The sequence below is a fragment of the Echiichthys vipera genome (genome assembly GCF_963691815.1).
Source record: "Echiichthys vipera genome assembly, chromosome: 9".
NCBI lineage: Eukaryota > Metazoa > Chordata > Actinopteri > Perciformes > Trachinidae > Echiichthys > Echiichthys vipera.
In genome coordinates this window covers 22,435,747-22,506,985 of record NC_139834.1, presented here as the reverse complement: position 1 = coordinate 22,506,985, position 71,239 = coordinate 22,435,747, and the positions used below count along the sequence as shown (strand labels likewise).

The 71,239-nt window shown below is 40.4% G+C and overlaps 7 protein-coding genes across 7 annotated transcripts in view; 1 reads left to right on the top strand and 6 right to left on the bottom strand.

Moving 5' to 3' along the window:
• The window catches only part of LOC310952086 (transketolase-like), a 14,195-nt gene extending 12,066 nt beyond the window's left edge, over positions 1 to 2,129 (top strand). Inside the window, exon 14 of the mRNA XM_083920577.1 lies at positions 1,416 to 2,129. Within this exon, the coding sequence (XP_083776703.1) occupies positions 1,416 to 1,603 (188 nt within the window). The 3' untranslated portion in view covers positions 1,604 to 2,129. The remainder of the gene's footprint in view (positions 1 to 1,415) is intronic.
• Positions 2,130 to 6,522: 4,393 nt separating this feature from the next.
• Positions 6,523 to 10,793, bottom strand: LOC310952080 (uncharacterized protein; the record flags this gene model as incomplete). The annotated part of the gene is made up of 8 exons (XM_083920566.1): positions 10,673 to 10,793; positions 10,392 to 10,507; positions 10,116 to 10,216; positions 8,897 to 8,977; positions 8,135 to 8,282; positions 7,609 to 7,688; positions 7,419 to 7,512; positions 6,523 to 6,932 (listed from the first exon to the last, which is right to left on the bottom strand). The coding sequence occupies exons 2-8, from the start codon at positions 10,501 to 10,503 to the stop codon at positions 6,523 to 6,525; spliced, it is 1,026 nt and encodes a 341-aa protein (XP_083776692.1). The 5' UTR covers positions 10,504 to 10,507; positions 10,673 to 10,793.
• A 702-nt stretch (positions 10,794 to 11,495) lies between these two features.
• Positions 11,496 to 18,373, bottom strand: nsun5 (NOP2/Sun RNA methyltransferase 5). The gene is made up of 4 exons (XM_083920145.1): positions 17,269 to 18,373; positions 15,560 to 15,770; positions 14,667 to 14,831; positions 11,496 to 12,415 (listed from the first exon to the last, which is right to left on the bottom strand). Exons 1-4 carry the CDS (start codon positions 18,191 to 18,193, stop codon positions 11,608 to 11,610), a joined length of 2,109 nt encoding a protein of 702 aa, XP_083776271.1. The 5' UTR covers positions 18,194 to 18,373; the 3' UTR covers positions 11,496 to 11,607.
• A 500-nt stretch (positions 18,374 to 18,873) lies between these two features.
• On the bottom strand, positions 18,874 to 27,725 carry mybl2a (v-myb avian myeloblastosis viral oncogene homolog-like 2a). The gene is made up of 11 exons (XM_083920143.1): positions 27,632 to 27,725; positions 27,252 to 27,323; positions 26,913 to 27,005; positions 26,581 to 26,801; positions 25,099 to 25,219; positions 24,526 to 24,579; positions 24,065 to 24,288; positions 23,108 to 23,810; positions 22,368 to 22,610; positions 21,538 to 21,738; positions 18,874 to 20,681 (listed from the first exon to the last, which is right to left on the bottom strand). Exons 1-11 carry the CDS (start codon positions 27,701 to 27,703, stop codon positions 20,085 to 20,087), a joined length of 2,601 nt encoding a protein of 866 aa, XP_083776269.1. The 5' UTR covers positions 27,704 to 27,725; the 3' UTR covers positions 18,874 to 20,084.
• A 10,692-nt stretch (positions 27,726 to 38,417) lies between these two features.
• Positions 38,418 to 49,725, bottom strand: sgk2a (serum/glucocorticoid regulated kinase 2a; the record flags this gene model as incomplete). Its single annotated transcript, XM_083920146.1, has 13 exons — positions 49,597 to 49,725; positions 47,428 to 47,492; positions 46,491 to 46,552; positions 45,402 to 45,459; positions 44,631 to 44,714; positions 42,913 to 43,044; positions 41,620 to 41,732; positions 41,473 to 41,509; positions 41,270 to 41,356; positions 40,981 to 41,076; positions 39,935 to 40,090; positions 39,490 to 39,579; positions 38,418 to 38,573 (listed from the first exon to the last, which is right to left on the bottom strand). Exons 1-13 carry the CDS (start codon positions 49,676 to 49,678, stop codon positions 38,418 to 38,420), a joined length of 1,218 nt encoding a protein of 405 aa, XP_083776272.1. The 5' UTR covers positions 49,679 to 49,725.
• Positions 49,726 to 52,987: 3,262 nt separating this feature from the next.
• Positions 52,988 to 66,070, bottom strand: l3mbtl1 (L3MBTL histone methyl-lysine binding protein 1; the record flags this gene model as incomplete). Its single annotated transcript, XM_083920144.1, has 21 exons — positions 52,988 to 53,241; positions 53,463 to 53,525; positions 53,607 to 53,764; positions 54,181 to 54,230; positions 54,339 to 54,527; positions 54,702 to 54,804; positions 55,481 to 55,622; positions 55,822 to 55,932; positions 56,544 to 56,629; positions 56,901 to 56,977; positions 57,811 to 57,962; positions 58,426 to 58,517; positions 59,149 to 59,284; positions 59,436 to 59,540; positions 60,013 to 60,101; positions 60,607 to 60,655; positions 60,853 to 60,991; positions 62,070 to 62,232; positions 62,869 to 62,998; positions 64,650 to 64,837; positions 65,905 to 66,070. 21 exons carry the CDS (start codon positions 66,068 to 66,070, stop codon positions 53,107 to 53,109), a joined length of 2,523 nt encoding a protein of 840 aa, XP_083776270.1. The 3' UTR covers positions 52,988 to 53,106.
• Positions 66,071 to 68,012: 1,942 nt separating this feature from the next.
• LOC310951754 (uncharacterized protein) overlaps positions 68,013 to 71,239 on the bottom strand; it is a 5,266-nt gene continuing 2,039 nt past the window's right edge. The window contains exons 3-6 of the mRNA XM_083920147.1: positions 70,568 to 70,689; positions 70,260 to 70,462; positions 70,060 to 70,137; positions 68,013 to 69,880 (exon numbers count right to left, since the gene is read on the bottom strand). Coding sequence (XP_083776273.1) covers positions 69,427 to 69,880; positions 70,060 to 70,137; positions 70,260 to 70,462; positions 70,568 to 70,689 — 857 coding nt within the window. The 3' untranslated portion in view covers positions 68,013 to 69,426. The remainder of the gene's footprint in view (positions 69,881 to 70,059; positions 70,138 to 70,259; positions 70,463 to 70,567; positions 70,690 to 71,239) is intronic.

The following is a 71,239-nucleotide window of genomic DNA, read 5'->3' as shown; positions in this document are numbered from 1 at the left end:
TGATTACATTCCAGTGAAAATGCAAAAGTTTTGCAGGAGTTGTGATATGTCCATATGTGTGAAGGCTTTAGATATAAAGAAAAACTATCCAACAACAATTTGCATTTGCAGAAGGTGGAAATCAAGTTGTATCCAGGGAACAGGGGGATGTGGCGTACGGATGGGTAAATGGCGTGCAAAGGGCAATATCCCTCTCAACAGAAGGACTCGCCAAACCACTCCTCTAAACCCAGGGCTTGACAGTAAAAGGTTGCCGTTGGCAACCAGTGGCACCCACTTTTTAACATATCAAAAATAGAGACTGCAAACTGCAAAATATTCACCCCAAAATAAATACATTTTTATTATTTGTTCCATTTGCGATATTTTAATTTTGCTGGTACAGTCAGAACCGAAACCAGACAACACCGCACATGTATTGGTATTTTTGACTGTGGCAACAACGTAAGGAAAATCATTTTGTTTGGTTACTTTGATAAAGCTTTTATTCTTTTATGTCACATTTTCATTTTCATTTTTCAGCATTTTAGAAAAACTGTTAAAAACCCAAATGATGCACAACGTTGGCTCATAAATACTACTACATACTATAATATTTTATAGTGTTTTGCCTATTTCATATGTACATAAAAGAATATAAGAAATGAATGTACTACACCCATTTATGACACAACCCTGTGCTGTTTACTTTGAAATACTACAGGTTCTAATGAAACTGTAACATGGTTACAAAATATATTATTCCAAAGAATTTATCTTATCTTTATCACCAGCTGTGAGAGGGTTGGATTTTCAAACTACAGTATCCAACAACACACATTACAAATAACAGAGAAATCATATACGTACATTGTCATTTTAACACGACATGAACACACAACAAACTCAAAGCATAGATATAATTTGCAGATAATATGCGGTCGATGTCTCTTTCTCTGTCTCTCTCACACACCAGTTGCCAGATAGTATCAACCAACGGCTGGGAAAATGTAGTAGTGAAGGAACATGTAATAGGTTTTTTTCTTATTCCTCAGCTTTCATATTCACTCAATCAGAAATTATTGGTTGACAGTTTGGAATGAGACGTTAAAAAAGAGAGAGAAAATGGGAGGAAGGAGGGGGAGGAGAGGGCGTGAAAGTGAGATGGCTGAGGAGAGAAAAAGTCGAGGGAGGGCGTCGTCCGTCCTGTCAGTCTACATCACATCACTGCAGAGCTCAGTTGCCCATAAAGGTGCGAGAGAGCTGAGATGACAGGAGAGTGAAAATCAAAAGAAGGAGGATCAAACAAACAAACGAGAACGTGAAAATGATTATTAGGGGAGATTCTAGAAAAAAATGTTTTGTCTGTGTGTGTGATTTAGTTGAACTGACCCTTTATTCATTAATCCTGACTGCTGTATGTTCTAATTCCTCAGGTGGTCTCGGTGAGGCCGTGTGCTCGGCTGTAGTGAACGAGACAGGCTTCACTGTTCAACGCCTGGCAGTTTCCCAGGTGCCCCGCAGCGGCAAGCCCCAAGAGCTGCTCCGAATCTTTGGCATCGACCGCGACGCCATCACTCAGGCAGTCCGTAAGATGCTCAGCAGCTCCGCCAACGCCAAGTAAGAATGCTGCAGCGGTGGCAGCAGTGGCAAACAAATAGGCTAAAGGACTCCGTGGTCAACTGGCGATTACCATGGAGACAACAAACAAATAAACCAACACAGAAGGAGGGGAAGCACTTCTGGCCAATCACGCTCTCCTCCTCATAACTCTAAGGTATTATTTGAAAAAAAATAAAAATAAAAAAGATAACCTGGTTTTTCTCTTTAACTGTCATCGATGTGGTTTTGACACCCCCAGATTTTGATCCCATTAGTTTGTGTAAACACACCCCTTCCCTTCACACACATCCACACCTCCACCCTCTAACCCCTTCCTACCTCCCAGAGAAAGTTCTGGTACTGCTGTAGTGTTTTAGTAAAAGCAGTTAACGTGGTTTGGAGTAAAGTGAAGTCTTTTTATATTTTCTGTGGAACCCCTGTCACTTATTCGGCGCAGCGTTTTGTACGTCCGCAGCCGGTACGACTCTGTAAATCCCACCATACTAGATCCAGCAGAGTGTGGAGAAACTCTGGTTTGGTCTGTTTGAGCACTGACTGTTTTTAACCCTTTTGACCCTGACTTGGATGGGACTGTTTCACACCAATAAAGGGATGGTTTCTTCACAATACTTGTCTGAGGTCTTTCTTGTGGGTTGTGGATGCATTAAACACCGATCAGTTGTCACAGCGCAGGAAACATGGTAGAAAACGTCTCTCTTAGCTCCCATCCAGAGGGAGGAAGTGTTTTTCATGCTTGCGTAAGAGTACATAAAAATTCAGCTAAGGAGTATTTTTTTAAGAAGGGATCCTATGTTCCTCGCTTTGTATGTTCCTCGCTTTGTATGTAAGCGGAGAACACAGGACCCAGGGAACATAAGTACGCTTATATTCTTGATCCTGAATATAATCTTTCTTCTTGCACGTAGACATACAAATATCCCGTTAGTTCAAGCTAACAGCCTTGTAGGACTCATTAAGTATTATCGCCTCCGTAGCCCATAGCTGAAACTTTTGATAAAGAATTTTTTTTTTTTGTAGAGCTAGCAGTTAGCAGCTAGCAGTTAGCAGCTAGCTCTAGCGGTGACAACAGTTGGACAGTAGAAAAGATCTCCTGTGATTATCCTCACCAAGGTTTCATCTAGCCCCACCAACAGGTCAAGATTATTCACATTTTAGGTACACGGAAATATACCTCAAAATAAAAAGACCAATTCCAGTCACCATGCTAACTGTACACGTTACGCTAATTCACTTTAGCATGTAACACAGTGCAGCACTATAATGTCAGTATGCTAAGAGGTAAACCAAGGTATTACTATTAGCATGAGTGCTAACACAGTATTTACAGCGAACTCATGTTAGAGTTGTTGGCATGCCAAGCTAAATCTCTGCATATTATGCAAATATTAATAAAATATTCACAAGAAAAGCAGTTTCCATATTTAATTGGTATTACTGAAGTTACAAGGAAACACATGCATGCTGACAAGCCAGTGACATAGACACTATTAGACCAATGGCTTTGCAAGCATTTATGAGGCAGAGTTTGTGTTAAAACATTGTGTAATCACAGAACAAATACAGAAAAGTCATGATTTCAGAAAACTGTTCAGTATGGCCTGTTATGCAGTAATATCTATTGAAAAATTGGAAACACTAGCCAAGAAAAGCTACACCCTGCGACCACACGAGGCTCTAGTTGTGAAACCCTTGAGTGTACCGAAAGAAGCAAAGGTGTGTTTTATTGTTTAATTGTTTAATAACTTTTCATGTGTAAGAGAAATCTATTTCTTCTTACTTCTTCGCATGTCTCGCCTAAACCAGATTCAACCAGAGATTGAATGATATCTGACTTTTTATAGTTCAAAATTATTTGAAACGATGACGGATAAGGATGAATTAATGTCTATGAGAGGAGTAGGCACCATAAGTCTTCATTCATCCATTCATCTTCAACCGCTGTCCCTATTAAGGGACGATAGGGGGGCCAATCCCAGTTGACATAGGGCGTGAGGCAGGGTAATTATGGGCGATTTGGAATCAACAGCTAACCTAACACATGCACATCTTTAGACTGCAGACTCCATGCAAACTCCACACTGGTTTAAACCAGGAACCCTCTTGCTGTAAGGCAACAGTGCTAATCACCACATCACCGTGCCATCCACACCCTTAAGTCTTTCAACAGCATAATTAAGATCATCAAGAAATCATACTCCACCATTTTTTTTTTACCTAAAAAAAATATATACATGTCTAAAATGCTCTAAATGTGAAAACTGAAGACTTTTTCTTAACCATTTCTGTCCATTCTTTAGGGACAGTCAGTCAGCAGAAAATGAGTTGTGGGCCCTTATAGGCTTTAATGTCCTCATATGAAAGCAAGTCCAGTTCTGTATATAGATCTCCGCCTCACTTTATGCAGCCTGTGTTCTGCTTAAGTTTAGCTTAAAGTGGTTTTGTGGTGGTTGAAGTCCGTAGGATCAAGCCCACATCCACCATGTGTTGTGCATATTTAATGTGTATTAATAATTGAAAAGCCTATTGAAAGATTCACGCAGACTGCTGTGTGTGTGTGTGTGTGTGTGTGTGTGTGTGTGTGTGTGTGTGTGTGTGTGTGTGTGTGTGTGTGTGTGTGTGTGTGTGTGTGTGTGTGTGTGTGTGTGCCAGTAAAATATACTGTGTGGGATATACTATACAGTATTTTAAATCAACTGGCTTTAACATGCTGGTTTCTTTTATGCTTATATCAGTAGTTGACAACATTAGTTGAACCTGTAGAGAAACTTTCAATGTAGAACATGAGAACCAACACAAATAGATGTAAAAATGTGTCAGCAGTTACATGCTTACTTGTGTGTGTGTGTGTGTGTGTGTGGGGGGGGGGGGGGGGGGGTTATAACCTAGTAACTGATCTGTTTTAGTATTTAACTGATGATACTTTTACTTGAGTTTGATTTTTTTGGAGGGTTTTACTCAGGTCAGTAGACCCCTTTATCTCCATCTCTTCATGAATCTGAGAAATCTGATCGATTTTGTATACATTTTTGTTATAAATGTAGACAGAAAATCCACTGGCTCTGCACACAAGCTTTGGTTACAGATAGCGGTTGTTCTAACGTGTTTCTAAATGTGTGTAGATTTTTAGGCGGAGCAGAACTCCGGCTGGTGAGAAGGGCCACAGAAGATTGGATGTGATATTTGGGACGGCCTTTGACCTCGCTCCTATAGCGCAGCAGGAGCTTGTCTGGCCTGTGAGGTGCATAGAGTGTGTCAGCTGTGAGTGTGTGTGAGGGGAGAAAAGTAAAATGGGCTGACAGATTGTGTGCGCACATTACAGTATGTGGGTGTGTATTTGTGTGTGTGTGTGTGCATACATTGCTGGGAGTGCAGGCAGGCGTTTCTGTCCTGACTGCCATCTAAGCATCTGTCTGTGTATCTGTCAATCTGTCGTATGGATTCTTCTCCACTAATGCACAGACAAACCAGCACACACACACACACACATACACACATGAAGACATGTGGAGTGGCTCACACACCTCCTGTCAAACCTAATTGCTGCTACTTCAGAACCTTCAAAATGCAAATATGGCACAAATATGCAAAATAAAAAACCTAAATAAATACTGCCTGGACTTAACAGTTATCATGTACTCACCCACTGAAACCACTAAAAACATTATTCATACATCACGCAGCATGTACATCTATCCTACAGTGAGCGAGTTTTACACAAAGGGAGTCTAACATTTGTGCATTGTGTGTGTGTGTGTGTGTGTGTGTGTGTGTGTGTGTGTGTGTGTGTGTGTGTGTGTGTGTGTGTGTGTGTGTGTGTGTGTGTGTGTGTGTGTGTGTGTGTGTGTGTGTGTGTGTGTGTGTGTGTGTGTGTGTGTGTGTGTGTGTGTGTGTGTGTGTGTGTGTGTGTGTGTGTGTGTGTGTGTGTGTGTGTGTGTGTGTACTTTGATGCTTTCTCATCATCTGTAGGTCCAGACAGTGCTACAGGGTTCCCCACTTCCTTCCACTTCATTGAGCCCCCGCCCCCCCGATACACACACACGCTCACAATCTACCTCATGGCCAGTTTCTCAGACACAAAGGAATAATAATGTACAGTACATTGTCTCATTACCTCATTTTAAAGGATTTAAAGGATGATTACATCATTTACATCTAAATTAAAAAGTATATCTGCTGCTGAAACATATTGGAACCAAACCAATACTGAGAGAATACAGTGGTGACAGGAATTTAATTTCTGACGCTCAAATCATTGGAAAATTTCAAATGTAACAGCAACATGACCCGCTTAATCCAGCATAATCCACATACCTCACAGAACAGTTCTTTGGTCACTATCTGTGTGGCTAAATACCACAAGAGTTCAGTGAGAAAATGTTTTTGTTTTTTTCTTTTATTCAGGTTAAATGATCCTTTAATATGTAAAAACAAGGAAAACAGCAAATATGATCTTAACTGGTATTATTTATCTTTACATTCAACTTGAACATTTATTAAAAAAAAGACACAATGAGACGCCATATTATGTACACAATTAAAGCAAAGCATTAAAGCTTAAAATTATACTTTAGACACTGAACTTTCTCTTAATTCTGTAACTGAAAGACTTAAATGAAAACACTGATTACTGTGTTTTAAACCTGAGAGAAGCTTCTCTCCCACATCAAAATGGCTCTTAAGCAGTGTAAGCATGTGCTGGAGGAGAAAAGTCTGTTTAACGGCATCAAATATTCAGCGAACTACATTTCATATGAGGCAAAAAAACTTCATTGGAACTGAACTGATTTTCATCCGCAGTTGCATCTAACTCTTTTCCACTGTGGGAGTGTTGTACGTGAGATGTTTCTCCTCTAGCTTTCATCCCCATCCGTCCTCACCCCATCTGTCACACCCAGTCAGTCAGTCCCACCCCCTCCCCCTTTAGCTCCTGTACTCATCCCCGCAGTCCCCGAAAAGCTTCATGAGGTCCCTGGAGCGTCGTGTCACTGCTTCGATGGCGTCGAGATCTTCCGCCGCCAGCCTCAGGTCGGAGCTGCAGCTACGCAGGCTGTCACTGATGTGTTGCCCCGCCCCTGCGACGCCTAGCCGACAGCCCACAATGACCCCACCCACTGCAGGGCGGTCCAACACGTAACGTGTTGCCACGCTGGCCACTGAGCAGTCGTGTCTCCTGGCAGCTGTCTCCAAGGCGACGAGGAGGTCCTGGAAAAGTCTCCAGCCACCCCAAGAGTCGATCATGTTCTTGTACTTAGAGAGGGAGGCGGTGTACAGCTCAGCCCTGGAATTCGGCTCCGTCTTCCCCAGATAACGCTCTGAGAGTAGACCGCCAGCTAAGAGAGGACAGTGATGGAGGAGAAAGGCAGACGAAGGAGTTCAAAGAGTCAGCGAGGAGGAGGAAAGAAAGGAGTGAAAGGAGAAGAGGGAGGAAGCGGCAGGAAAAAAGGGATGGAGGAAGGGAATAGATGAGAGGGAGAAGAGCAGAGAGGAGGAAGTAGAGAAAAAACAAGACCATTGAGGTCAGGAGGAGGATAGGATGCAGATAGAGAGGGAGAGTAGAGAAGGAGTAACGATGATAGAGGCGGAGGGAAGAGGAGAGAGGATGTGTCGTCACGTGACTGACTCCATTTTAGAAACCCACCATTTTGCATCTTTACCTCGTGATGGTAAATGTGCTGCTTACATCATTAAACGTGAAGTAAACCTTATTCTTTGAAAATGCTCTAGTGGAGTGATTTCCATGTATGTAAGTAAATGCAGATGATAAAAACATTCATATATATTTAAATAGATTTAAATAGTAATGTGTTGCATCTCACCCAGAGTGCCATAAGTGAGGAGCTGTATGTTGTTGGCCAGACAGAACTGCTCCATCTTGGCTGCAGGTCGCTGGTCAATCAAAGAGTACTGAACCTGCGTGACACACACACATTAAACACAAGGTTCACAGATGCACTCGAGGAGAGAGTCTGATGGAGTTTTGGACCGACACGCAAGTGGAAGTGTCACCTGGTTGCTTGAGATGCGGATGCCTCTGTTGGTGATCTCCTCCAGTCTTTGTGTGTCAAAGTTAGTGAGGGCGAGCTCTCCTGAGGAATTAACAAGAAAATTAAAAATGTGTGAGGCATTATGAGGAGCAAAATACGACAAAGGAGGCCCCGAACTGTTGCAAATTAATGTTTTTCTATTTTTATGTACACTTAATACAACATCCCAACTTCATTGGAAGTGAGGTTTGCACTAAGTGGACCTTGTGCTAAGATTGATAATGACTCCAAAAGCTCATGAAGCCCATGAGATTCAGTTAAATTCGCTGGTAAAATAAGATTAACTCAAGGTCCACTTACTAGATTTTTCCAAATCGCCATTTCCACGTCACAAATTTACATTAAATGCAACCTATAAAACACAAATATATTTACAAACATACTGTATGTACCAATACTGATATACCTGTGATATCGACCTGCTCATTGAGTCTTATATTTATTCCTGTGTACATGTTTAGTATGTATGTGTAGCTCTGTGTACGTACGTATAAGCCCCTCCTGCTGCAGGTCAGACAGGTGTCCCAGTGCGTCCAGGTATCTTTTGTCTGAGTAGTCCCACCAGTGGAACTGAACACAGTCCAGACTGTCCACCTGCATACGGGTCATGGAGCGCTGCAGGGCCTTCACCACCACCTGCACACACAGAGGGACACCTCAGTGCTTGTGTCTACTGTCAACAGTGAAAATAAAGAAATGAAACCCATCTAATGAACAGGAACTTTAACAGTTGTAAAATGCAATTGACGGTGCTCCCTGGTCGACAAAGGATGACTAGTTAGGTATACCTGCACTGAAATTTATGGTGCCATTTACACGGATACCAATATATCTGCATTACGTCAATAAGTGCTAATATATCGGTCCAATACCTGTGAATCTAACAACCATTAAACATGAAAATAAAAAAACAACAAAGAAAGCTTGGATAAAAACATGAAAATAAGCATAAACATATCTTTACAAATAACATAACACCACAAGTAACATCTGATTACTTGTGATGTGATTTGTTTTCACAGTAAAGACCTCATAAAACAGGAAGTAGAGTGGATCATTAAAGGGGACTCAACACCAACACATCTCATGAGCATGTTCTATGCAGCTCTACATTTGTTAAGTCGACTAGTGAAGCTGATGCCCTGGTTCTTTATAAAGATACACTGCTGCTGCTCTCTGGTGGACAAAACTGTCTTCACTGTAAAACACGGCAGACTGAGTTCCAGCGTCACTCTCGTCTTGCAGCTCACCTTGCGGTCCATTGGTCCTGGTCTTGGCACGTATTTGGTCAGACCCTGTAGAGCCGGGATGCCATTCCCAGACGATTTGCACTTTTACAGATCAGACAAAGAGTCGTTAAAATTATGATTACATCTTCAAACATTTGACTTAAATTAGGTATTGTTTCTGTAGCTTGCACATATATATTATAATTGATTATTACTATGCTAAATATCTTGCAAATTACTAAACACTGCATAATAGTTTTTTACTGTTTTGTACTTGTAAAAATATTGTACAGCAACTCATTTAAAAAGATGCAGTCTGTTGATTAGTTAGTTGTAAGAGTAATAAAGAGTCTAAAAAGCATGTGTAAAGATGTCATATATGAAACAGAGAGAAAAGCTGGTTGAAAGAGCTCTCCGTCTATCTGCACGTTATTCCAGGTGAATGGCTGAGAACATGGTCGATACCATTAGACTGTCACAGCACATCTGTCACTGAAACTCTCTGAGCCACGCTGGGACCTCTGTGTGTGTGTGTTTGTGCGTGTGTCTGTGTGTCTGTGTCTGTGTCTGTGTCTGTGTCTGTGTGTGTGTGTGTGTGTGTGTGTGTGTGTGTGTGTGTGTGTGTGTGTGTGTGTGTGTGTGTGTGTGTGTGCATACGTGTGTCTGTACAAAAAGTCAGAGATAGCATTAGCTACTCTTCATGCTTCTGTGAATGCTTGATTGTGTGGATGCAGTTTGAGAGCATTTCTTTATAAGAGTATTCTCAGCTGTGAAGAACACCGACACTAACAGCTGGATGACAAATCAATAATCAGTCAGGACTGAGCTCACAGTATAAATGACAACTGTGTCCATCCCACCTCAATAAAACTGTATTCAGTATTGCATTTCCTTTGAATGCTGTCAGTTTACTATTTTTGAGGCACTTTTTCTTCCACAAGCAGCCTGTTTTCCCTCTGAATCTGTCTAATTCAAATTATTCTTTAAACTTTAGAAACTACAGTAAGCCCCAGCCCCCCCAACAATGAGGTTCATTTTGAAATCCTCACAAACTGAATAACTTGATTCAAAGTACACGTGATTATTATTGTACTATTCTCATCTTTATCAAATTATCAGCCCTTAAAATAATGTAATTGTAATGAAGGAAATTGAACGAAATAGCAAGTAAGACAGTGTGCTTAATTTATGTGTGTGTGTGTGTGTGTGTGCGCGCGCGCGCGCGCTTGCGTGCGTTTACCTGACTGTTGAACTGTCCAAATATTTCCTCTGCAGGCCCATAAATGTCTGCCATGTCAAATGTGGTCAGACCAGCATCTACATAGGCCTGCATGGCTTCAACTGGAGAGACAAGACAAGTAATTTAAAGCCCAAGATAATTTTGAAGGTCTATCCACTACTTCCTTGCCGTGCTTTAACTTTTCTAAGCTGACAAACAACGGTTTGACAGTATAAGTGACCAGAGTTTCCAAAGTATCTGTATCCTTTGTACTTTTTTTTGTTTGTTTGTTTTTACCTGCTTTGGCATTATCCACTGCCCCATGCGCCCCGGACACCTGCCACATCCCGTTGAGCACCCTGCAGATCTCCAGACCTCCGGACAGTCTCACTCTGGGCACCGGGGACATCCTGCTGGGAGAACCGGAGGAGAAGCTGCTTCAAAACAAATGCCTTTCTTCACCGCTAGATAATTGTCTTCAGTGTCGCGTCACAGTCAGTTAACTTCATGCATAAAAAAACGTTTGTTACTGCGAGATGTAAACCTTAAAATCAGCTAAATCGATAGAAGTTACTTACTTTATATTTTCCGAAAACAAGGCGGACCCGAACAAGCTCACAGCAACGAACTGTTACAAAACACTTTGCATAAGTGAGTTATAAAAGCCACGAGTGTTTTAACCAATAGCTGACTCTGTTTATCCGGAAACCACCTTCTTCTTCTTCAGCGGGTTGGCTGCTGCTTTCCTGCCCCCTGCTGGATAGAAGAAGAAGAAGAAGTTCCTTTATTAATCACTCTATTATTATTTTTCATGTTACACACACACAGGCCTGAAATACACACACATGCACATATATACATGCAGTTAATGGAGAGATGTTAGAGCGAGGGGGCTGCCAGTGACCAGCATCCCGAGCAGTTGGGGGTTCGGTGCCTTGCTCAACAGCACCTCAGCAGTGCCCTGGAGATGAACTGGCACCTCTTAACGCTCTATTCATGGTCCACACATGGACTCAAACCATCAACCCTCTGGTTCCCAGCCAAGTCACCTATGGACTGAGCTACTGCCGCCCAAATACACAAATTGTCTCTGGAGAAACACAAAACCTGTTTGTGAAGCTCTTTGCATGAATGTCTGTTTGTTTTTGTTAGTTTTTTTATAAAGACACTTTGAGTTTCTTAAATACGCTATGTAAATACATACATATATAGGTCAACTATATATATGCAGTCTTTGACTATCACTGAAAGCCACGTTCGCTATTTCACGCACACCTTACGCCTTGTTTTTTTTGTTTTTTATCTTTGCTTTGATTGCTCTTGACATTGTTATAAAGGTCCATTGATTATTACCATTCTTTGCAGAAAATCTAGCAATAACAAAAGCCAGAGACGTTACATGGTGAAAAAAATAATCTTTACTTTTCTTTACGTTCCCCACATTAACAGAGCTCCCTACAAAAAGCATCCCCTCCAGTCAACATGCTGTAGCAGTCCCTTCTAAAATTTCTCATCACTCCACTGTTGCTGCCGTCTTCTTCTTCTTCTTCCTCTTCCTCTTCTTCTTGCCAGGTGTACCCTCGGCCTGTGCTGCTGCAGGTGTGGGTTTGTCCTCCGTCTCTGAAGCTTTAGACTCTTCTTCTGAAGCTGTAGGTCTTTTCTCGCAGGTGGAAGTGTTATTATTCTTCTTCTTCCTCTTCCTCTTCTTCTTGCCAGGTGTACCCTCGGCCTGTGCTGCTGCAGGTGTGGGTTTGTCCTCCGTCTCTGAAGCTTCAGACTCTTCTTCTGAAGCTGCGGGTCTTTTCTCGCAGGTGGAAGTGTTATTATTCTTCTTCTTCCTCTTCCTCTTCTTCTTGCCAGGTGTACCCTCGGCCTGTGCTGCTGCAGCAGTGGGTTTGTCCTCCGTCTCTGAAGCTTCAGACTCTTCTTCTGAAGCTGCAGGTCTTTTCTCGCAGGTGGAAGTGTTATTATTCTTCTTCTTCCTCTTCCTCTTCTTCTTGCCAGGTGTACCCTCGGCCTGTGCTGCTGCAGGTGTGGGTTTGTCCTCCGTCTCTGAAGCTTCAGACTCTTCTTCTGAAGCTGCGGGTCTTTTCCCGCAGGTGGAAGTGTTGAGTGTTGTCGCCTCTGGCTCTGGCTCTGGCTCTGGCTCCAGCTCTGGCTCCAGCTCTGGCTCCAGCACCTGCTCCGGCTCCAGCTCCGGCTCCGGCTCCGGCTCCGGCTCCAGCTCCGGCTCCGGCACCAGCTCCGGCTCCAGCACCGGCTCCAGCCCCGGCTCCAGCCCCGGCTCTGGCTCCAGCTCCAGCTCCGGCTCTGGCTCGTCACTGCGACACAACAGACAGCTGAAGTCAACCTCCTCTAATTTCAGGATTAAATGGTGGCTCATCTGAATTAAATGCTTCTCTAAAACGTTTAAAATTCCATTTAGTTTGTGCTCATAAAAGTTTGTGATATTTAATTGTAAGTAACAAAATGATGTGACTACAGTCATCAATTTATAACATCTCAACTTCAAGGAATTGTGAAAGAATCTAATCTACAGTGGGTACGGAAAGTATTCAGACCCCCTTAAATTTTTTACTCTTTGTTAAATTGCAGCCATGTGCTAAAATCATTTAAGTTCATTTTTTTCCTCAATAATGTACACACAGCACCCCATATTGACAGAAAAACACAGAATTGTAGACATTTTTACAGATTTATTAAAAAAGAAAAACTGAAATATCACATGGACATAAGTATTCAGACCCTTTGCTGTGACACTTGTATATTTACCTCAGGTACTGTCCATTTCTTCTGATCATCCATGAGATGGTTCTACACCTTCATTGGAGTCCAGCTATGTTTAATTCTAATGATTGGACTTGATTAAGGAAGCCACACACCTGTCTATATAAGACCTTACAGCTCACAGTGCATGTCAGAGCAGATGAGAATCATGAGGTCGACGGAACTGCCTGAAGAGCTCAGAGACAGAATTGTGGCAAGGCACAGATCTGGCCATGGATACAAAAAAAATTCTGCTGCACTTAAAGTTCCCAAGAGCACAGTGGCCTCCATAATCCTTAAATGGAAGACGTATGGGATGACAAAAACTCTTCCAAGAGCTGGCCGTCCAACCAAACTGAGCAATCGGGGGAGAAGAGCCTTGGTGAGAGAGGTAAAGAAGAACCCAAAGATCACAGTGGCTGAACTCCAGAGATGCAGTGAGGAGATGGGAGAAAGTTCAAGAAAGTCAACCATCACTGCAGCCCTCCACCAGTCAGGGCTTTATGGCAGAGTGGCCCGACGGAAGCCTCTCCTCAGAGTAAGACACATGAAAGCCTGCATAGAATTTGCCAAAAAACACATGAAGGACTCCCAGACTATGATAAATAAGATTCTCTGGTCTGATGAGACAAAGATAGAACTTTTTGGCCTTAATTCTAAGCGGTATGTGTGGAGAAAACCAGGCACCGCTCATCACCTGCCCAACACCATCCCTACAGTCAAGTGTGGTGGTGGGAGCATCATGCTGTGGGGGTGTTTTGCAGCTGCAGGGACAGGACGACTGGTTGCAATTGAAGGAAAGATGAATGCGGCCAAGTACAGAGATATCCTGTACGAAAACCTTTTCCAGAGTGCTATGGACCTCAGACTGGGCCGACGGTTCACCTTCCAACAAGACAATGACCCTAAGCACACAGCTAAAATGACGAAGGAGTGGCTTCGGAACAACTCTGTGACTGTTCTTGAATGGCCCAGCCAGAGCCCTGACTTGAACCCAATTGAGCATCTCTGGAGAGACCTCAAAATGGCTGTCCACCAACGTTCACCATCCAACCTGACAGAACTGGAGAGGATCTGCAAGGAGGAATGGCAGAGGATCCCCAAATCCAGGTGTGAAAAACTAGTTGCATCATTCCCAAGAAGACTCACGGCTGTATTAGCTCAAAAGGGTGCTTCCACTCAATACTGAGCAAAGGGTCTGAATACTTATGTCCATGTGATATTTCAGTTTTTCTTTTTTAATAAATCTGTAAAAATGTCTACAATTCTGTGTTTTTCTGTCAATATGGGGTGCTGTGTGTACATTAATGAGGAAAAAAATGAACTTAAATGATTTTAGCACATGGCTGCAATTTAACAAAGAGTAAAAAATTTAAGGGGGTCTGAATACTTTCCGTACCCACTGTATTATACTCAGAGATACTCACACTGAAGACCTGAAACATTTTATTTCAACAGTAACAATGTAACAAAATAAATGAGAAACATTTGCACAAAAGATACATTTAAATCTTTCTTTACAGATTCTCTATTAATTATTACATGATGGTGATTAGTAGAAAGTCAAAAAATACACCAAAAAAGGGCTAGCTTAATTAAGGTTTAATGTGAATTAATGATAATTTCCATTTTACAAATTAAAGGCACTAAATACGTCATCACTGTGACAAACTGGCGTGTTTATTGGATTGGATTGGATGTCCCTTGGAGTTACTAATTCTGTTATTACAATATCTTTAAATTATAAAAAGAGGATATACAACATCATTATATATGAATAACCTCATATGACACCCAAGTATTTACCTTATCTGAACCGCTGGCTCCTGCTTCTTATTCCCTGCATCGCTGTGCTTCTCCAGCAGAGCCACAAAGAAGCCGTGTGTGCGGGTCGTTGCGGTGCTGGCACGCAGACACTGAGTGAGCGGCTGCAGGCCTCGTTCAGGCCACTTGGGCAGCAGAGACACCAACCTAGAGGAGGAAACACAAATAGACTCAGGGAACAAGTTTCATCCTGAAGTCAGGAGCTGAGTGCTGATTTCATATCTTCAAATTGGTAAGAGAAGCACACACATCCCAAAAAATAAAGTTTTTGATACTTATATGATGGAAACGCCTCTTCAGTGTATATATATATATTTTTCTCTCTTTTATATCACATGATTTTATGATGGTCTTTACCTGATGCTTTCATCATGTGATATTTAACTTTCGTCTGATATTTTTATGTGCATTGCATGTCTTACATCTACACTTATCGTCTTAAAATGTTCCTCTCTAATGTTTTTAGTGGAAATAATTATGTATGAAGTCTTTATCTGCTTCTGCATTTAGGCATGCATGTAATTTCATCACTATGTACACAAGATATTTCCCTTTATACAGAACCCCTGTGCTTGTTCGCCTGATTGTGTCAGGTACAAGTGTCAGTACAGAGGTACGTCTCCATTTCTTCCTTTCATTTTAAGTCTGAGGAAGGACGGGTGCCTGAAACGTCACTGTCAATACATTTGTCGAGGAGCAGCTTCTGGTGTGCAGTTTTTATTTCTCTTTCATATCTTCAAACTGGCCCGGTGTCACTCGGAATTAGTGGCGTAGTGGAGGGGGAATACCACACTACATGACCCTGACAGATAAACTAAAAGAATACTGAGAAAGTCACATGCTTGTTTGAGTTCATGAAAGCGACCAGTTGCTACCTGAAGCCGGGGTTCTGCTGCAGACAGGCTGTTACGACCTCCTCGTTCTCCTGGCTGTGGACGGAGCAGGTGGAGTAAACCAGGCGCTTCAGGCGAGGGAACTTGAGGCCGTGATTCAGGCACCGCAGCTGGAAAGACGCCAAGGAGGCCAGACGAGCCTGAACCTTCTCCTGGTCAGCAGAGGACTCATCGTCCCGGAGACACACCATACCTAAATTCAAATAATAAAATAAAAGTTGTGAGCAACATTAATAGGGGGATATTCAAAAAGAACAACCAATACGACTGTGCTGATGAGAAATAATATTATTGTAAACAACATTATGGTTGAAGTGAAAGCTCGACAAAGATGACTTGTAACTACTCCGTCTGCAGTCAAATGTCCCGAGAGTAATATGTAAATCATTGTATGACACTGTTCATGTTTTAAGGCTGATACAAGAATGTGAACGCACATTTTTTTTTCAACTGTTGCAGCCGGACACAGAGGAGCCCATTTATCTAAAGTCCGGTACTTTTGTCTCAAACTAGGGGTCACGACCCTCTAGAGCAGGGGTGTCAACCTCAGGCCCGTGGGCCAAATCTGGCCCGCAGTGTAATTATATTTGGCCCCCAAGATCATATCAAAGTTCTCTGAGAGCTGGCCCGCGAGTATAAAGCACATACACGTCTACTTTTCTGTTAACAAACATGAGCATTCATGATACCAGTCTCTTCGGACAAACTTAATCCACCCCTCCCCAAAAACGACCAAAAGAAAGATGGAAAACAGGAGCTTTCAACCCAGGTGGGAGGCAGATTATCTGTTTATGAAGGTAAAGAGCTGTTTGTCTCGTCTGCAGAGCCACCGTGGCTGTAACCAAAGAATAAAACATAAGAAACACGACGACAAGTAGAAGGACCTGCACTGAAAAGGTTCAACATTACACATCTGGAGAGAAGGGAAAACATGCACATTTGCAGTCTTTTTTTTGTTTGTTTGTTTGATTTTGTAGATATTGAGTTAGGCCCCCAACTTTGTCCCAGTTTTTAAATTTGGCCCACTGTGAATTTGAGTTTGACACCCCTGCTCTAAAGGGCCACAAGATAAATCTGAGAATATTAATGGGCGAGAAAAAAGATTAAACCGTTAGAAGCTCTGTTACACAAACCTGTTTTTTCTTATCTTTGATTTTTTTTGAGAAATATCAGGGACCAGGTGAGAAGCTTTTTTTAGCCTTTAAAAGATCAGGAACCACTGGTATATTAAATGTTATAATATTGTAATTTCTTAATCTGTAAAGTAACGAGGAACTATAGTGGTCAAATATATGTAGAGATAAAGAGATTTTCCTCTGAAATGTAGTGGAGTAGAAGTATTAGTACAAATGAGAACATTCACCGGCCTAGTTAAGTGCGCGTACCTCACCATTTTACTTAAAGACAATTCCAGTACAGTTGACTCCGTTTTTGACCTAATGACCCTGGCTGGGAGGATTTAAGCAGACGGTGATGTTAATGGAAGGATAGCCATGCACAGTCAGACCCATCTGCACAGTGCTGTGTCAGCAGATGCAGCTGTCTGATTGCTTGAGATAAGATTGTGAGCATCATATGATTGTACGATGTCTGATTCATGTGACTATGTTCCACAGGCTCACTGGGATGTCAAGAGCTCAGGGGTGCACCTGTAAAGACAGGTATGGTAAAGGAATAACTTAATACTCCACCTGATCCGCTGCAGGATGGATCCAGCAGGATGTACTCAACATCTTTAAACTGCGGGCTGTCAGGGTCCACCTTCAGGAAGTCCTGGTTGGCCAGCTGCTGACAGGTGACCCCAGCTCGTAGCAGGAGAGTCGACATGGTGGCCAGACGCTTGGCATCCAAATCGAAGGCGAACAGCTTGCCCTTGTTCTTAATGATGGCTGCCAGGTGGCTGGTTTTGTTGCCGGGGGCGGCGCAGGCGTCAATGAGTTGGCTGCCAGGCGGGGGGTTGAGGAGGTAGGCAGGGAGGCAGCTGGCTTTGTCCTGCAGAATAATGTGACCAGCCTTGTACAGGAAGTGGTCATGGAAGTCAGTTTTAGGGTGGAAGACCAGCAGCTCTGGTAGATGCAGGTCCTTCACAAAGTGTTTCTTCCTCAGGGTCAAGTCATCCAGGCTGGAGGCTTGTCCCAGGTAGGAGAAACCCTCCCTCTTCAGATAGTCCACAGTATCCTCCACGGTGGTCTTCAGGATGTTCACACGCACATATCTGGGCAGCTGGATCCCGACCTGCTGCTGGACGCTGGCCGGGAGCAGGTCCTCATTCTTGCTGACTTTCTGCTTCACCTTGATGCGGGCCAGCGCCGCCTGCAGTCTGGGGCGATGCTTCATCATCGTGGTTTTGAAGTTGCCGCCGCACTTGAGCCCCTTGCCGATCAGCAGTTCGTACACCAGCACTTTGGCCAGGTGGATCCTCAGCTTGGTCTGTTTGAGCAGCTTGGTGGACTCGATGATCTCCTGCAGGACGGAGGTATACTTCTGGGTCTCACAAACCAGAGCGAACAGCTGCTTGATGTTCGCAAATTTGCTGTCGAAAACCAGAGTTTTCACAGCGCCCTGCTTGTTCTCGGATTTCTCCAGGATCTCTGCGGCTTTCATGTACAGAGCCATGGCGAAAATGACCTTTTAGCGAGCGAGCCAGCGAGACTGCTGCGCTACTTTACCGGCTACTTGTTCTGACAACTGGCCCGACACGTTCCTCGACCTGTCGGAGCTTCTTCTTCTCCGATTGTTTTTGTTTTTCTCGTTCACGTTTTAGAAAAGCATCTTCGTGATTACCTTCCCTCCATGTTGCACATGGCAGAGGGAGGGCCGTGACACCGGAAGTACTAGCTGAAGCACTGTTTTCGTCTGACGTAGGAGGTCTGTCCAGCCAATCAGCGAAACTCTAACACTGAACGATATTAGAGCACTTTATTATCTTGTCACTATGATTACCCATGAAATACAGCTTATATAAAAGTTTAGTTAAAATTCCTGAACATTAGTGAAGTGTTTGAATGTACATTTAAGTCCAGTCTCACATTTGTTCTTGGTATTAAACTAGTTCAGACTTTGATAGGTGGTTTCTTCCCCATCCTTTCAGTGTGGAGTGCTCTGGATAAATTGATAAGTTGGTTATAATATATCATATATTTTAACCCAGATAGTGGTCGTAGAAAACACAGAAGTGGAAGTGAAAACTGTGGGCCACAGGTACAGGAAACTGTAGAGGAAGTAGTTTAATTCTTTAATGAGAGTTCATTCTCTGGCTATTTCCTGGTAGAAGGAGACATATGAGGTCAAGTTCACACTGGTGTTTATTACCACAATATGAACAATCATCACTGCAATAAAATCAGTTAGCTATCATTCAATGTGAACTTTAGCTTGTCATTGGGCCTATTAACGTAAGATGCAGAATGACCTTCCCCATCAGACATTTCTATAAACAGCTGATCAAGACTCGTTGGAAAATAATACACTGTGACAACGTTAAGGCATCAGTTACCAATAGCAAATAAAAAAATATGAACCAATTGTAAAAGACTAAGAAAATAAACAAGAATTTACAAATTGCTGAAAAGGTGCGGCCTCTACTTCCATTGTGGAAAGTGACCCAGTACACAGTCCATCTGCACTTGTTGTACAGCAAACAAATAAATAACAAGAAAGGAAAAAAAAGATTAAAAAAAATTAAATGCATTCTCCATTTTTCCCCCCTTGAAAATATTAGTCACTCTGACCTTGTTGCTCTGGGTGCTGAATTGAAATGTACTCATACAGTGATTTACCTGCCAAAGAGTACAGCAAAAAATAACCCATTTCAGAATCAAGAGAACTAGGCTGATGTTAAAGCTGTGAAGTAGCCCTGTTACTGCTGATATATGGTAGCATCTTTCAAATTATTTCAGTACCATAGACGTATATGTGAGCTATGTAGCAGTAACACTACCCGTAGCAGTCATAGAGTCTGAAAACTTAAAATCCTACACATACGGCCTTTCACCACAGATGCTTAATTGACTTCGTCTGTGAGAAGTCAACGGCAGCACAAGGTCTTCAGAGAATAAGCGTTCTAATGGCATCCTAATTCATATCTTGGATTACATTTTTAGTGTTGAATTATGCTCCAACAAAACAAGCCTTTATTTTACATTGTTTAGGTGTGAAGTGAAGAGAGGAGCTGTCTTTCATTCTCAATCCACTATCCAATGAGAAAATGACAACTTGTGCTCTATGATAGCTGGTTGTCATTGTGCTGTATCTTGTCATTTCAACAAAGAGATATTCTGAGTAGATTTCCCTCATTTTCAATATACTTTATTATATTTTTCTGTTGTTGGATATTACCGCAGATTTGAAATGATGCTAAATTCAGTTAGTTTAATCCAATGTTTGAAGACATTTAAATTGAGAGGGATTGTGTCAATTGGGTGTGGAAGCAGAGTATGGAGAAGCAAATGTGGCCGTTACTTTGGGTAAAGGAGAGAATAAACGGACCCAATTGTCACTTAACCCGTCAGTGTTTTGCACCCCCGCTGGGCTTTTTAACAGTCTTTGTCTTTAAAGAGTTTTTGTATAGAAGCAGTCTTTCTGTGGTGTGAGGTGGCAGGCGGTTCATCTTGGCTCTTACAATGCACGCTGCAATCGGACACAGCCGGTCGAAGCCCCCTGAGCTGGCTGGGACCGCCAGCAGCGTCTTGGCGATGTCCTGGAGCAGGGGAAACCTTGTTGCAGATTTCCAGTACAACAGACTGGAGTTGCTTTCCCACAGTGGTTCTGATAGGTACACATCAAGCTCTGCCATCTTCTTGGTCTTTGCAGGTGGCTGGAGGAAATTAAAGATGGACTTGCGCTTGAGGTCGTTTCCGCTTACTCCGTCGCAGTTGTCATCTGAGCTGTTGCCAGATGCCTCCATCAGTGTGTTGTCTTGGCTCTCCTCTTCAACATCCTGCTCCTTTAACTCATTGCTTGTCTGGTTTTTATCTGCCTCTACAGAGGGAGATGCTGAGGGCTCCTTGCTTTCCAATATGGCTTCCACGATGGTGCGGGCCTGATACTTTGACGGGGGCGTTAGGAAACCGGTCTGGTCCTCCAGTTTGGCGTCAGAAAACGGCTGGAAAACAAAACATTCAAGCAGGGATGAGAGTTTTAATTCTGAGTGCAGACAAGTCATGAACACTGACACTGTTCATGACACTGTGATGGACTTTTCTGAAGGATTTGCTTGGCTTTAAAAATTCCTATGAGAAGTAAGCATACCTTGAATTATGCGTTTAGTCATCTAGGTCTGAGAATGTGTTATTGACTTACCACATTTTTTTCATATCATATAAAAATGAATGCCTTAAAGCGACAGTAGGTAAAAAGCAAAAAAAAAAAATGCATGGCTAGATTTTCTAGAGCCTGAAAACGGAGCCAAGATGAGATGCAGAAGTCTGTGTTACTATTATGTATTTTTTGCCTGACATCACCAGAAATAAACTGAATACCCCGGGTTTAAGTTTGTTGGTAAATGCAATATAATCATATTTCCTTCACAGATCGCATTTATTTTCTCCTGCATATACAGCATCTACAACAGTCCCTTATGGCCGGGGATCTCAAAGTTTTGATAACTTAGTGTCAATTTAGAGTGCATATCATTGAGTGCCGCACAGGTACAGGACATTCAATATCAGCCACTTTTACCATGAAGTCCTGCACACACACTCATCATCATCACTGAACTTACCTTTGTTGTTTGGCTTCTGTGTGAAACACCACATAGCTTGCCTGTGTTACACTTTTACAAACTTTTCACAAGATATGTTAAGGTTGACTGTGGTGCTCTTCACCCATGAACTTGTCGTAACATCTGTGATTGGTCCCATAATAACCACATATCTAATGCAGAACCGCCTCTTCCGATATCTCTTTTGCAAAGGCACCAAGTATGACACAACAGCAATGCTTGTGTCCTAATTCAATACCTGAAGTTTGATCCTGGGGTCGAGCACAGCAGCTAGTATCATGTCCTTCTGGTGAATCAGGTACTGGAAATGTGTGTGGAGGCCTGTGCGCAGGGCCTTGCTGAAGTAGGTGTAGTTTGTGACAAGGCTCTCCAAAGTCTTATCAAGGCCAATGAGGGAAGGTGTGATGAAAGAGATAGTCACTCCATTTCCTTGCAGGACCTGGGTTAGAAGAGTCACAAAGGAAATGATTTCACTTTATCTTCTACTAACAATACCACAATGCTTATAATTTTGTAATTACATATGTATATACATTATCTCTAAGTGGTTCACAAAGCAAAAATAAGTCTCCAATTGTGAACATTCAGGATCAATGTACAACTGACAAATTACAACATTAGTGTATTAATCACATTTGTTTGGCTTTGTTTAAATAATTCAGTGCCCGCATCAGAACAAATGTCTGCCAACAGCCTGTACTGTATTTATCACACACAAAAAAATCCAATAATAGAGTTTATATATTAAAGTGGCACAATGTGTGCTGACCAAAGCTAAAGTGCCTAATATTAAAACATGGCAATTTCAATGTCTACTTCTTGGAGTGATTACAATCCTGTTCATATTTCGTCTTAAGATGGTTAGCTCATTATTTGCCACAATAAATGTCAGGAAAAAGTAGCACAAGAAAAGCTGGATATACCAGTATAAATAGGAGAGGTTGGTGTCCAAAAGTCTCAGAACACGTTGAGGTTAAAAAAAAACATATCAAATAACATTACATTTTAAAATCCTATATGTGATCTTTGTAAAACACTATAATCTATGAAATTGACTTTCGCTTTTACCTGCAGGGCCTCCTCAAAGGGCTCAAGGACACCCAAGATGTCAAGCACTTGTTCTCTCTTGGCCATGACCAGAGGCGGGGCGCTGGCTGTGTCGTTAGCCTCTATGCGAGCCTGGGCTAGGAGAGTCATGATGGCGCTCCAGGCGGACTCCTGCACCATACGACGTAAAGATAGCATCATGGAGTTCCAGCGACAGTTACTGGAGGAAGGGTAGAGAGACACGTTGCACTCCCTCAACAAAACCTAAACAATAAAAATAAACAATATGGTCAAGAACAAACAATTTAGGGAAGAAAAATCTAATATTTTTGAATCAGTGTTGCCATTCATTTTCAGATAACGCTACAGCTCACAAAAAAAAAATAATTATAATTTAAATAATCAATACAACTCAGTCAGTGAACTTAGAAAAGGTTTGATAAAGATATTATTAAATTTCTTCTAAATAAAGTCTGGTGTGTGTCTGTACACGAGCAAAAAAAACAAGCACATCTCTCATTTCATGTGCAAGCTTTTTCATAATGTTCGAACTAATCTTCATGTTTCAGGACACTGAATTTGAAAGGTTTTATAATCACGGCCAAAGAGCACATAACTAAAACGAGACACTGGTGCTATTGCTAAATCTTTGGATGTAAAATCTCTAAAACCTGAAAAACAGATTTGCTGAGCCGAAATATGTACCTTTGCAAAAAGAATATAATACAGTGTATGCAAAAATCCGTTGGAATTTTTCCTACCTCACTCCAGTAGGGGCTGCCTCTAAAGAAAGCCACCACGTTGTGGACCTGCGAGAGTAGGTTTTCCACAACCCTAGAGTCCTTCAGTGCCTCCTTAATCACAAGTTGCAATGTGCGGGCAACACAGGTGGTCCTAGTCCCAATCTGTAGCTCTGAAAAGGGGGACTCCGTTTCTGACATGTGGTCTGACAGAAATGACACCATGTCATCTCCATCCGGCTCTCCCCTGTTGGATGAGCACATAATCTTGTAGTCGCAGAACAAACTGTTCCCAGCCAGAACTTCTTTGGCCTGGTTGACGAGGACGTAGCCGATGCTGTGAGGAAAGATGCCGTAACTAAGCAGCACACCTTCAAGCTCTTTGGCCACAGCGGTGCCGAGGTTTTTGTGGCTGAGGTGACGGAAGGCCACAATGGGGCGACGGATCTGCCAAGAATCGCTGACAAAGTGGAGCTGCACAATGACAATGGGCTCCTCCGCGGGATGGGATTGATCACCCGCCCAGAGGTCAAAGGTGACATGAATGGCGTTCTCACCACCTTTGGTTTTGGCAAGGCAGGCTTTAAGGTCACGGATGAGCTGAGGCTTGATGGTTCTCTCCACTTCATCATAGAGCTGTAGGCCCATGGCACGCTGGGATAATTTGCTGCATTCAGGGCTGATGGTATTCATGAATGACCTGAATCCTGCGCCTTCAACAAAACTGAGGAACAAAGTGAAGATACATGAGCATTATGCATTTTTAATCATGTACGTGAGTGAGTGAATGATCTAGACTGGTGATTGGATGTATATTATTTCCATTTGGTATGCAAACAGATTAGACCACAAGCCTTCTCCTGCAGTAATTCAAAGTCTGATGACACATATGACATCACCCAGGGAAAGTAGACCCATTAGGGGAATTTATGTGACCTTTAACAGACTTAAATAATAGCCACTAGCGCTACAAGTTACCTGAGTGGCAGCATGTCTTCAGCGATCATCCTCAGTGCTGCATTGGCAAACTTTTTCTGATCCACCGGCGCGGCTGCTGGTGCAGCGCCTGAATTAGAGCTTGGACTGGAACTCGAACTTGGAGGCAAGGAGGGACTCCTGGATGCTAAAGTGTTTGGAAGCAGAACGCCGATCTTCTGCTTGACTCTCTGACTCTCCTGCTTCTTTTCCTTCTCTGGCCCAACCTGCAGCAAAGCAAAGAGTAGGAGAGTTAAACCAAGCTTGCCAGCTGGGAACATCCCAAAAGAAAATATATCAACAAAGGATTTTTTTTTCTATGACAGGCTTGAATCAATGACTACTTCTAAAACTCAACAGTCAACTCTGCTGTTTGTTGTATTGCCTTTGAGTGTTTCTCCTTAGGTAAGGGTTACAAGCACACACAGCTAAGTCATAAAAGACAATCATCATAGCAGGCTTACCACTTTAGGAGTTACTGGTTCAGCATCCAATACAACGTCACACTTGAAGTCCACCTGTAACATAACATATAATGTGAATGTACAATACAGGGATTCATATCAGATTTGTTTCAGTAGTGCTGAAGACCTATTCTGGTTATTTACCCTTGCAGAACTGTTTTGCTTCATGTTTGTATTACGATGTGTGTTCTGGATTACATTAAACCTGAATCTGAATCATTTAATGTATGTTATGGAAACACTGTAATACTGTATTTGCTGCAAAATATTATAAATGGCAAAGCTTTTTTTTTCTTTCATAGTCTGACCAGTAGCCCACATAATGATTAGATAGTATATTAGTTGATTGATTTCATAAAATGTTGTTGTTTCTAAACTGTAACCAACAAACATTTTACCTGCTTTCCCTGTGATGAGTAGTCAACTAGCGTAATTGAATCTATTAACCATTTTTATTTAGATTTGGTTCAAATTTATTCAGAGATTTGTTGAGTAAAATAACATTTGTAAAAATGTGAAAGCTGAAAATGATAAGCTGTATACAGTGTGTGCTAAACCAAATAAGTACTGTACCTCTCCTTCCATAAATTGTTGAATATCAAGGAAAACGCTGTCAGCTTCGTCTTTGAGCAAGCCCAACTCTGCTTTACGTTTGATGGAGCAGTTCCAGTGATTTTTCACAGAATTGTCTGTCCTGCAAGAGGAATCAAAAAAGTACATTCAAATCTCTGTGTCATTTCTGGTTAAAACAGGCTGGTACATTGTTAGATTCACACCTTTATTTTAAGAATAAAAACTAAATAATGCATTTGACTGCCCGTCAGAAAAGGTAAATTTCCTGAAACTAACCAATGTGAGGATGATAGATTGTTTATGATTTCCACCTATTTTGCTTTTACCGCTTTGTAAAAAACTAAACAAACGGTCGAGAAATTGTTAACAAAAGGCGTGTGGTTGGATATGTAATTCTATTATTGGTCATTTAGTTGGCAGGTAATAGGACACCATTTTCTACCTGGATGTGGTATCATGTAGGGCTGCCCCGACCAAGGATTTTCTTGGTGGACCAGAGGTCGTCATTTAGAGCGATTAGTCGACTAATCAACGCATATATACCAAGTAGAGCCTCAGCAACTGAATAACATAATTCATTTTAATTTTACAAATGCACACAGCCGCGTGCTATAAAAATGCCACCTGTTAATGACACCGGCAAATTATTTCAGCTTCCAATTCTGAATGTGTCAGAAACAATCTGCAAGTAGACTGTCGGCATGTGCCGCCATGGGCAGGTAGCTAGGCTAACGTTACTTACATGTTTAAGGTGGTAGCTCATGTTCGTCTTGGACCATGTCTTTCCCGACACGATTGGCTATGAATTATTAACGGTCTAACCACAATGTACAGCCAAGGGAGCTACTGTGTTAAAAAAAAAAAACACTGACAGTGAGTGTCACAACTTTCTGTATCTGGCCCTCGAGCCTTCAGTCACATAGATTTTCACTTAATTTTGACAAGAAACGGCTCCAAATGTAGTAGGTTTTTTTTTTCTGCGACCAATCATCCAATGAAATTTTGGTCTGCTAATGATTTTTTTGGTAGACCAGTGCTTGGTCGACTATTTGAGGGTGTCCCTACTATCATGTTTTTTTTTTTAAATACATAATTGGTGCTTAAAATTTGTCGGGCTTTTATTTCTGAAAGTCAGTCAGTGTGTCAGTGTCAGAGCGGCGTAGCGGGCTCAAAGCCTGCCCGGATCGCTTGACAGATCCTGCGGGCATGGCAGCACATACTAAATCATTTTAGAATATGGGCATTTTTGAGGATAATACTCTGCCCCCAGACAATCTTATCACATAGGACTGCTGGCACTGATGAGAGGAGTGGAGGGGCCCATTGTCATTTTGGTGAATGGTAAACTTGTAGAGAAACAGTTAAAGCTAATGTTTTTTTTTATTTAACCCCTAAAAGAACTCTATTCCTGCGTTCACACCAACTCAAACCAACCGCAAGCGCTCCAGTTTTTGCACCCCCAATAACAGCGAAACGACCCACCTTCCAGGGAGCAGCTTGGCAATCTCAGCCCACCGGTTTCCCAGAACAGCATGGGCTTTGTAGATGACGAGGTCTTCTTCGTTGGTCCATGTGCTCTTTCTGACCACTGGGTCGAGGTGGTTGTGCCAGCGTTCACGGCACTGTTTCCCCATCCGTCCCTTCAGGTGCCTGGCAATCAAAGACCAGTGACTGGTGCCGTACTTGGCCACCAGCTCTACTATCTGTCCAGAGCAAATACATATGTTAACACAGGAGTGTAAAGTGAGATGGGTCAACGTTGACTACAAACTGTGTTTAAAAAGTCTGTATTAAATATTATGGATTTTTTTCACCTTTTCATCTTCCTCTTTGGACCAGTAGCCCTTGACTAAATCAGGATCCAGATGCTTTTTCCAGCGGTGCATACACTGTAATTCTGTCCGCCCCTGCAAAAGCAACAGATTGTAAGGTTGTTTTGAAGAAGAAGAAGAATTGTATTATCCAAGAGGAAAAGAATCAACCTAGAAAGACTTTCTGTTAGCATTCAGAGATTTGTATTTTGTATGTTTAACAATCTGACAGACACAATGTTGCAAGCCCTGTGACTCCCCTCTATTTTACTTTGAAAGTTTACATGGCTGATTCAGTTATTCTCTCTCACTCAAGTGATTTTGCTTCTGCTGAGTACTTACCGGTAAAAAACTGGCAATGGTTTTCCAATCTTTTTTCCCAAGGTTATTGATCAGGATTTTGAGATTTTCATCCTGCACACAAGAAGAAATCAGTTCAGATCCACTATAGTTTAATGTAAGCTTTTACAACATGTTATGATGTGCTCCTTACATTAGCTAACGAACCAACTGACCAATCAACAGCAACCTATGTGGCAAAATTTCTTAAGCATGAGTTTGCACCTGTGCCTCAGTTGGCGCTTCTTGGATGCAGCATTACATTTAAGTCATTGACTCTCCTGTAATGGATTACTGGAAAATGTGTTGCTCCAGAAAATACTGAATAATCAGATGAATGTCTTCAATACACCTATCAGGATCAAAGACTTCTTTCCACTCACCTCTTCCTGAGTCCATTTGACTTTACACTTGGCACCATCCTTCTTCTCTGCTGTGTCCGAATCAGTGTCCATGCACACATTACTATCGCATTCTTCTTCCATGCTGCAACCACACAGATATCCAATATTTCAAACATGCATTACTGGATTTCAACATATAGAAATGATTAAGAGTGAGACGAAAAACGACTTAATGATTGACATCTTAACATACAAAGTGTACACTGATGTGAACATATGACATGGTTGATATGGACTTTATAATGGTGATGTTGAGTTCAATGTTTTGGCTGTAGATGTAAGAACATGTCTGAAACCAATTCTAAGCTATCGCCATATAAAACAACAGCTAACATGTCACTGTCTTAATTGTGTTTAAATGTTCAAGTGCCCAAATTTGAAACACAATACAATGCCACTGCTGACTCAGTGGAAGATTTAAACACAAGTTGTATGCCACTGCCAATTCACAGTTGCTCTCTAGTACACTCCACAACTCCACTTCTAACATTTTACATAACCTCCATGGTAGCGCCAAAGGCTACATCCACACTACTACGTTTACATTCTAAAACAGCTGTCCAAAACACACGTCAATTTTGGGATTCAGATGTTAAAAAAATGTATTTTGAAAGCTGAAGAACAAAATAATCCTAAAACAGAAAGACACGTGTAACAGCACGATGTTTCCATTTCAGCTCAGTGTGTTTTGCTGTCATTTACTGAGTTGCTATATTTGCTAACTTGTTACTCTGCTACCACTATTAGCTGCTACAACTGAACTGGTATGTGCAGAGGTCTGTATGATTATACTGTAGCAGCCTAGTGTTGTTTGTGGGTGATTTGAGAAATATGAACATAGTCAAGGACCACGTGTTATGCCGGATAGTAGAATTATGTGGTAACTGTGGCAGAAAACACAGTTTGGCAGTTGTTGTAAAGCAAATAAAGAAACATATTAAAGGGGCACTGGGAGCATTATCCATTGCCAGAGGAAACAAGAACCCAGTAAGAGGGAGGAAATCACAAACGGTATGTTAGCCTACCCAACCAGTAAGACTAACTGATTTAAGTGTCTGCATCATCACTTCCAAGGGTCGCTATTTATGTCCGTCCAGACTAAAACTAAGACGGGCTCACAAGCGTTTCCAAATGTCTCCGTTTTAGAAGGCAGGTTTTTATACAAAAACGTAGTAATGTGGATGTAGCCAAAGTGTCTGATAAAGAATACGGATACCAGACAGGAGGTAGTCAGAACAAAGTACACAAGTATACACCAAGTTGCCACAATTGTAATATATGATAAATTCCAATAGAACCACTGCCTCAATTCTTCCTTTACAAAGACAGTAATGTTCATGTTATTATTTTTGATTGACACTGCCAGAGAGGTATTAAGGTACTTTTGACTATGTTTTTAATCAGGTTGTAGTTTACAGACATGTTGAATTATAGGACTGGATTTTTTTTTATTACCATTTATTTACATTCTCTCTTTACTGCCTTTTTACATTATCATCTGATAATTAAATTTTTATTAATTATTTGTTGGTTTTACTGTTCATCATGAGTGTCCCTAACACTTATCTTGCTTTGTTTGTTCAAAATCAGAATCATATATACTTTAATATTATAGAAATTGTTTGTATAGGAAATATGTATAAGTGTATGGATTTGTATGCCCTTTTACCTTTGCTCTTTCTGTCAAAGCAGTTTGTAAGATATTGTTTTTTTAAAAAAGGTGTTATATAAAGTGATCATTATTATAATTATACTACGGTGTTTTGCATCAACCCATTTACAAACATAAGGGGGAAGACTATTACAAGCATACAGTCCAGCATTACTTTTAAACCAGTGGGACACCTTTGATACTTCCTTTGCAATGGGTTCAAACCGATTAGTTGAAGCCAAGAGAGGGAGAGTTGCCACAACTGTTTTGAAAACACAGATGTGCAAACTTGCATGTTTAACATACAATACCCTTGTTACTGTTTACGTTATGTTGATATTTCTCGTGTTTGTTGAGGATTAGGAAAATAAAACGAATATATTTTGTTATATTTCCTTGTGTACAAAGCCTGTGTGTGTCACTGTCCCGTCCTGCAGCCTATTCAGCAAGCAAAAAAGTTGGGCTCCACAGCAACAAGCTAACGTTAGCTTAGCTTACTGTCCACAAAAAAGGTGACATAGCTTAAGGTTAGCTACTATACGTTACCTCGGCATGAATAGCAATCGCTCATCCGTAAAGCTAAGCAGTTCGCGGCGTTAGCAACTGATAAGTCAAAGATATGTTAAACTTAATGACTTACATTGCAACTTGGTTATAACTCCAAGCCAGCAAACTTGGCTACTGGGTCGGGTGAGCACGCTCCAGGAGACGTTGACTGTTATCCAGAAAGTAGAGCGCCTCTAGCGGCAAGTATACATAAAACAACGGAACCGTGTTATCGGCGAAAATAAGGCGTTTGTGTGATCATTTCGATGTTGGTGACTGTGGTTGATGGAGGACGTTAACCTTGTTGACATGACAGTAAGGGAACACAGAAAATGCATACCTAAATCTCAGACTGTGCAACTGCTTCTGGAATACCGCCGGGTCCAGCTTTTCCAGCTCACTACCATGACAACAACAGAACAACAACGGCTTTTAAACGGACAGGCGCCTCACTCTCATTCTCACGCACACAACAAAGAAACCATTTTTAACAGCTGTAACAGCGGTTACATTTTAAAGTATTACAGCTGTGAGACACTTCCACCCTGCGCATCATAGCACAAACACACATTATTCTTTTTAAAATAGCCAATGTTAGTTAACGGCTCCAACACTCACCCACGCGACATCCCTCCACTGTCTCTGATGGTGCTGCAGAACGTAACTGTTAGCTCTCAACTGCTAACGGTAGCTAACGGCAACAGAAATAACGTCCTTTTTGGGAAAGAATTAAATAAAAGCGCGAATAACATAGGCTCAAATTTAAAGTGTGTTGATTATTAAAACACAGGAGCAGTTAAGGAGATAGTGAGGCTGTGCCGGCAGAAATTTACCCGGGACTGAAAACCAGAGGATGTGTTCAAGATCACCACGGCTGCTGTGACTGTTCCAACCGTTTCAACCGACACTAACGGCTGATGTAGAGCAGCCGTTTGTGGAGGACTCAATGTCATGGCTTGCAATAAATAAATACATAAATGAATACATAAATAAATGCTAAAATAAATAAATACATAAATGTATAAATAAATACAGGAATACATAAATAAATGCTAAAATACATAAATGTATAAATAAATACAGGAATATATAAATAAATGCTGAAATAAATAATTACATACATGTATAAATAAATACAGGAATACATAAATAAATGCTGAAATAAATAAATACATACATGTATAAATAAATACAGGAATACATAAATAAATGCTGAAATAAATAAATACATAAATGTATAAATAAATACAGGAATACATAAATAAATGCTGAAATAAATAAATACATACATGTATAAATAAATACAGGAATACATAAATAAATGCTGAAATAAATAAATACATAAATGTATAAATAAATACAGGAATACATAAATAAATGCTGAAATAAATAAATACATACATGTATAAATAAATACAGGAATACATAAATAAATGCTGAAATAAATAAATACATAAATGTATAAATAAATACAGGAATACATAAATAAATGCTGAATTAAATAAATACATAAATGTATAAATAAATACAGGAATACATAAATAAATGCTGAAATAAATAAATACATACATGTATAAATAAATACAGGAATACATAAATAAATGCTGAAATAAATAAATACATAAATGTATAAATAAATACAGGAATACATAAATAAATGCTGAAATACATAAATGCATGAATATCGTTAAAAATAAAATAATAAATACATCCATCCATATATTTATAAATAAAATAATAAATTAATTAATTAATGCTTTACATTTATTTCTACATTTTTGCCCACCAACATTTATTGAATTCTATATTTCTGTGTCCATATGTTAATGAGGTAGGAAGTCACATTTATTTACTTATTTATTCTTTTATTTCAGAATAAATTTATTTATTTATGTATTCATGTATTTATTTCTGCATGTAGTTATTCCCGTATTTATGTATTTATTAATTTAGACTTAAGTCCTGTTTAGTCCTCCATATGTGTTAGCTGGCTACTCTGCTACTCTCAAACATTAACAAATTATTAAAACAATAACCTGTGTCGATCAAACATTGGTGAATATTGGCATTGACTCTTGGCAGGAAAACACTAGTTTACCATTTGTAACATGACATCCAACTACACTAAAATCACTTATTCCTGCTAGGCTAATAGTTTTAATTTAATGCAGCCCCAATATTCCCCAATATTCTGCCAAACTGTTATTGTTATTTCTGTTCATGAGGACAAACAGGGAAGTTAAGTTGCAGCTTTGTTCACTTTGCCTGTTTCATAACATCACCCCTGCAGTCCTCAGCCTTGTTGCTAAGCAACTGTTGGGTCCTCAAAGTAAGACCAACGTGTTTCCATGTGAGCGAAAATAACATATTTTACCTTTTGATTTCTGACCTTAACTTCACATTAAAGCTATTTTTATCGATCCAAACGGGTACAATTATGTTGCCCACACAGTGATAATAAAAATGTGGGAGATACACACACGCCTGTTTTAAGCCTATTACACAGTCTTGACTTCTGTTTTTATTTTCTCTGCTTTCATTTCCATAATGAGTCAATCACCCTGATCATGTGTTGTGTTTCTCATTTTGACCACAACGTGGGGCAGTTGAAATGCAGATGGAGAGCTGCTAATAAGGTTACAACTCTCCACCGGTCTATTTTCTTCCCAGGTCTCTGTGAACAGGTTTGGTAATAATTGACCTGTTGATCATTGTGGAAATTTTAAATGAATGAGTCTTCTTGTTTCTTGCAGTTCTTTGTTAAGTGAGAATGTGCAGAGATAAAACAAAGAAGAGAAGTGATGTAAACACAGCAATAGCACACAGACAAAAAAAGCCTTTACATAAAATATGTTGAAAAACAATGTCATCGTTTGAAGACTTCTTGAAATCTTGATTTCTATTTCATATTTTCCAAGAATTATACATTTTGCTCTTCAACTATTCACCAGCGCTTATACTGTTTTATTTCGTTTTGCTTTATACTGCCTCTTTTCTGATCAGTATCTTGCTCTGTAGATGTCGTTGATTTATTATACATTCTGTACTTCCTACCCCCCCCCCCCCCCCCCCACTTCCCTTGCTCAGCCCACACCCATCATTGAATTCAGACTTCATTTTGACTTCAACTACACACTTGTAAAGTTTCATCACTGCACTTGCATGGTTGTGACGCTATAATGCTGACAAAATCTGTCCACAGAGAGATAAAAAGACATATATATATATATATATATATATATATATATATATATATATATATATACATATATAAACACCTTGCAAAGTACTCAAAACCGCCCCTGTGGTAGTTTGACACGGCAGGTGTCTCCAGCACCACATTTTGCCATGAAATACACACACACACACAGAAACACTAGGTGGAAACAATAAAAGTGTCACTGTCCACATAGTCTCATCAACAGGTTCATATGATATCTTGTGAAATATGACACTCTATTTAACGCAGTGAAACACTGACTGGAAGTGGACCTGGATGGTTATGTTTAGGAAACAAAAGGTGACGGTTCGGCTAAGGCGCCAACCCATTACGTGCCCGGTTAAGTTTAGGCAACAAAAGGTGATGATTAGCGTAAGGCATCAAAACAACATGGTTTGGATTCGAGATAAGAATGGGGTTCGGTTTAGTACTAATGGGACACTAACACTGGACCCCCGGTGAAGTCTTGTGTTTTAGGACCCATTCACCACCCCGACCTGCTTCCCCACGCAGAGTTTAGCTGTCTTATACTGTGTCACCTAATTTCCTTCTTTTGCCACAGACGTACTTTCTACTGCAATAAATGCATGGATTACGTATGAATTAGGGCATTACTTTTAGTAGTTATATGTACAAACAGTGAATGAGGCCAGCCTGCACTGTCACAGCTGGTAAATATGGAGATGATCATGGATCTTCATTAGAACAGATGCATACCTAACTTAAACAGTTTTAGTGGAATAACCCTTAAATGGCTCATCGTAAAGTGAACTATCAAGTAATTACGTGGGATAGACAGAGTGCTCTTAGCTCTTGCAGGTGGCGAAAGAAATTCTCTTTGTTTGTTTGTTTGTTTGTATGTTTGTCTGTTGTTTACCAGGATATCTCAACAACAGCAACAGCACAGACTTCAATGACATTTGAAGAAAGTTAGGCTGTAGTCCAGGGAAGGTGTGATATTATCTAGTTACACATTTACAGAATGATGCAGGTCCAAACGATAACCAATGGAGAATAAATGCTGTCATTGGAACAAGACGGATGTTTTGCCATGACAGCCCTAATCAAGAATGCCTGTTTTTTCCACTTTTAATTAGATCGTTACTCATGCGCTATATGATATATTTATAATATATTTACATATAAGCAAAGATCGCAGCATTTCCAACACAGTTGTGGTACTTTGTTCCTTGGTGCAAATATCTTTCCTTTCTTTTCAATTCCTCTTCAGGTGTATTGTAAGAAAGTGTCAAGGTGTTAAATGATTCATCTTGCGTCAGTCAGTTTTCTTTATAAATAATTTGAAGGCCATTAATAATAGGTTTTAAGATGCCATGTTGTGGAAAATCATCCATCGTCATCATCATCAGCTAGCTCTTCAATTCATCCGAAAGATGAATGTTTGAACCACTGCTGCAAAAAAAACATGACATTTCTAACATAGTTGGTACCATACGGTTTATTTTAAATCAAAGATGGCCATCATTCTCTCTGCTATCATGTTCAAACGCTCCTTATTTTGGAGCCATCTACTTCAGAAAAACAATTTAAGTTTAATTTCCTACTAAATTCAATATGCACATTCATGTGGTGGTACATTTGAGATCATCATTTATAAAGAATTTATGTGAAAGTCAAGGTGAAAATACGAAACAATGCTGTGAATACATTCAAGGTTCGCCTGGTGGTGGCGCTACAGCAAATGTCATAGGGTTACCAAAAATCTAACTAACTCATCCTCTAAGTTTTCTTGAATGTTCACAGAAAATGTTACATGATTTTCATTAAAACTGTTGGAGTTATCTAGTTCAAAAGGCAGTCCCACCATATCAATGACCAACTGCTGTCAAGCAAAATAGCAAAATAAAATAAAATATAATATACTCTAAAATACTCTAAACCACCTCTTAGTAGTTCCTGCTACAGCAGGTGTCTCCAGGACCACATTTTGCCACGATGACACAAACACACAAACACATACACACACAGACACACACACACACTTACAAGGTTAAAACAATACCAGCGTTGCTGTCGAGGCTGGTAACAACAATGTTTCCTGCTGAGTGTGTATTTGTTTGTTGTGGGTCCAGTAATCCCACTAGGTGCTGTTAGCACCATACATACAATGAATACAGTTTGATGACACCCTTGAGAACGCACACATACACACACACGCGCACACACACACACACACACACACACGCGCACGCGCACACACACACACACATACGCACGCACACACACAAACACACACACTGTTTACTGAACTATGAGTCCGTCACAGTTTGAAGACCACAGGTTTAAGAGCCGTAAAGGGGCTGTTGGTCGCCAACAGAGTTGCAATAGTTTATTCAAGTACAGATTAATCTAATATCTGAACACTTATTTTGGAAGTGAAAAAGGGGGAAGTGGTTTCAATAAGGGTTGGAAGAAGTTTAGAGGTCTTTTACTTGTGTAAAATAAACAATACAACAAAGTTAAGATATGCATTCACAACCCTACTTAAGTTAAAGTACAAAAGTATTATCAGTAAATGCACTTGTACTTCAATAGCACCTTAGTCTTCTGACCCCTAAAGGCTCTTTTACACTACTACAGTCACCCTTCCACACTGACATTCATACACTGATGGCAGAGGCTACATGCCCATTGTTTAATCAAATCATTTAAACCACATTCACACAATTTGCGGTTCAGTGTCTTGCCCAAGGACACTTTGACATGCAGAGTGTATTTGGTTTCATTGAGCCATCAGTCTTCAGAAAGGAGAATGACCGACTCTACCTGTGAGGCGCAGCCACCCCGAAAAATAAATAAATAAATAAACATGCACAAGTTAACTTGCTCATCATGCTAAATGTAATACATATATTATAGGATTATCATTGGTGCAAAGTGTGAGCAGCAAATGTTTTGTAAATCAATTAAATTACATCTTAAAAAGTTTCTGTCCATGATTGAGTCCTAAAAGCCTTATTTTGTAGTGCAATATGAATATTCAAACGTTTATTTTCAGGTTTAAATATTCTTACTACAAAGACAAGGTTGTTTACCCTCTTTTTTTATAAGAAAATAAAACATAAAGGACTCAATACCAGACTAAAACAAACTGATCACTCAGGTCATCACTAAGGTGAAGTGATTTTTGATACCACACAACATTTAGAAGCTGGTCACTGATTAATTACCAAAAACACTGCTTCTGTTATGCACACATGTTCAATTGCGCGTAAATGTTTTGACGTTTCCTATGTACACACACACACGTACACACACACACACAAACACACACACACGACCCAGCAGTCGCTAACGCCAGCCTCTCTGTTTACAGGATCAGTCAGGGAACAGCAGTTCGGCATGCAGGGTTACAGTTTTAGTGGGCAGATGGGGGAAAATATAAAGTCACTAACGACCATTTAGAGGTTAACATTAAAGCTGTTTCCTTGTTTATGTATTTGGTTCCATAGAAAAGCATTTGATACATTAGCCCTGAATTTAAAACTCTGAATAAAACCAACAGAAGCTTTTTTGAAAGGAGGTAAATGTGGAACATGGACGAGAAGACCTTCTTTAATATCAATGTACAAACAAGATTTGAAGTATATATAAATGAGATAATAAAAACAAAATGCAATAAAAGGACATTAGATGTACGTATATGTGCATCACCCATCGCTGCTGACGTCAAGCACCATCAATCATATACTTCATTTCCAAGGCAGAGAGGCACTTCATGGTTTAGACTGATATAATCGCATAACTATAATCCTGCTGCAAAGCTGCTACTGTATATTTACAGATGTTACATACAGCGTTTTCAATATAACATTGACATGTACCATGAAACTAAACGAATCAATATCACTGTCTGCGACACATCGACAGGCTAAAATAAACTTTCCCCAGTTTCCCAATTATACAGAGAACCACAATCCACAAAATAAACAGCCATACCGTACACACTGCAGTGTGCTTGACTGACATTTTAAAAAGGTGCTTCATGGAGCATTTTCGAACATCAGTGCATTAACTGCATTTTAATGTTGACACAACTGCCATATACAAACAAGACCACTGTTGTGCGGACTGAGAGCCTCGCTTTCACACCGGTTGCATTACTCACAGTGTTAGAATTAATATAAAATATGATATGTTACTATTATTTTTAATCAGAACAGTAAGTGTTGTGCACTTCATAACGATTGCAAAGTGCAGTTTGAGCCAGTAATGCAGCAGTTTCCCTGTGAAATCTCACCCTGAAGCATAAAAACAGTGTAAAAGCCAGAAGAGGTCGTCTCAGCAATTTTACTAAATAATATTAATTGTATTGATAATATTTTTTAGATGCAACAAACGATATAGTAGAAAGCAGCAGATTTGTTTTCGGGTATGTGTGAGACAATTCAGTCATTTCATTTGGTCTTCTGGATGGCATTCCCTGTTTGTGAAGCGCTGGTGAACCCATGGGTTTTTAGATTCCTGTTCACTTGAGAAATATGTTTTCTATAATAATGGGATCAGTGAGACAAACAATACAAAGGGCTCTACTTTCCTGCAGCATAAAGCCAGCACCAAACGTCGTTTTAAAGTCTAAAGTCCTGCTTACTTTACGCACAGCTGGCACTGCGTGGGCATTCATCATTTGAATCTTCTAAAGACACAGCAGGGTTTAATGATTACTGACCTTGCACATTTTTCATGACACTGAGCGAATCTCCAAAATGTATTTATTTCCGTTGGATAAATAAGGTTTGGCCTGATTATAGACTTGTTTATGTTTATTTGACTGAAAAGACATAAATGAGGCTTTTCCGAGTTGTTTTATTAATAAGCTTGTATTAATTGAACCAGACACAACTAAATTCCAGCATCTGTTGCACAGATAAACATAAGCCGTCTGGTTTTGCCTTGTTTAAACCAATGTCTGTGGTCACCGAAATTTCAAAAGATTTGCTGGTTATGCCCATTTGTGTTTGCGCCTGGAGATTTTACTTGCATTTACGTGCGTCTTAAAGATGCTTCTACTTCTTGCAAGCCCGATATATTTGGTAACGTGCTCATGTTGATCCTCGCTATCTCTCTAAGAACAGACCTGTGACTTCCAGGCAACGAAAAAAGCTTTAGATATCTTAACCTCAAATGTCTCCATTGCACGCCTGCTCCCTCTCTGCTGCACCCTCAAGAGGAACAATTGGGAAATCCCTGCAGCAGTCAAACGTGATAGATGCCACGTGGGATTTCAGCAACGGTACATGAGGAGTTCGTATTTTCACTCAAAAGAGGTGTGATCACTCCATTAAATCAATCCCCCTGTTCAAACATCTGAACAGGTGACTCCTTCCTCACAGAAAGCTGTCCTCAGTGGCAACAAAGGAGAACCCGTTGAAGGCGTTGTTGGAGCTGCTGCTGCCGTAGAGCTCCGGGGTCCGACTCACTGAGTTAGGAACCATTTCTCTGGTGAACTCTGGATCAATATGCTGAGTGTCAGCTGGGCCTCTCTGAAAGATAAAAAAACATCTATATAAGTGATAAAGCCTGTTAAGGTGTCCTCATATATGAAAATAATGGATACGTTTCCCCTGGAAGGTTTTTTATTGCCTTTAACCAAACACAGGATGCAAATCCCACTTATTCCATTGTAGCTAAGCAGAGAAGAAACTAGGTTGTATTGTTGCCATGGTTTCAAGCAGTTTTCTATACTGTGCACACTCATTTAAGACAGTGCTTAAACTGGTGATCAGAAGTATCAAATAGTTGTTTTGTTTCCTAAATTCTTGCAAAAATACTAACTCCAATGTGCTACTATCAGTGATTAAACCCCATCCAAATAAACCACATCCAAGCATATGTAAATATCTCACCACCCTTGAGATGCATATTAGTGAAGTTTAAATAAAGAATAAAATACATTTTCTAGTTTGCATGTAGTGATGATAGATAACCACTATGGCTGATCAACAGAGAAAAGATTTCAAGCGACAAAACATGCTATGGACAGATAATAGAAGGCAAAACACTGCAGAAGATGTTGTAACTATGCCTCTATTGGGCTTTTAAACATCATAGGAGGTGAGGGCCGAAGTGAAACAATCTGAAAAAACAGGAGTCCAAAAGTCAAAGGAATAAGCTTGGATTCAAGTCTGAGTAAATGATATACTAAAGCCTAACAACGAGTTGTAATGGTGAACTGTTGTCACCTGTTCCTCTTAAAATGGAGATGAAGTTATTTAAGGAAAATACGTGACTGAGATTTACAAAAGAATACAAAAGGGGGTGTTGCTGGCTGATGTCACTGGTAAACGTGTTGTGGGTGAAAATACCTTGAGGGAAGGTAAATGATTGCTTTTGAGAAGGTACACAGATGTCTAGACTGGCACACAGCTGATAAAAGACAGACAGCCTGAAACTACTCACCACATTAGGGTTGTAAGGAGGGGTGATTCTCTTGTGGTAAAGGTCGTCCCAGTTGATTGGAGAGAAAAAGACGTGGTTCTTTATTTCTAACTAAAAATAAAAGAAAGAAATGTTAAACATGTGTACTGTCTAAAATGATATAGGCATTTTCCTACTGTGCCGAATTCAGACACATTTATGAGGACAAGACACTGACACAGATTTGTACAAATGTTTATGCTGTTTTAAACTTTATTTCTGAAAACTTTCTCAGAAGGGCTGTATGCAGATTGTTCTCAGAAAAGGCCCTTTTGTAGTCAGAGGCTCGTTTCCTCAAGATGGAATAAGCCTTAAGCAACAATTAATGGAGTAGTCCTCTGATCATTATTTGTCTGAGACTACGTTTATATCTTGTCTGGGAAACTATTTATTTGAATGCGTAGCAGCAATTGAAAGACACACTCACAAAGTCGGCGATGGCCCCGAGGCGTCTGTGCTGGTCCTTCTGCAGGAGACCCACCAGCAGAGAGCAGGCGGCGTCAGACTTCCCTGGAGGCATCGGCAGTGGTTTGTGGAGGATCCCATCATACATTTCACCGACGTCACGGCTGTAGAAAGGAGGCTGAAGCCCAGCAACGGGTACAAATATCATCAGCATAAAAAAGATATGGACTGATGGTGTTAAAGGATCAGCAGATGTTTACAATCCATCCTGAGGGGAACATGAATGTCTGAGCCAAATACCATGGCAATCCATCCAATAGTTTAGTCTAGACCAAGGTGGCGGCCTGACTGACCAACAGACCTCTTACATGGCTACAAAGGACCAGTTTTCTATTTAAAGATATAACCTGTAAGATTTTCATCTAGTTACTTGTCTGTAAAGTTACTATCTATCAAAGAGTAATTTAAAATAATGTTGATTATCCACTAATGAAAGAGTATTACAATATCCGTGGCAACATTCCCCCGTTAGATGTAAATAAACTGTCATGTTAGTGACGCTGCGGACAGCGGTTAGTCTGTCGGCCAAGATCGAACGGTTATGCTGCGTTCATTTGAAATCGGAAATTGGGAACCGTTCCGACTTCTGAGTCAGGCTTATAGTAAGGGCAGAAGAGTAAAAGAAACGTGTGTGTGTGTGTATGGATGTAAGAGGGTAACATGTAGGGGACGGACCAGAAGTAGAGAGGGGAATGTGTTTCAATAAAGTTTTAAAAAAGAGCAAAAATAAAAGTCTAACACACATAGCGACCATAAACGTGACAAGATGGAGGGCTCTGAAAGAACAGATTCGACTACAAGTACATCTTACCACCTAAAAGGCCGTTAGAAACAACGTATCGTAAATGTTTTGCCTTTAAATTTCTGTAGATAGTTATGGTCCAAAGAGGATAAATCTTAATATTTTATATATGATCCAACCTTTTCCCTAGCATCACCACGAGGCAAAAGTTTCTACTTGTACAGAGTGCCATGCTTCCAAAAGGGATAACGCGCAAACACACATACCAGGCTGTAGATCATCTCATAGAGCACTGCCCCCAGACACCACCAGTCAACTGTCCTGTCATATGCTTCCTTACGAAGGACCTCTGGTGCCAAGTACTGCGGACAGAGAGACAAAAAAAGTGGGAATGGGCACATGGTTGGCTTTTATATTATACTGTATATTAAACCTTAATGTCTATGTCAACCCTCAACACCTCTAAAACCAAAACATGTATAATGAACAGTACGTTGTATGATGTAAAGTCATTTAACGTCCTTTCCCTGTTTTATATGTGTATTTTTTACTCACTTCTGGAGTCCCACAGAACGTCGTGGTGGTTCCCTCCGGCTCTACACCTTCTTTGCACAGCCCAAAATCTGTCAGCACCACATGGCCCTGCACACAACAAACCACAAGCAGAAACTTACATTTTCATTTCATTTTATATATTTCAGCTATAAAGATTAAAACACATGGAGGAGTGGAGGTGTACAGAAACGAATTGGACTCACCTGAGAGTCTAGGAGAATATTCTCTGGCTTCAGATCTCTGCAACAGATGAGAACAAGCAGATTGAATCAGCAGATAGACAGAATGGACTGTTTTCAGAGCCCTTTCTCCTTGTAAGTTTATTTTAATGAATGTGTGTCAGTTCTGACCTGTAAACGATGTTGAGAGAGTGAAGATAGCCGATGGCGCTCGCTACCTCGGCTGAGTAGAACCTCGCTCTGGGCTCTGAGAAACACCTTTCTCTTTGAAGGTGGAAGAACAACTGCAGAAAGAGACAGAACCATGGGTGGGCAATAGACAAAGCGTGGAGCAGATGGAGGGAAACATCATAAAGGCATCACAAAATAATAAAATACTTTTCATCCGCACAGTAGCACAGCAAAGTTTGTCTGAAAACTGGTCTGCTGGCTGCCTGCCAATGAGTTGTGTCTGGTTTTATTTGATATGCGTAAATAAAGGATTACTTATTAGGACACAGTTACAGATAAATCTGCTGTGTCGCAACTGAACAACAAGGAAACACGATGATATACTGTTAAACCAGGTCCTACTCTAAGACGTTTTAGACACTATTGGAAACTTATTTGAGAAGAACATTTTTACGCATCAAAGCAATAGTTCAGTACTTTGGGAAATACACGTTTTTTCTTGTCTTGAGCCAGATGAGAGGATTGATACTACGGAAGCCCTAAATGGTCATACTTAAGATACAATTTATTTCCTACGTTTTCCCGTGATATCTCTGATTTCCCATGATAACGAGATAATTAATTTGAGATCTCAAGAAAATAAAACGACAATCCAGTCTATTCAATCATTGCAGGAAACATCATTCAGTGAAGCAATGTCAGAGGAGCAGGAGAATATCGATCGCCATCACATATCTCTTCGATCAAGTCCTGAATCAAACTGAAATACCTCGCTATTACAGACAATGTACATTACTGTGTGTCATCTAAGGAGCCGTGCGATGGAAATCTCAGGCCTATCACGTTTCATTCATTATCTCTCATATTAATTATCTCGTTATCAGGAGAAAACGGAGGAAATAAAATGCATTTATGTATGACCCTTTGAGGCTTCCGTATGATACTATTCATGTCTGTAGGCTAAATATGAAGCCACAGCTGGCTAGCCTAGCTTAACATAAAGACTGGAAGCAGGGGGAAACAGTTAGTGACAGTTTGGTACAAATATATACAAATGAGACCAAAAGTGAAACAATTGGTAGCATCTTTCTAAAGACAGCAGTATCAGTCACCGATAATAACTAAAAAATAAAGATCATGTCTATAAGGATGTTAGTAAATGATCTGTATACATTCAAAGCAGTTTGTGTCATATGCCGAGAAATCAGACTTTGGTCAGACTTTCCGACCATGTCCAATAAAAATAAAGTATTCTATGTTCATGTATGCATTGATTTAGTTTAAGGCACACACCTCTCCTCCATTCACGTAGTCAAGGACAAAGTAGAGCTTCTCCGGGGTCTGGAAGGAGTAGTGGAGCCGGACCAGGAAGGGATGTTTCAGGCTCTTCAGCAGCACATTCCTCTCTGCCATAATGTTCTTTTGCTAAAGAGAGAAGACATCCGCGTGAGACGTGAATATTTTAGCTGTTCAGTACAAGTAGGCAGTGTACTGTTGCTACATCTAACATGCGTTAGAGAGGCTGCCGTTTAAATATTTTATTTCTTGTTTAAAGAATGAATATAAATCATTTAATATCATTCTCGGTGTAAGTGATCACACTTAATTTTTCTTCGGAAAAGGTCTCCTTTCCTAGTTTAATATATTTTATACATTAAAATAATAATAACATGGTCATATTTGGCAAGTACTTTTGCCCACAACAAAAATGGGAAGGTTCCACACAACATAAAAGCTTTGCAAACTATTTATTACTTCATTTCATTGCTCAATAATGTTTTGTTTTTTAACTTAATTCTTGATTTAAGTATCACAAAAGTCTCACAACTATTGAGGAGAAAATACTGGTCTGGTAATAATGGTGTAATAATTGTGTGCATTTTACTTTACATTCTCTTCCTGTATAAAAACTAAATCTTTGTTAATGAGGGAAAGGTCGAGATATTCAACAGTTTTCTAGGACTTGGACACCAGATATTAAAATTTAAGTTTTAGAAAGAAACGGAAAGAATACGGAGAATAATAAACAGTCCAATTATTTCTTTTTCGAAAAACACTTAACAGTAACACTCACACTTCAGCAGAGGCAAACAAATGAAAAGGACGACAAGCGTGTTTGATCAGATATTCTGGTCGTGTTGTCAGGCAAACCTGAAGCGGCTCAGTTTGTTTTCTGGGAGTTGTTAAATCTGTCCTTTGTACAGAACAAGCTGCAGATTAGATAAGATTCAGATCACGTAGCTGGCTCAAACACTGTTTACTAACAACACTCGCAGATACTCATACATATGCACATTTTCCTCCATGTCATGAGCTATTTTCCACCTATATCTACTCCAGACTATCAAAACACATTTATCTATTTATCCAATGATGCCTGCTTACTTAAGACAAAATATGTGTCGTAGTTGGTGAGTAGAGCTGCAATAATTAGTTGATTAATCAATTAACTGTCAACTCTGGTTATTGATTAATCGTTAAGTCATTTTTTGTATTTGGAAAAAAGTCCAGATTCTTTAGATCCCAGTTTCTTAAATGTGATTCTTTTCTGGTTTCTTTCTTTTTCTCTATGACAGTAAACTGAATGTCTTAGAGTTGCGGAGAAAACAAAACATTTGAGGACATCACCTTGGGCTTTGTGTTCTTCACCACTTTCTGACATTTTATAAACCAAACAACTAATTGATTAATCAATAAAATGATCGACAGATTAAATGATAATGGAAATAATCATTAGTTGAAGCCCTATCCGTTCAAATGTTAAAATGACGCATTATATTAACATAATATATTTACTCTGAGATAATTCAATAAAGAAACATTGTGCTTCCGTCCTGAACATCAAAACTCTCCTTTATCATTTTAACGATGGAGGTTTCAAGCATTAGAGCTTAAGAGAGGTTTGGTTAGTGCTCGCGTGGAGGCCTGGTTCATAAAGGACTTAGTAAAATTATGCAGCCAGAAAGGATTGGCTCGACAAGCGACTTCAACCCCGGGACAGCAGAGCCCACCTCTTTCTTCTTGAGGATGACTTTCTTCTGCAGCACTTTGACGGCGTAGAATGTGTTGTCAGCTTTGAGCTTGGCGAGCAGGACCTGCATGGAGGTTTGTTTGTCAGTGGTTTGTTTAGTACACAGACTGTGCCACCATCTCGACACACCGCTGTCACGACATCACGTGAAACCCCTCTGAGATCACAACACAGATATGTGATCTGTGGAAACAGATGATACTGAGAAATCTGAGAAGTGTGTTGATACAAGATGTGACATCAACCTGTGGTACAAACATCCGTATGGTTATTTTTTTATGTGGAAATGCAAAACGTGCAGACAAATGAAAGCAATGACATTAAGAGCTTATTGTATTCATTTTGTGAAATGAGTCTCTGGAAAAACCTTAAGAGGCCTCTGTGGACTGTTAAGTTAATGATTCATGAAGCAGGCAGCACATTTTGATCCGACCGTAGTCAGCAGGTAGACTCTCTCTGCAATGTCAGCAACAGCTCACTATCTCTCTCTCTCTCTCTCTTCTGTCTAAAAAGGTCAGTACAATAACAGAGAGTAACTCTTAATCTATATGACCCATCATTAATCCCTGCGACAGAGTCTTTCATTTGATGCCTTAAGGTCACCTGGTGCCACAGAGACTGAATATGTGAATATGTTGAATATGTGACCGGGATGAGTCGCAATAAGGAAGCCGCTCAAAGAAAAACACAAGATATATCCAACAAAAAATAGATAGATAGACAGATAAATAAGTAATTGTATTTGTGTTACCTTTCCAAAGGTCCCTTTGCCAATGACAGCCAAGAAGTCAAAGTCAGTGGGCCTGGCACTGAAAACAGAATGAGAGTTGTCCATTAAACAGTGGACAAAATTACATAATAACCTCTGAAGCACTACATATTCGTAATAGCTTACAAATGGCAGAAAAGCTTCCAGCAAAAACAAACAGAGCTTTGTTCAAATTGAGAGTATATAAATCATTAAAGGTTCCATATCCTGCTCAGTTTCAGGTTCGTACTTGTATTTTGGGTTTCTACGAGAACATGTTTACATGTTTAATGTTCAAAAACACATCATTTTTTCATACCTTTATTCACTTTCTGTGTGAAACGCTTCGTTTTAGCGTCTGTCTCACCTGCATCTGCGCTTTCTGCGTCTCTGTACATCATTGCAGCCGGGGAATGACTGTAACGGTACACTCTCTACTTTTATATAGTAAAGCTGTGACATCACAACCATAGAGAAGTTTTTAAATGTTCCTGCTTTTTAGCCATTTTTTAAAATTGTTTTACCTTAGCCTGCTTGTTTCTAATGTATTGTTTTTGTATTGCATTATGTATAGTGTCTTTGAGTACCTTGAAAGCGCTATATACAAATAACATGTATTATTATTATTATTATTATTATAAGGATTCTTCTTGATATCACAAGCTCACGCAAGAATCGCGGTATCACATATCACATGAATATCACTCTTGTCAGGTTTCAAGTCCTGTTCGCTCAAAACAACAATGGCGGCTCCTAAAGAGGTTAGTGTTTGCTGCAGTAACATCGGTTATATCAGAACCCGAGAGTGTTTCTTCTGTGAAAGAAGAGCAAAGAAGGCACGAAGGCTTTTTTCTATGGAAGAGATGTTCTCTCTCTATTCCCAACTGACTTCTCAAACCATCTGACGAGTGTTTACTATGGGACCTTTAAAGATTCTGTTTGAGGGATTTTCAAATATATATCCAGAGCAGTGAAAACGCAACTTTAGTACTGACAGAACTTGTTTATTTTTGCTGGATGAGTGACTATACTGTATTTCTTATGTATGATTAAAAAGAGAGCTACATGCTCAGTGAGAGCTGAGCTACTGACTGTGGGTTTGCTGAAGGTCCCAGGTTGACGTCATCATGAGGAGAGGAGGACGGAGACCGCAGCTGCAGGACAAATAAACACAAAACAAGTCAACAAAAGAAAGAAGGCTTCACTTTATATTGAAACATGGCAACGCTTATTCACTTTTCATTCAAAATATCTTCTTTGTCCCGTTTTGGTTGGCAAACAAACACAACAATCATACTTGCATTTATATAGTGCCTGCAGTCTTCTGGCTACTCATATATAATTTTAATTAAAAACACGCACACTGATGGAGCCTGGGATCGAACCTCAGATTTCCCAATAAGTGGACGACCCGAAGTACAATCCAAGAGGTGTTTTCAGATTTCTAACTTTGCAAAAAGCTCAGTGTTTGGTGTCAAAATCTCTTTGCCTCCTGCAGATTGAAAACTTCTAATTTAATTAAAGTTGTTTGACATAGCTAGAAGAAACACAGACCAGGAGAGAAAAAACATCAAGCGGGCACCAACGATCTCCGTTAAAAGTTACAGTCATGTATTTATTTTTCATGTTAAGACAGAATGATCTCCATAAACTGGTAACACACCAGCAGTGACACAAAAAGAGAAAGAATATTCAGCCGGAAAATGAAAACAAGAGAATCTGAGTCACATTGCCTCATATTGCATGATCACTGTGTAATTACAGGACTTCAGATGAAAAGATCCCACTGTTAGAGATCATCCGTTTGATACATTTAATGACTGGAATGGAATTTGTTTTCGGGCAGTGAACACGACTTAATGTAATGCAACATGATATGAATCAGTCGCTAATAATAATTTGCTCACAGATATTTTGGTCAACATTCATCCTTTTCTTTAAAGAGGGCTGCAGGCAGGTCCCCTGTCACACGGCCCAACATGAAATATATAACAATAAAAAACGATGTTTAATGTAAAAACACACTTACATTACATTGTGCCATGGCCATTAACCATTCCACTCCTACTGATCCAGCATCAGTGTTTGACAGACCTATGACAGGAAATATCATTAAGCAACTGTGTGCTGGTGAACATTTATCCCTTCTGGCTTTTCTCATTTCACAGATAAGATTTCTAGTCATGAGCCCTCAGTGTGTGTGTGTGTGTGTGTGTGTGTGTGTGTGTGTGTGTGTGTGTGTGTGTGTGTGTGTGTGTGCTTGTGTGTGTGTGTGTGTGTGTGTGTGTGTTTGACAGAGAGAGAGAGAGAGAGAGAGAGAGAGAGAGAGAGAGAGAGAGAGAGAGAGAGAGAGAGAGAGAGAGAGAGAGAGAGAGAGAGAGAGAGAGAGAGAGTCCTAATCAACTGCTGAGCTCAGTATGACAACCTAAGGATCCAGAGGAGCTGGTAGTTCTGGTTTGTAAGGAACAAGATGCTGGAACAACAGAACCACAATGAGGGACATTATGTGTGTGCGTGTGTGTGTGTGTGTGTGTGAGGACTGTATCAGTGAACATGTTTACACGGAAAATAGTGTCATTCTCATACAGGATTACAAATACCTCTCTCTCTCTCTCTATCTCTCTCTCTCTCTCACACACACACACACACACACACACACACACACACACACACACACACACACACACACACACACACACACACACACACACACACACACACACACACACACACACACACACACACACACACACACACACACACACACACACACACACACACACACACACACACACACACACACACACACACACACACACTTGTATAGTTTATGTTTCCTTCAGGAGTTCCAGGCCTATTTATTTGACTATGTATAGGCATAAAGACAAATGGAGGAGCCAAATTTGACATTAAAGCAATTTTTCTATCAGGGCGCATTTAATGTAATTTTATAAAGTTGTGATGCACAGACATTTTGAGGCAACACAAAAAGATTTTATCCCCAGACGAGCTGTGTTTCTATTAAAAAAAAACCACCTGTGCTAATAACATTAGTAGGTTAGTCACTATCTGGAGAAGTTAATGTCAGAAGAGCAGATTTAAAATATAAGCATCTTTAGTTTTAACTCCAAAAAGCACAATCTAACACTGACTGAGTTAGTACTTATTTGATTATTTGAGTCTAAAGCTTCAACTAGGAATTTTCCCCTTTGTATATCAGTTTATATGTTATTGCTAATTTCTGTCTGTACCTTAAGAAAATACTTCATAAACTAGGAAAACCCCGTCTGCAGTGCAACATTTATCTTATTTGAAATTGGCTAAGAAGTTTGCATGTTAATTGCAGTTTTCCCACATTAATATTAAAACGTGATTGACCTTGAAACAGGGGCAAAGATGCTCCATTTACAAATCATTCAATCGTCAATAAAATAACGCAAAACACACATTCTTGGTTTTTCTTTTGCAGGTTGGTGATTTACTGCACGATTTAAAAGAATTCACTCTGAGACCTCTTTAATAAATATGGATACAGAGAAATACAAAGAGGACACGTCTGCAGGTTGAGATGATTATAACTTTGTAGCTTTATCTTCCACAAACAAAAAGTAAAAGGAAAGCTTTCATCTTTTACAAATTTGAAACCCAGACAGAAATAAAAACATATTCATTTCGAATTTTTCAGGAATATTTTAGGTATCCCAAAATATGTCTCACAGCAGATGTATACCACCAGTCAAATATAAAGTCACTATGTAGCTTAATACTGAACCTCGTCAGATTTATTATGACTTTTCATTAAAGAAGAAAAATACACACTTTAATTTTGAATTAAATAACTTGGTGATCTGAATAACACAGATTCAAAGACCAACAACAGATGCCAACAACCTGAACTCTGACTTATAGTGATATCACAGGAGATCAATAATCTGGGGTCATTATAATCTCAATAAATAGGCCCTATCTCAGATATCATGTCTGTTTTGGAATGAAGACAACCAAATATAACCGTAACACTGATATTAGCAGCACAATAAGGTTAGACCAACAACCATACAATAACAAAGAAAACAATCTACAGATATCCTTGCACATGTTTTATCCCCTGAACTAGGATCGATATTTATAATATGAGATTAAACAGGCACTGAACATCTAATCCGGGTTATCAATGAGAACTCAGCAGTGTGCTCACCTGTGTGCAGAGGATGAGTTGTGTCCGGGACACTGAGCGGCTGGAGCTGGTCTGAGGTCCGCTTTATTATTTTTCCGGTCATGAAGGAAGGTCGACTTCAGGAGAGTGAATCATTGATGAAAAGATACAGAGCTTTAGGCTTTAAGGCGGAGCAAGGTGTGTGTGTGTGTGTGTGTGTGTGTGTGTGTGTGTGTGTGTGTGTGTGTGTGTGTGTGTGTGTGTGTGTGTGTGTGTGTGTGTGTGTGTGTGTGTGTGTGTGTGTGTGTGTGTGTGTGTGTGTGTGTGTGTGTGTGTGTGTGTGTCGGGGAAAGGAGAGAGTTGGCTGTCCAGACCAGACCGCATAAGAATTTAACTTCCGGACTTGCTTTCAAAATAAGACAAGTTCTTTTTTTTTTTTTTACAGTTAGGAAGTCAGTGAATAGACTGTAAAGCTATTTTGCGCACTAATGTCACTAAGATGATTTTGATTTGTTTAATGATGCTGCTATAGACCAAGTCTGCCGGGGGATAATCCTGTTCCTGATACTCTGAGCTTCTCTCCTCTCTGTCTGTATCATTCATGTCTCATCAATGCATGTCACTAATTCAACTTCTTACTCTGAGTTGTTTGTGCTTTGTCGTCTCTCAGGTCTCTGCTGATCGTGGTGGTGCCTGCTGCCGTGGTCCTGCATGACGCTTCCTGCTGCTATAATCACTATTACTCATATAAACTATAATGAGTTTTTAATAAATGATAAAATTTGTAGCCATCATCAGTAATATATCTCATTGTATCACAGCTGTTATTACCACTACTAATCATTGATTATATTTACCACCATAATTAAAAAATATATTATGTATTATAAATATTACGTATAACCCACCCTGCTCCCCCATTGGTTTAAATGAGCAGCTTTATAGGTGTACCTCACATTTACTTTCTGCTTATTACATTTATTTGAAACTTTCCTTTTACTGGAGTAATTTTATTTTAGATCCCTGATTTATAATCTTGTTAGAATAATAATGTGCCTCTTGTGGTTTTTCCGCCAAGTTTCTCTGCTAGACACAAGGTGTCTCCTATTCATTTAGTGTCAAACTCTGCTAATGCATTATAATGCACTGTAAAGCTGATACATAACAATGAAGAAACAATCCAATCCCATTTTTGAACAAAGGGGGACTTTTTAAACATTTTAGCATTTTCCACTCGAGCAAATCAGCATACTTCTCTAATTTCCTTAACACCCTCCCTCCAAAGGATAAAAAAAAATAAAGACACCTGCCATTCCTTCTTGTCTGACACATTTCACACCGTCACTTGAGTGCTTTCTTTGTGCAGCAGCAACAGTTTATCAGCTTGTTTTCTGGCCTCTGCAGTGGAACAAGAAGATAAGCAGTGAGAGCAGAGAAGGCGTGGAAGGATTTGTCACCACCACAGCCAACTGTTGACGACAATATGATCAATAGGGGGATGTGATATGAGCCAAGTAAGTTTATAGTCAATAGTGCATCACACACAACACACCAGCACAGAACAGGAAATGTAGTGTGTGTATGTGTGTGTGATCCTACAAAAAAGACAAGAGGCAGCGGCTTTAATCAGACAAGACAGCTTTCAATGTTTATTAATTCATATGGATTGAATGACATTTGTGACCCAAGGTTATCTTGATACGCGCACGCACACGCACACGCACACGCACGCGCGCGCGCACACACACACACACACACACACACACACACACACACACACACACACACACACACACACACACACACACACACACACACACACACACACACACACACACACACACACACACACACACACACACACACACACACACACACACACACACACACACACAAATCCCACCAGAGAGACACACAAAGTAGTAATTTTCCAAAAGCCCTTAAAACACTCCAGTAAAATAATCTCTCATATCATAATATCAAATCCATACAGTGTGTTTTTTTTTTTTAAACCAATTCTGACATATAATGTAAACATTTCGAAGAACACACTCTGATGTTGTTCCCATCACGTGTAAACTTCAGAGAGCTCCATTGACTAGATACCAAATCCGTGTTTATAGTGCGCAAATGTGGATTTTTGCACTCTCTAGTGACAAAGTGTGGGAACATCATTGTGTTAAATCCATTTGGGTTTCACAGTTGTGCTAAAACTCTGATGCAACGTGTCCCTTTCATCTATTAAGAATTGCAAAAAAATAATTTAATATCTTTTGCATATAGATATAAAAACTCAAAACATTGTGTTTTTTTCTGTTCTCTGACTCAGATTCTATACAAGAGGGTAACATTTTATATCACAGCTCCCGCATCACTTGAGTTTTCACATTAATGGTGTGGTGGGAAAGTACAATGTGAAGAATTTTCAACACAAATAACTAATACTTCAGGATGAGTTGGAAACCGAGCAAAGGCTTTCTCTCTGTTTCGTTCATCTGCCACAAGCCTCATCCCTTTCCCATCCATCTGAACAAAGTAGCTTATTTAATTGTATTCTGATCCCGTGAGGGAGCTGTAATAGTAAGTGTTGTACAGTACTTCTGTCTCAACTTTTTTTATTGCACAAAATGTCAGGCTCATAGCCTCACTGACCAGCCTCGTTTGTCTACTGCATTCTTTTACCCCTCAGTAATGTAAGTACTGAAGTATTTTCACCTATTTTGTTGATTGCACCTGCCATGTCAGGGCCTTTTGAACAGGTGGTTTAGTCTGAATCTAGGTATGGCATTCATGAAAACTTCCAGTCAACCTCTGCCAGGTGATGGGTACAGTCCCTGTGTTATTAGACTTGCCATCAATAGGAACTCATTCAGGAAGTAACATTACAAATATTACTCGTACCTCCTGAATGGCTTTTGGCAGCAACTAGATGCAGATGTGATGCCACACCTACAGAGAGGAAGAACCAGAAGGAAATGCAACAGATATCGTATTTAAAAGAAAGTCTTTTTCCATCGGCCTTTAGCATACCATCTCTGCATTGATACCATACACGTCTCAGCTGAGTGTAGAAATGTTTTTTAAACTTCTGATTTCTACTATTTTCGCTCAGGCTTTTAATGCACAAATTAAAACTCTGCATTAAAAAACAGGTGATTGGAACATCATGCTTACCATGACATACCATCGACTGGCAGAAGTGAGACGTGAAACGCTGCCAGTGAGATTTAGGTGGTCAAAAAAACCACCAAACTCTAAAAACTTATGATGTTCCACCTCACTTTCATCAGCCTCCTTCCATCCACCCTCTTCATTTCATTACTACCCAAAAAATATCTGTATTTCCTTTTGTTCCCCGTTCTTCGTCCAACCTCTCCATTATTTCCCTCCTAACCCCCACCCCCCACCCCCCCAGCCCTCTCTCTGATGGGTACAGGACACGTAACACATGAAAAAAAGGGTCAGGGTCTTTTCCCTGAAACAGAATGAATTTGGCACATGATGATCATGATCGGCGACCCGACGCCCCCCCCGGCTCAGGTGAGGACGGGATCACTTGAGTACCTCGTCTGTGCTCTTGAACATGAGAATGGCGTTGGAGATTTTGAGGGCGGGGCCTAGTTTGATGCTCATGATTTTCACAATGTCGGTCTGGGTCAGCAGCAGGAAGGCCTCCCCGTCAATCATCTGGAGGGACGCAGACACAACAGTGGTGATGTAACTAGACATGGAGGTGACAGGTGAAGAAAAAGGTTTGTAACAGTAGTTTAGATGAAAATGAAGGTTGGAGAATGGGTGGGGTCCCATCACAACATGGTCGCTAGTTCTTACTGTATTCACGTCTGTGGTGTAACATGACAGAAAATACCGCAAAGGACTGTCTACATTTGAACACTTGGTGGTCTCACCTCTTCTTTAAAGAGACGAGCCTGTTCTTCACAGCCGATTAGATTCTGGACAAACCTGAAGACCTGTGGCACAAACACATTCAAATTATCAAACCAGTCAGAGAAAGAGAATAAATAAATATGTAGGTCAGTAACAAGGGTCACCTCTTCAACGCTCCATGCCGCCACTTGGCTGGCTTGAATGCCCTGAACGCCGGGCAGCAGCTTACAGTGCTGCTCCCAGCACAGAGACAGAGTCCTGTCTGACTGACTGCTCAGAGCTGACATGAACAGTGACGGATACACTCCTTCTGAGGACATGTCTGAGGACAAATACACACACAAAAACATGCTTGGACTCAACTGTTATGGATTTATGATCGCTCTGACAAAGATTTCAGATTAAACAGCCGACAGGGCACTTTCACAGCAGACATTTTGAGACAGCAGGAAAAGCCCAGGTGTAAGTAATTGAATAATATATAAGAATAAATAATTTAGATTGTCTGGCTTAATGGAAAACTTAAATGGAACAGAGCCATCTATTTTACGCTCAAATAAACTGACTGCACAGTTGCCTGTATTGCATCTTGAGACAACATTCACCCCCGCAGGTGACATGCAGGATTTCCACTGAAATCCATAATAAGCTCCTTAAAGCAGGGTAAGGCTACAGGTTTGATGGGCACCCCTGAATTTACAGAGGTAAAGTTTGTATAAGGCATTTAGAAACACTCACTCTGGTAGTCTCTCTGCTGGTTCTTCCTGTATTTGGGAGGACGACCAATTCTGGAAACATTAGATACATACGTGAGACAAAAGCAAACATGCACACGCACATGCACACGCACACGCACACACACACACATACACACACACACACACACACACGTATACCTCCCACGGTAATGGGCCTTTTTGGTCCTCTGGCCAAAGAAGAGGGTCCTCTTGCACTCTGAGTCCGACAGTTCGGCCTTCAGCCGGCCCTGGTTACGCTCAGCCAATGGGCAGCCGGATATGCAGTGATGGGCGGTGAAACGGCCGGTGACATGGCCAGAACCATCACAACCTGGAGTTGGACACTTCCTGTTTCAAAGACAAAGCCCCCGCAGTGCATTCTAAGAAAGGATACGATTTCAAAACACAATGTCCATATCAGGTACTGATTTAGAAAGAAGAGCGAGAATTTATTAAGAACGGTCGGCCTGGTGAATAAAGCCTCCGTTAAATGACCTGATAATAGAGTTGAGTTCAGCTCACCTGTTGTGGAAGCTGTACTTGTTGGCTCTGGGGTGGTTGATGGGTTTACAGGGAACAGAGGAGGAGTAGGTGGACTGGCCCATAGCAGCAGGCTCTCTCACACCTATATACGGTATATTTAAGTACACACAAATGAAACCCTCACACAGTACACAACTGCCAAGAGGCCTTTTTTTCCACAGCAGGCATTTTGATTTGTCATAACAGGGAAAGCACAGGGGTTACTAATAACATTAACGATGGCTCTGCTGGTTGCAGTGTCCCAGTAAGTCATGGCAGCATGGGCAATAACAGGGCCCTGAAAATAAAGCAACTAAATGGAATTCAGCCATAATTTATGTATATATTTACACCTGTACAGCACATATATATACTGTAAGGAAAACAGTTGTAAGAAACTGTCAAGAAAGAGGAATTTATAATTGATGTGAAAAATAAAGAAAACCATAGGTGAATCAATAAAAAAGTAAATGGTGGAATTTATGATTCAATGGCAGGATAGTTTTGAGTGGGAAACAAATTGATGTATTCCTAGTGCAAACAATGACACAGGTGTATAAATAATTGGCTCTCAATTCAATTAGCATTTAAATGTACAATTTGTTTCTCTTTTTACTTTCCATTTGCCAGTTTCATTTTCACTTACATGTAGGGGCAAAATTAACATTCAGAGCACAAACGCTTTGGGTTTTCTATGATGCAATGCTAGCTATCAAGAATAACTTTTGACTTTTTGAAGAAAATCAACTTCCAGTTTTGGCTGAAGTGCTGGATGCTACCGTGTGGCTGCTGCGTTTTACCATCCCGTGGGGGAATTTTGAGCGGGTGATTGGTGGCCTCACACCAGCCTGCTGGGTGGATGTCGGGGTGATCTGAATCCATCCACTCATCATAGACGTGACTCCAGCCATCATAATGGATCTAAAGGAGGAATAGAAATATACAATACAGTACATACACACAACTCTACTTATATAGTGGCTTCATGGTTGAAAACAAGTACAGTTAAAGAAGAAACATTTTAAGAAATATCACACACATACAAGATCCTAACCCTTTTTAACATGAGACATTTAGTTCTTAAATGTTCAGGAATACAAGCGGATACACAAAATATTACCTTAATGCGATGAGTCTCAACTTCCTCCACTGTAGCCACTCTTATCAGACCGGGACTTCTCTTGTCCACCGCCTCCAGTTTCATCTGAGGCTGGAAGCTGTGGGCCGCACGCTGGAGATAGATCAGAGGATGATTGGAAAACATGTTAACTCAACCTGGAACGTTGCGGTTCATGGTTGGCATGACAAGGTATTTTTTATATCATTTTGAATCTCCAATCGCTACTTATGCATTAGCACTTCACCGTGCCGAATGTAGTTACAGCAGCACTGTAAGATCTGTTAACTGTAATGAAATTCATGATATAATGTAAGTATCTAATTTGACTGAGATGAACCATGTACCTTATTATTTTTAATTACACTGACATTTTCTGCCTCTTAACTCTGGCTTTGTCTTCACCGTCGCTGCTGTAATCTGCCAGCCAGTGACACAGATCCACACAACAGTTAAAGGGCTATTTTGCCTGTTTTAAACCAGCTCTGTATCAGGGTAATATGGGCAGTGTGGGCAGATTAACGGTGTTTGGCTTCCCCTCCGTGGCGGAAATCCCCACTGAGCGCAGCAGGATAAGGTCTGCTCCGAGCTCCAAGCCAAACACTGTTCACCTTCACACACTGCCATGACACAGGGCTGGATTTAAAGTAAATTATCTCTTTAAGTGTAATCATTTCACACCTGTGAACTGGATCAAATGTAGCGCATTTATTTTTTGTTCTCACCACTTTAAAGGCATCAGGGGCCACCGCTTTGGAACCAGTCTCCTCCAGGTACTGAGACCAGAAGAACCGGGCCTGGTCTGGGTAATCTGGTGCAGCAAAAAATCAGTCAGTGAACATAAACTTAACAAGTCATCCCTTACATCTGTGATTATACTAAGTTCACCCTCCACTGAAACAAGTATATTTCAGGTATTTCAATGTATGTATAATAATATAGTGTGTACTGTATACATGCGACTGAATCACAGTTAACAAGAGAAAAAAACAAAGAGGGGTAAGTAGGCAGAATTGTCACTGACCCATGTTATGACTATGGACATGATTAGATAAATGATTAACAGGGAACACACTGGTCACCTTGGGGTGGTGTTAGGGGAAGGTCCCTCTCCTGGCACCAACCAATAGGGTGAATGTACGGACTGCTGGAGTCACACCTGCATATTTTGACAGACAACAACGCCCAGCGGTTTGAGGGTTTAATTGTAAGAAAAGGTCAATAAGTGCTGCTCACCATGACAATGGAACAACCTAAACTGTGTATTCATTGAATCAAATAACAACATGTAATGTGAAAGGCCTCACTCAGAATTATTACCCAGCTGTACAGCGCTACTGAACTTGTTAGCCTCTTTTAGCTCATTGTTTTGGTTTCATGGCACTTTATCTGGTTCTGTCAAAGCGCCATTATTAACTTGGTTTCCAGCAGCTGTTTTCAACACAGTGATTTAAAATCCTGTATAACAAAACACTGTGTAAGACCGACACACTCTGAAACTAGTGAGTGAAGAAAGTAGAGCATCTAACAGCGAAAGAGTCAGATATTTTTCTTAGGAGTTGGTTGAGACCAAAGCAGGGCTAAAAGGAGAGTAAATACTTAACATTCATCAGGTCAACAAAAATACCTCCATAATGAATATAACTATTTTTATTTTAGCCATGTAAACTCTATTTGGGGTTATATGTTATGGGTGGGGAGGTGTTCGTGCCATTAATGCAGCACTACATCTGTCGTGCGATTAACTTGGTCTGAACCCGGTAAAAATTGACACATTTATTGTTGTGTTTAAGTTCTGGTCTGCTTCCTGTTCACGCTGGCTTTTTACAAATGAACCAAAAACTGTAAACATGAAGTCATACAGACCAGACAGCTCAATCCAGCAGTTTCATAGAATATGGCAAGCCTCAGTTGCTTGGTAACATATTTCTTCTACGTTCTCTTTCTTTCATTTCCCAATGCTCATACATACCCAATGTTTTTGAGGCTTACCAGTAGTCGTATGTGTCATCCCAGTTGTCAAAATGAACCAGGAAGCGGTCGTCCACCACGTCTGTGACTGTTGCGACACAGATGAGGGAGGGGTTCATACGGTCGACGGCCTCCAGCTTCATGCCTATCTCGAAACTGCACTTCACATCGATCTAAGCAGAAAGCAGAAGTATTAGAAATGACGTGGTAAGTGCACATAAAGAAGTAGAGCTAGACAGAGATGTGCTGATGACTAGCTGATAAATGATGTGAAAGTGGTGGAAAAAAGAATTGTGCTGTTTCTGAATTTGTTCATGAATTTACTAAGTAAATAGTGCTAGAGTTTGATACGTTGAAGCTTGAACGCCGCAAGCATCAAGTCAACATCGACCAAAACAAGCATAAAGCTTTATGATGTCCTTTAATTAAATATTAATATTAAAACAAATATCAGACAGCAAATCAGAAGGAGAAAATGTTTTCTAAGATAGATAGAAGGTACAAGATTGTTAAAAAGAAATCAGTTTTATTACTTCTCCTCATAGGAGTTGGGGTTTTGCCAACCCTAAATCATTCACCTCATCCATTCATGCTTGTTGATAATAGAACTACCGTATATTATATAGTGGCAGTTACCCTCCCAGGACTGGCAAAGAGTTCTTTGGACGCCACTTGTGCTTTAGTCATTCTCAGGTAGTTGGTCCAGGTAAATTCCTCCTCTTTACAGCCTGCAGGAAAAACAGGGATACAGAAAGTAGATTCAAATCATTCAAATTTGATAAAACATCCCATCATTTAAACAAATCGGTCAACGTTTTGGGGAATAAGCTTATTTGCTTTCTTGCAGACTTAGACGAGAAGATTGATGCGTCTCTTTTATCTGTAGGTTAATTATGAAGCTACAGCCAGCAGATGGTTAGCCTAGCTTAGCATAAAGACTGGAAAAAGGGGGAAAGAGTTCGCATTGCTCTAAAAGGTAACAAAATCTACCTACCAGCACCTCAACAATCAATAATGAACACTTGACATCTTATTTGTTTAATACATACACAAACTGGGCTCATCGACTTCCTGGAGTGTCGCCATCGTCGTAAGGTTGACAGGCAACCAGCAGAGACTCCGTAATGTTACTGTGCCCGGCCATGAAATAGTTAATTCGTTTTAAAAGGTGTTGGTGGGTGGATTCTGTTACCTTTGGACAGGGTGAGTGAAAGTGAATGAGTGTATTTCCCAAAACGTCAAACTACTGCTGAAGTAAGAGTAAGCGTAAGTAAAGGACATATTTTGGTTTTGTCCATGCTATTTAATTCTATTTGCCCTTCGGTCTTTCAATATGTCCAGAGTGCTGTGACCTCTGACCTTTGGGAGTGTGCAGTTTGTGTCCAGTGCTCTCACACCAGCCTGTAGCGTGGATGTCGGGGGAGTTGGCATTCACCCAGAAGTCGTGACAGTCGGAGTAGCCGTCAAAATGAAGACGCAGCCGGTAACCGCAAACCTGGGGGATGACATGTTACATTAGGAGAAACAAAAGCAGTCTGGGGAAGGCCACGCAGGGCTGAACTGCATGCAAAGTAGCCCCTTTTAATCCTTAATAATCAGCCTGGCCATTAAGATCCTTCGACCGTGCTGATGGACATCTGGCTCACCTCGGCCACAGTGAGAACAAAGTACATGGACGGATGCTGCGGGTCGATGCCTTCCAGTTTCATCCCCTGCTTAAAGCCATTCTTCACTGTTGGCACTCTCTGAGTCTGGACACATGGGATGACAGAGCAAACGCTTCGGTAAAGACCATGTATATAGACCAAAATTAGGTTCAAATAAAGACTGGTAGGAATTTGTTTTAGGATAATGAATGGAGAAAAGATAAAAAATATATACTACTCATAGTACTTTTAATGTATTTACTCTTATTTCTATTGTCGCAAAAAAATAAAGATCTATAAAATGAAACTTCCTTAACCCCGCACTCTGTAACAGAATAAGAATATTAATGTATGCACTTCGGCTGCGGTACATTTACATTTCTCATTTCCTTCCTTTACACACTTCTTGCCACACTATTTTTTTCACTAAAGGCAATAGATTTGTCCCTGGGCTGAAGGCAGTGCAGCAGTGGTAGTAAAAAAAAAAGTAGTAAAAAGTAACATACTAGGTGAACCTGTCTGGTCACAGCCGGAGCTGAGCCTAAAACTACAGTTTGAATATTAAACTCAAACATACCTCTTGGAAAAGGTTGTTTGGCGCGGCAACAGCTTTGGTTTCCTCCAGATACTGAGCCCACGTCCACTCGTCTGTCTTACTGTCTCCAGCTTCACCAAAAATACAAATGAATTCATTAGTTGATTCACTTATGCAAGGAAACAGGTAAAGGAAATTAATTGAATAAAATGAAAGGAAGTCAGGAAGACAGAGGGAAACAGACTCTGTGAGCGGCTAATATTTAAAGATTATTCTGAGTGAATATGTTCATCTTAAAGCACCGCCGTTCCTCTGTCAGGGAATAGAATTGAAGAAAAGAAAGAGAAGCACTTAAAAGTCAGGGAAGGGCAAGATAAAGGGTATTAAAGACACACGGGGCTGGACGAAATAACAGAATTACTTGACATTAAAACACAATACAAAGCTGCAGTTATATAATAAATACAGCTCATGAGAGTTTGATAGTGTCAGAGAGGTGATCATTTGTGGCGTCATCTGTAAATAAGGGGAAAGCAGGAATATTGGAAAAACAGATCTCAACAAACAAACAAGCAAAGAAAAAAGGATGAAAGATAATATAACAAATGTAAATAAAAAATAAATCATCAGTCCAACCTCCTCTGATGTGTCTGCTGTCCGCTTTAGAATCATCCACTTTCTCATCCTAAAAAAACACGTCATTGAATTACACAAGAGCTAAGAAAGAAAGACAATATAGTCACTGAATAACAGCAAACACATGTATTATCTGCATCTGTTTGATTTTAAAACACTTCATACTAAACACAGAAATTAAAAGCCACATTCATCCGACTGAACCGGAACAATGGATGTTAAATGGAAATAACAACGCTGTCCCACCGTGCCTTCGATGTCAGAGTCATCCTCAGAGGGACTCAGGTATTCCTTCCTCTTCCTCTTCCTCATGGGTTTCAGGTGATCGGGGTTAAGGGAGGAGACCCTCCCGCCTGCTGGCACCTTCTCTATCCCGACACTCCTCCTGAGGTGCAGAGAGCACAGATTCTCAATTCTTATTCCTTATTTTACTTTATCATGGGATTGGTTTACGCCTTGAACTCTCCATTGGAGGGTTGATTTTGTCGTACTTTGCCCTATTTGTCGCAATGAGTCTGCTTCAATAGGTGATTTCTTGGTTTTAAAAAAACCCATACACCAAAAGAACATGTGTGCCAGGATATTAGTGAGCATTAAAGGGATAGTTGTTGAAGTTTGGTTGTATGAGGTACTTATTCATCGTCAGTAAATTACAGTAGATGACAGTCAGCACACCCCCAGGTTGGAGATGCATGCAGGAGTACCAACACGGAAGCTAAGCGATGTACTGCTGTGGATGGGGGCAGCACTCCAAGCGCTTTTTAGCCACTTAAATAAAGCTCGCCTTAAAAAAATCTACACCAGTATAAGTGTATGCTGTGTTGACAAAATTGTCGCCACTTTACCTTGCTGTATGACAGCCCTGATTAGTAGTAGGGGAACTGAAGCTGTTATCTATGCCCCCGTCAAAGCCACAAGACTCCATTTTACCACACAGACCACAGGAGTTGCTAGTGTACTGGCTGCTTTGATTGGTTAGTTTGTTTGTGTTGGTGTTTTAAAAGGATTAGGAACTAACAAAACTAACAGACAAATGTACAGATTGAGGCAGTGGTAGACCAGCAACTCCCGTGCTCTGTGAAGTAAAATCACTGTCTTTGTCAATGGAGTCTGGTGGCTTTGACGAGAGCATAGATAACAGCTTCAGTTCCCCCCATGTAAAGTTAAACAGGGCTGTCTGACAGCAACGTACCGTGGTGAAAATATTCTAAATATAGCATAAACTTAAACTGATATTGATTTTTTTTTTTTTAGGTATGTCTTTTTTAGGTGGCTAAAGTACGTTTAGCTGCTGTCCCCATCCACAGCTGTACATTTCTTAGCTCCCATGTTGGTACTCCTGCCTGCTTCTGCAAGTGGGCTTGAACCGACTGCCATCCACTGCAGGAAATACACTGTTAATGGATAGGTATCTCAAACATAAACTATTCCTTTAATACACAAGGGATTGATGCTTTACATACTTGTCAGTGATGGGCTCTCTGCGTAGCTCCTCTGTGTACATCCTCTGAGCTCTGGGATCATGGTTCTGGGGCCCCAGTCCAGCCTGGACTTCAGGTTTGACTGACACCAGCCTCTCTGGCTCCACAGCTGCACCTCTCACAGAGCCTACAGGAGCCGTCACATCTGACGTACAAGAGACACCAGAGTTATTAAAAGGCTAAACTTGGAGACTGATGATACAGGTTAAAATTTGAAATTCTACATTAAAAATACTGCTGTTTTTGTCTTTGATGGATTTTTGTTTCCTTTACTGAATTAATGTTGGCACTGTTTCTGCACTAGAACTGTATTACTGGTCTATTATTACTTTCACTAATCATTAATTACTTTTATCCATTTTTAAGCTGGATTTACATGTTTCTCTTCCTTTCTCTCTTTTTCAGATGAACATTTGAGTGAAGCCTGGTTGATATTTTTAACATGACTCACTTTAATTCACCCTGCTGCAGCTGATGCAATTACTGCTCAAGTGATCATTGAAAAGGACATGCCGTTAAATACTTCAGTTAACAGTGCAGCCATTTATAGTAAGTAACCGTCCTTTAGCAGTATGACACTTGCAACACCAGAAAATACACTGTTTTTATTATTATCATACAAAAGCTTTATCAATCAAATGTGTGCTATAAAAAATATCTAAAACCAAAGCAAGCCAGTAGCACTTCAATGTTGTGTCAAGCGTTAAAATTGGCATTTAACTGCAGTTATTTTGTGTTCAGTCTCTCACGTAACTACAGCCTTATGTAACCATGACTCTACCTGTCTTGTCTGCTGGGGCACTTTCTTCGTCAGCTGATCTCCCAGAAGTCCCGGCTGCTGGTTCAGTGGTGCTGCTGGTGGTCCCTGGGGTGATCAGCGTGCTCAGTGTTCCTACGTCAGTCACACAGAACTAAATCGCATGCACGCATCACACACACATCACACACACACACACACACACACACACACACACACACACACACAGAATTTCCCAGACAATTTCAAAATATGCAGTGTGGCCTGTTTTGTTTCTATTCAATTCAATTCAATTCAATTGTATTTACAGTGCCAAATCATAACAAAAGTTATCTCAAGACAATTTACAGAGTAGGCAGAGACCACACTCTATGACTTATTTATGACCCAACAATTCCCCCGTAGAGAGCACAGTGGCAACGAAAACCTTCCCTTTAACAGACAGGAACGTCGGACAGACCCAGCTCTGTGGAGGACAGACATCTGTCTTGACCGGTTGGGGAGGAAGAAAAGGAGAGAGAAAGAGAGAAAATACAGACAGATGGACAGAGAGAGACAAAGACAGACACAAAGACAGACAGATGGAGCAAACCTGGTCCCATTCTAGCACAGCCTCTTTTAAATATGTCAAGTTGATCTTGTAGTTCGGCTTTGTTACTGTGGCCATCTTTATACCAACCCAGTGCGGTGAGTTCCAAAGTTTTCTGTCCAAATGTTACATTTGAATTCTATTTACATACCAGAAATTTACAGGAACTTAAATATAGTCATTTAAACGATTCAAGATGTTAGTGAGATATTATTCATCATTATGAAATGAATATGAATCAGCGGTATTAGATTAGATTACAACCTTAAGAGCCTTTAAAGCGTCGTTTAGAGGGTGCTTTTACGCATGTGAATTAAAAGACTGGATCGTCACTAATAAAGCTGTAGTTGTTTACATTGTTGTTAGCAATTTTGCTTTTATATGACAGTTGGCACGTGAGATGGACAAGAAAAAATGGCCTTGCCTACATTCAAATCTAACAAGTATCTTAATAGTACCTGGAACATGGTATTTTTACAGTGTCCATGTGAAATTCACATCACAGTCTGTGTGGAAACATAACAGCTGTTAGGGACCCATTTGTCATCAATCACCTCAAAATATGATTTACACAGCAAACACTCTCTTCTTGAGTCTCAATGTAAATTAAGTTGTTGCTCGTCATAGTTTAAATATTCATTTAATTCACACATTGTTTGCTTTTGTTTATTGTGTAAAATGTCAAAGGTTGTGACAAATGGTCAACACACCATTAGTAGTTATATATAGTTGATTTATAGTTATTCTATCATCAACAGTCCAAATATCAAAAAGAACGACCAAAATATGAAACAGAACATTAATATTTGTTTTTTTCTTGATAAATGACTTCATGTATAGATCGATTATCTCATTTTAATTTTCTGTAGATCTCTTCATCAGTTTCTCCACTACTCATATCAGCTCTAACCATGTGATGTAGGGTGTTTCAGGTTTTATGAATGTTTGTCTGTTCACATTTGCCTGATGTGCTGCTCGTTCAGTGTCGTCTTACCGCAGCTGATGTTGTGAGTGTTAGTTTCCAATTATGTGAGTTATTGTTACTTTTGTGGCAATAAGATCACTGATACTTTACTTTGAGCCACCAGGATGATCTATAAACTTGAATTCCTCTCTAAAGACGCTGCTGTGAAGGAACTGTAGCTTGTTGAGATGCTACACACTCGAAGAACTTAATGTGTCATGTTTTACAACACACGTAATCACATCACTTTACCTTGAGGTTGCTGCTGGGCAGAATGGCCATCCCCTCCTTCCATTCCAGGACATGGACGATGCTACAAGCCCCGCCCACCTGCGCCGTCAGGGTGGGTGTGGCCGTCTCATTGACCCTGCCTCCTTTACCTGGGTCTCCGATGGCAACAGCTGGAGTCACCTCCAGCTTCTGATGGCCGGCAGCAGGAGCTGAGAAGAGAGATGTTAACTTTCTGCATGAGCTCACCAAGAGAGCACAATTACATATTTTATATCTATCGCATTTGGTTTTCTTTGGTTTTGGATAGTTTTGCTGTTTTGAAGTGCGGTTGTATAAGGTATCTATCAACAATCAGTGTATAAATTCGGTAGATGACAGTTAACATGCCGCTAGTTTGGAGAAGCAGGCATTTAGCGCCAAAAAAGGACTGTGATGGCAAAGTCAAGTGGCTAAAATAGGCCCACTTAAAAAAATGCTTAGGTTGAAACTGAGAATAGAAGAGCGAATGTACCATATGACACAAAAAGATGACTTGTACTATGTTAACTTGTTAGCATAAGTACGATTAATTAAGGGAAACTTCCAGATTTAGCATAGCACTCTATAACACTGTCAGACTCACAATGCACAGTAAAAAAAAGGATCAAAATGAATGCAGTAGAACCAGTTAGTCTTTTTTTTTTTAACTCCACACATTCCTCTTCCTCGACAAAACCTGTCACCTACATTACCCACAATGCAAAACGACTGGTGACACTTTGTTCAGAGATTCAGGTGTGTTATGCTTGTAGCAGCTAATGTAGGCTTTAGCAGCCATCTCAAGCAGAGATGAGGAGCAGAGGTAACTTCTTTCTCCAAAACCCCTTGGGACGCAGCTCTCTCTGAAAACAGCTTTATAGAACTTTTCCACATATGCTGTAGCACCCGTGGGACCAGTGCACATATTCTGATGTGTAAATCAATGTTCAGAGTTCCCCTTTAAGATCCAGTTTAACACTTTATTGCCGTGTCAATCAGTCTGGTTAACAATCTGGTGCAAGTATCCCATTTTAAAAGGTGATACCTACATATTTAAAATGTTTTAATGTAAAAATTGTTACACCTCAACTACCAAGGTGCTCCGATGCTTTCACTCTCTCATGAGTGTGACCCTCAGTTAAACGTCAGTGTCTTTAACAGGGTATACTTGTTGAGACAGTGGCTTTTCATCCCAGAGTTAAAGGCTGGTCTCTGTAAACCCTTGTGACCACACTGCCGACCTCAGACCTGCGCTCACCTGGTAGGAGGAAAGCCGTGGCGGTGTGGGGTTGGGGCCGAGCCTTCTTGGCCACGCCATCACTCCCACAGATAAGGACGGCCTCGCTGGGGGACGAGGATGACGGGTCCAGAGGGGTGCGATCGGGTTCTTTGGGTGGGACCTCCATGTTCACTTTGGCACTCATAACGGCGTCCCCGTTCCCTTTACTCCGGAGCCCTGGAGAGCAAAGAGCATGAGGAGGAGTACAAAGCAAAGGACTAGCAGATAACAGATTATTGGTGATTTTTTTTATTACAGTGTTTTCAATGTTTTTCTTGTACCATTTTTATCATTAAATATAAAGGTATTAACACCATTGGTGGAATGTAACAAAGTACTTGTATTCCACTTTCTGCTACTGTATAATTTTACTCCAGCACAAATATTGGACACTTCAAGTTACTTTGCAGATTCAGATTGATAATAAAATTAATATATCTGCTCCTTCAACCTGGAACATGCTGCAAAAAGACTGGAAATTAACTGAACTGATATCTTTGAATCCAGGCTGAGTGCACTTGAGACGACCTCCTTTACTTGTAACTGTTTTTACCATTTTATTTGATTGTATTTGTCACTTTGCTGCCTATTGACCAGGACTCCCTCAAAAAAAGAGGTTTTCAATCTCAATGGGACCTTCCTGGTATAATAAATATATATAATAAACTAATAAATAGTGTAATAAAAAGGATAAAGATTGGTGAAATCCACAATCCAGGCAGTAATTCAATAATCAATAATTATAACCTAATAATATAAAATACATTATTCTGAAATGGGAAATTGTGTACAATAAGAACTTGTGAGAACCAACGAGGTACTTTAAGTATATTTTGATTGTAATACTTTTACTTTAGTAACATTTTGAATGCAGGACTTTTACTTGTAACAGAGTATTTCTACACTGTGGTTTTTCTACCTTTACTTCCACCACCACTGATTAACACAACAGCATCCATAAGAGGAAGCAAAACCCTCAAAGGTATCTGAGACACGTGTATAAAGACTTATCAAAAGGTCAAGCTTAGCCTTAAGAACAATATTATCCAACTTTTTTTTTAAAGCTAGAAAAATAAGATAAGTTACTTTTAAAGATGCAATTAACAAAATGATGGCAGTGCAGAGCCTCCATCCGTGAACAGCCATGACCCCGAGTGACTTTTAAACAGCCATCATTACCTCTTATAAGAAAACACAGTAATGGTGACAGACACATCGTTATTTACGCACAAGCTCTCAAGTCCACACACGCGAAAAATACATTTCAGTTAAAATGGCGGAAGCAAAAAGAAACAGACAAATAAAATGAATAAAACCTGTCTTGAATCCTGTAAAAAAACATTTAGTGAAAAATGAACCCTGCCACCCATTCGGGCTGCATCTCAAATGAATGAGCCACATTTTCACCTCACAACAACGTTAAGCATGTTGATATTTCAGGAACAACGGCGCGACTGCTTATATCATCTCAAAGTGTTTAATTCGACAGGTTAATTGAACGCGTGGCATGATCAAATATAGCCTATACATTTTTTTTAAAAGATGGAAAGCTTTGTGGTTGATTATGTCCACAACGCCAAAACCCTTTTACATTCAAACAAAAGATACTTGTCCCTTTAAAAACGTTTGGGGCTCAAAGATCCTCGCGTCTACCGCAATTGGAGGAAAAAGAGTAAATGTGAAATAAATTCATGGTTGCAGATCATTTCGGAAACTGGAATTTGGCTTACCAGCTATGATCTCCTGCGGCTCCGGGGCTCTGACTGCGCATGCGTGCTCCCCAGTATAGTCACGCTCATTATAATGTAACGCCGAAAGACTTCCAGCGCAACTGCTCCACTCGGACGTAATGTAGCGGACCATCGATTGGTCTGGAGACCGGAGCTCGGTCGCTCTACACTCAAATTTAAAAACACATTATGCTTAAAACTGCGATGTATCGATCCGGCTCATTTTCCCAGAATAGGGCGCCCCTTAATGAGAACATTTATTATATAATTAGCAGGATATAGGTCATGTCGATACTGCAGTAGTGGTTTCTATAATGCTGTCACAAAGCAACATCACGAGGCAGGGTTTTCCATTAAGATCTTTAATTGAACATACAATAAAAAGGACATTTCTGTTAGATCTCATTCAAAAGGAGGAAAAAAAAGCGTGTTTCACAAGATGGAGAGGGGGTGAAATCAGTAAGTCTGATAGTGTTCATTATAAACCCACAAACAGAACCTCCAGAGATATTAATATAGTGTACCTTTCTAGTACAAAAACTCCAATACTAGCTGCACACTTTAAATAAGATCTGACAAAATCCTTAGCCCCTGGGTTAAACTTGCAGAAAAAAAAAAGAGCTGAAAAACGAATTGAATTTGACTTTATCAGGGCAGCAATCGGTACAAAGCTGGAAATGCGAGGCATTGCATTTGAGGTACTGACGCTCTAGCCAAACAGGGTCTTCCATGGATTACCTGCTAAAGGTTACAAAAAACCCAAAACGTTGTTAGCAACAAAGAAAAGAAAAAAAGAGAAATCAGTTTCCGATGCTGATCACATGGTCTATGTACAAGGTTAAAAAGGGCTCATAATAGTCCACCTACAATGAAAGTTGTTCAAACATGAAATACAAACCCTTATGTTTTTTGTAAATACGCAGCTCTGCAGTACGATTTCCCATTTGTGAATTTTAGAGTGCCGCAAGACAAAACCAAGATTAGCCGATTCTTTGAGAAAGCAATTAGACTGCGGCTCGAAAAGGCAAACTGCACCAATGCTGTAGCTCAGGGTTGGAAATTAGCAACAGCTGGTAAAATAAGCAGGTGGCTGCTTGCTCCGCTCCTTAGCCAAAAAAAAAAACCCTAGGCAGTGGTTATCCAAGGAGCGGCACAGCCACAGGTGCAGAGAACACTTTATTTCCAACCCTGTAGCCAAATGCTACTTTTCTCCCACAACCATGCAGTTTGAATGAGCATGAAACAAAACAGTTGCATCCAACCACGGCGGATGGATGCTCCAGACATTAACGGACTGGGCACTTACAATGCTACTAAATTTTATCGATAAACCAAACAAGACTGGCTTCCAACTGAGATGTAGATGATTAAAGTAAAATAAATAAAGCTTCATTTTTTGCTAAGCTACAAATGTTTTTTTGATTAAAACAGATTGACAAACCTGCAGTTTACAATCCAAGTTGAAATGTTTTGGAAAGAGTGACACGAACCATCTTAGGTTGCAGCTCTAAAACATATTAAGACTAGCAATTCCATTTTGGAAAATTATGGAGAAAATATGAAATTTTTGTGAGCCAGACAATTCAAAAGACCATAACGGTTCAAAAAAGTAACCCATTACTGTGGTGCATCTAAAAAACATGTCAAGAAAAGTGCACACTTAAGGAGAAAAGTAGACAAGCCAGGAAGCATAAGCCATGACGACACTGCTCATTATGTACAGCATAGGGATCAAGCTCAATGAGAGAAACCCCTCCCTTTTCTAATTTCACTAATCCTGAGAAGCTGATCTAGACCTTGAGCGGGATCTTGAGCGGGACTTTGAGCGAGAGGCTGAATGTTTTTCCCTTGACTTGGACCTGCGCTCATCCTCGTGCGGGGATGGGGAGCGGAAGGGGGATTTGGAGGCATGCTCCTCCTTCCCGTTCTCCACTGGGGAAACGGAACGACTGCGGGACTTCTTGTCAACGGACATCTCCTTGGATCGACTGCGAGAATTGCGCTCTGACTTTACCTTTGAAAGACTCTTTGAACGCGATTTGGATTTACGGTCGGCTGAACGGGACAGAGATTTGTGGGAGCGTGAATGAGATTTAGATTTGCGGGATCGAGAACGGGACCCGCGGTTGCGAGAATTTGATTTGCGTTCTCCCGACTTGGAGCGAGACTTCCTTCCAGATCTGGAGCGGGAGTGTTGACGTCTCTTGTTGCTACGGGAACGAGACCTGTAACGGATAAAAGAAATGTATCCATGTGACTTTGTGCTATGCATGACTCTGCTAACTACTAATTCATTTCTGGCACAAGACCAAACACAGCCTCTATAACCATGTGAAAACTTTAACTGGAACTTCACTTTGTATTTTTATCCAGTTGTCTTTTTTTAGATTAGACCCATTCCCACCTTGAGTTGGATCTGGAGCGGCTCCTGGAGCTCCTGCTTCTGCGGCTCCTGCTGCGGGAGCGGCGGCGACTACGAGATCTTAGGATGACAGCACAAAAACAGAACTACAGTTAATTCATGTGCGAGATGTCAGATTATTTCTTAGTATCAGAGGCAACATATCTAAGTCTTAAGCATCAGAGCTTATTCCGCGTTCCCACCTAGAGCGGCTGCCAGAGTAAGACCTTCGTTTGCGAGGACGGTCCTCCACCAAACGAATCTTCCTTCCATTAATGTCTGTACCGTCCAATTTGTCAATGGCCCTCTTCATGTCTGAGTGGGACCGAAACTCGATCACACCCTCATTTGTACGTTCCTTGTGGGCATCTGCATAAGTCACCTCTCCTGCTTGACGCATAAAGTCCTGTGAGAACAATTAATTGAGGGAAGAAAAAAATTGAGTATGCCTGACAATCTCATTCTGTCTAAATGATGCAAGAAAAGCCCCGGTTGAAGTTCGAATGTGTACCTTGAGGTCCTGCCAACTGCAGCGGCTGGATAAGTTCTCCACGACGAGGCGGTACTCTGTACGGACTGGAGGTCCATACTTGTCCCTGCCAGTGCGGCTGTTCCGGCTGCTATAACTGCTACCTTTAAAAAAAAACAATAGCAGATGAAAAATTAGAAACAACAAAAATGGCCAAGACAAGAAGAACTACTGGTCTGGGTCATCAAATGAACACTAGGCAGTGACTTGCCAGATAAAAGTCCAAGGGGGAATAAATTTGAACTTAATAATGAAAAAGGAGTCCCTTTGATCCCATTTTCAAACACAAAGCTTCAGATAAGTAATCTATAGGCCACTGCACGGGCTCTTTGTGTTGTTTGCATTGTTCAGCATTTTGATGTTCTCTGCTGCAAAGAACACCACTGCATCTGTTTCCGGCAATACAAAGCCTGTCTTACTCCGGTACATCACAGTGTGATGCTTTAGCTGCATAAACAAATGAACAGTGATGTTCTTTCAAGACCTCCGAACCCTGTAACACAAACAGAAAGGAGGTATCCACATAGGTTGCGGCCAAGGACACGGTTCGATCAAATTAAGAAAGAACAGTGTAAAAACATACACCAATCTTTTTGTATTTGACCGGATGTTGGTCTGAAATTTAGTTTTTCAGTTTTCTCACTTACAACATTG

What these genes read in the sequence shown, in the direction of transcription:
- nsun5 (XM_083920145.1), bottom strand. Translation starts at nt 18,193, where the DNA reads ATGGCTCTGTACATGAAAGCCGCAGAGATCCTGGAGAAATCCGAGAAC. An exon ending in TCCATCCTGCAGCGGATCAG is followed by an intron (nt 15,771 to 17,268) that starts GTGGAGTATTAA and finishes ATTTGAATTTAG; the next exon opens with GTATGGTGTGTCTCCGGGAC. An exon ending in GAGCCAGCGGTTCAGATAAG is followed by an intron (nt 12,416 to 14,666) that starts GTAAATACTTGG and finishes GTTGTGTCGCAG; the next exon opens with TGACGAGCCAGAGCCGGAGC.
- mybl2a (XM_083920143.1), bottom strand. Translation starts at nt 27,703, where the DNA reads ATGGACACTGATTCGGACACAGCAGAGAAGAAGGATGGTGCCAAGTGT. An exon ending in GCCAAGCTGCTCCCTGGAAG is followed by an intron (nt 25,220 to 26,580) that starts GTGGGTCGTTTC and finishes TTCCTCTTGCAG; the next exon opens with GACAGACAATTCTGTGAAAA. An exon ending in ACCCCAGGATCAAACTTCAG is followed by an intron (nt 20,682 to 21,537) that starts GTATTGAATTAG and finishes TTTGTTTTCCAG; the next exon opens with CCGTTTTCTGACGCCAAACT.